This window comes from Lactuca sativa, chromosome 2 (assembly GCF_002870075.4).
Source record: "Lactuca sativa cultivar Salinas chromosome 2, Lsat_Salinas_v11, whole genome shotgun sequence".
NCBI lineage: Eukaryota > Viridiplantae > Streptophyta > Magnoliopsida > Asterales > Asteraceae > Lactuca > Lactuca sativa.
The window spans coordinates 188,693,417-188,765,505 of NC_056624.2; the positions used below are offsets into that span (position 1 = coordinate 188,693,417).

At 36.9% G+C, this 72,089-nt stretch overlaps 3 protein-coding genes and 1 pseudogene across 3 annotated transcripts; 2 read left to right on the forward strand and 2 right to left on the reverse strand.

The window, feature by feature from the left end:
* Positions 1 to 7,234: 7,234 nt before the first annotated feature.
* LOC111889567 (NADH--cytochrome b5 reductase 1-like) lies at positions 7,235 to 9,193 on the reverse strand (annotated as a pseudogene).
* Positions 9,194 to 11,549: 2,356 nt separating this feature from the next.
* LOC111888574 (acetyl-coenzyme A synthetase, chloroplastic/glyoxysomal) lies at positions 11,550 to 15,728 on the forward strand. The gene is made up of 17 exons (XM_023884737.3): positions 11,550 to 12,027; positions 12,096 to 12,239; positions 12,318 to 12,473; positions 12,561 to 12,852; positions 12,943 to 13,025; positions 13,113 to 13,214; positions 13,344 to 13,432; positions 13,531 to 13,621; positions 13,697 to 13,810; positions 13,924 to 14,000; positions 14,094 to 14,172; positions 14,247 to 14,315; positions 14,431 to 14,606; positions 14,692 to 14,748; positions 14,891 to 14,981; positions 15,076 to 15,174; positions 15,270 to 15,728. The coding sequence occupies exons 1-17, from the start codon at positions 11,650 to 11,652 to the stop codon at positions 15,453 to 15,455; spliced, it is 2,283 nt and encodes a 760-aa protein (XP_023740505.1). The 5' UTR covers positions 11,550 to 11,649; the 3' UTR covers positions 15,456 to 15,728.
* A 1,064-nt stretch (positions 15,729 to 16,792) lies between these two features.
* On the reverse strand, positions 16,793 to 18,348 carry LOC111888564 (uncharacterized). Its single transcript, XM_023884728.3, has 3 exons — positions 18,020 to 18,348; positions 17,231 to 17,500; positions 16,793 to 17,060 (listed from the first exon to the last, which is right to left on the reverse strand). The coding sequence occupies exons 1-3, from the start codon at positions 18,219 to 18,221 to the stop codon at positions 17,005 to 17,007; spliced, it is 528 nt and encodes a 175-aa protein (XP_023740496.1). The 5' UTR covers positions 18,222 to 18,348; the 3' UTR covers positions 16,793 to 17,004.
* Positions 18,349 to 38,150: 19,802 nt separating this feature from the next.
* Positions 38,151 to 39,231, forward strand: LOC111889439 (subtilisin-like protease). The gene is made up of 4 exons (XM_023885588.3): positions 38,151 to 38,213; positions 38,324 to 38,527; positions 38,847 to 38,954; positions 39,067 to 39,231. The coding sequence occupies exons 1-4, from the start codon at positions 38,151 to 38,153 to the stop codon at positions 39,229 to 39,231; spliced, it is 540 nt and encodes a 179-aa protein (XP_023741356.3).
* Positions 39,232 to 72,089: the final 32,858 nt, after the last annotated feature.

Consider the following 72,089-nt stretch of genomic DNA (forward strand, 5'->3'; position numbering starts at 1 on the left):
TGTTATATTTTAATTAATAATTTAGGTATTTTATACAAATTGTTCAAAAATTATACCTTTAAAATGATAATGGTTTGCATCCAACAATATATTAAAACTAATAAATTAAGTATGATATGTTAAAAGTTAAAAAACATAATTTTATAAGAAGAATTAAAGATATTATTTTAATATTGAAATTTAGTTTATATATGATTACCCTTTAGATTTGATATTTATTTAACCTAATTACCAAATTATAATTATTATTATAAAGAAATTGAAAAGTCATGGGAGTTTCAAATGAATGTGGTGAAAGGAAAAAAGAATGGGGGTTTCAAATGCATGAGATTCAAGAAAAAATGCTAGCTTTATAATTATATATGATTTCATTATAAATTGAATCTATCAGTAAACTGTAATACCCGTGGGGTATATTTTTTATTTTTCTTTCACATTTTAAATCTAATACTCATTTATTTATTTAAACAATTAAAAAATGATAGGTCTCTCTCTCTCTCATATACAAGAACACATGTATTTGTAACCCACAAGAACACATATGCAAACAATTTTCTTGATTTCTTCTGAAAATCCCTTTTTTGGACCTCCGATTTTGGATCTACGTGTTCTTGGACCTTCGATTTTGCTTTGTACCTCAACTCCAGATTTCACCTCCTTCCATAGAGCCTTGACGAATAAAAATTTGTTCAAAACTCGATTTCATAAGTTCAAGCCTTTTAGTTCAAAAATTGATTCAAAGCATACACACGATGAACACGTTCAAATATATGCCAAACCTTTGATTTAGCAGTAGGTTCTTTAAGGGTTTTGGAAGTTTTTGTTATTATGTCATCGGTTCTTGATCTATAGACATTTGCTCAAATAGAAAAAGGCATGTCTAGGGAGAATGATAAAGATTAGCGATGAGGAATTCTGTAACATCCATAAAAATCATGTCAAATTTAAACTTTTTAAAACATTTCAAAACCAATGATTATTACAAAACTTGTTTTCAAAATATTATAATGTCAGAGTATCCCATAATCAAATCATAAAATCATGAAATATGAGGAGTTGTAACCAAACCATGAACTCGCATAACCAAAAAAGGCCTATAAAATCTGTCAGAAGCATGCTAACTAAGTATGAAAAACAAGAGCAATAACACATCAGCTACAATATCATAGCAATTCTCATATCCATAATCTAAGTTGGGCACCGGAGAGCAATACCACGAGCCAACCCTTGATATAGCTTTCTAACCTAGCATCTGCTTTTTTGTGCAGAGCGGATTCTCTTATGCTTATTAGATAGGATCTCCAAATGAAGAGCTAAACATGCAACTGGAACCCGCCGTAACAACAATAGTATAATGAGTAGACCTGGCAATGGAGCGGGTTTTGACCCTGATCCAATCCAAACCCGTAAGAATTATATGGGTTTGGAGCGTAGTTTTTGATTTGTTTACCCGTTAACGATCCAGACCCGCTAACCCTTTTATTAAATGGGTCGGGTATGGATCATCACCGATCCGCTCCATTTATAACCCGCCCCATATAAATTTTAGAATTATACATTTATATTTTAGACTTCTTAATGTTTAATTTTAATTCCAATAAAAAGTCCAAAGGCCAAAGGCCAAAGAAAAAAACGCTTTTACATAGGAATCGATAAGTTGGTTTCTAAACTTATAGACTTCTATCAAAAATCATAATGACATTCAATTTATATTCATCAAGAAATCGTGATATCTATTTCTAATTCAATAAATCATTTTTTAACATGAAAAAGTTGGCAATTGCTATTCGCTATCACTACAACCGGCAGTTATAAATCAATTCAAAGTTGTTGCAATAGTGATTTTTAATTCCGATGAAATTCCTCGAGCATGTAATTGATGGGTTTTAGCCATAAGAACTTTCCTATGTGCGCATGCAAAACCCTAATGCTCGGATCTAGGATTTCTAATTAAACATGCTTTGAATCCAAGACTTATAATGAATAATTAGGAATAAGAACAATACTAAATCAGATCTAGAATCATACCTTTGAATCTCTTGTTTGATCTTGTTGTCTTGGAGCTCTAGAGTCACAATTGTCACTCCTCTAATGGCTTACAAACACCAAATAGCAAAGAGGATGATTTAAGATAGAGGAGAGGGGAGGGAATTAGGCCAGGGATTCTCTACTTTTGATCAAGTGCCGATTTCCCTTTGCCATAGGGTCTATTTATACTTGTAGACTCCTTAAGGGTTACAGCTTAAACCCTAGTTGGATAATCTTCTCTTAAAGCAATCCAAATCCATTCCTTAGATAGCCTTGGACGATTTTAAGCTATCCTTAGCTTCTAGAATTCGTCCAACCCCTATCCAATATGGATTTACAGTCTAAAGTTTAACTATCAAACAATTGACAGTTTATACCCTCTTATTTAATTAATCTCTTTAAGTCACCAAATTAATTCTAATTAATTTATGACTTATATTAATCAAATAACAATATTATTATTATTAATATTATTCTCATAATATATTAATAATATTTATTCTCTCTTAATAAATCATCCTATCAAGTTGCTATGGTGAAGGCAACCCAAAAGGACCATGCACAACCGAGTCAAATACTTGCCTAATATAGTTGCAGCCTTAGACACTATTCCAACAGTAATGTCCTTTTCTAAATCAACTTTTTTATTTTAAAAAACGTTAGTTTAAGTATTAAGATATATTATACATTTTTTTTATTTAAGAAATCTTATTTTAGGAATTAATTAAAATGTGTTTGATTATTTAAAACATTTGGGTTATGGGGCGGGTTTGGATATTCGTTGATTCGGTGGATAAGGGTATGGGTCTGATTATTTAAAAACATGCGGGTTACGGAGCGGGTTTGGATCGGATTTTGAAATTTGTTAAAAATGTTTGGATCAAGGCCGATTCGCTCCAAACCCACTCCATTGCCAGGTCTAATAGTGAGATAACTCATGTGAACAATATCTCAAAAGATTAACAACTTTTTGAGCGATCCCCTGGCGGAAAATGCGCCTAACGAGTATTAGCTTATAATATTATACTTATTAGTCCCTATGGAAATCTGGTAATGAACGGCTAGATCTTTCACTAATCTCAATGAATACTGAGAGTTCTATCAAATAAGGATCGACCAAGCAGGACTGTTGGGAGACAAGATTATTTTGGCATATAGCTTTTTTGAAATCCAACAACCAAGTCAACCCATTATATGCACCTCTTCTGTAAGTAGATCAGTCAATATTATAACTATAATTACTGATAAATCTTATTTATAGGTTAATAATAATGACTATGACTATAAATATAAGTTACACTTAAAAGCTTAGTAAGCATAACTTAACTTATAGAGAGTTCCAGCGAAAACCAGAATTTCTGTTGGTAGAAATTCGATACCGAGCACTTCTGTTAGCCAAGCCTAGATACCCAGAGTGTCGCTAACAAAAATATTCTTGAAATCTCGAACGAAGACCTCAAAAACCGATCTTAGGAGTTGAGAGAGAAATTAGAAAATGGTGTGAGGGTGAATCGGGTCTTAAGGGGGTATTTATAGTTGAAGTTTTAGGAGGCGCGCTGCGCACATACCAGGCATGCGTCGTGCCCTGGATTTGCCGTCCTCCCTCCTTGCGACACGGGTTCCCTTTCATTTCAGCTAGTGCAGCGTGGCTGATACTAGAAGCGTGCGAGGCGCCGGTCGAAAACTTCAAAAATTCGCATATTCTTTATATGAACTCCGTTTTTTACATTCTTAATATTCATGCGTAGCTATCGAAGAGATCTACAACTTTTTTTTAGACTTCGTCGGCTAATTATCACATTATTTTTTATTTTTTATTTTAGAAGGTTTAGACTGCTAATCTTCATTTAAAATTCATGTCTTTTTCATACGAAATCCATTCCCGACCGTCTTTATAGCGACAAGCTCCTATTTACTAAATCTTTAACTCTTGTTTATATTATTTCGGCTAACAATCAACCGATTTGAATTTCAATTTCTATGCTCGCGCTGCTGCATTAAAACTTCGAAAAATCATAACTTCCTCATATGAAGTCAGATTTGGACGTTTTCTATATGTATACTCTCGGTTTTATGACTACTACGACTATATTTTATAATGCTCAGGCTAATAAACAATTTATTTAAAATTCATTTTTTACGATACGCCGATCTATGTCGGTTTAATCGCGAAACTTTGAAAAGACATAATTTCTTTATACGAATTAGGATTTAACCATTCTATATCTCTATGGAAATCACATCGAGGTTCCTATATGTTTATGGCGATTACTTGGGCTAAAAAAGTGGTATATTTCTACTTTGAATTTTATAATGACGGTTTATATTGAATCCTGTTGAAAGGTGAAAAATGAGGTATTACAGATATATCTCGATATCAAAATGTAAAATTCGTTTTTTTTTTTGTTAAAAAACTGTCCAGATACGATTTTTGTTATTTAGTTTCAGTTTTTTAGGATTGAAAACCCTTTAGATTCAATTTGTATGATTTAGTTTCAAAAATTTTGAATTAAAAACCATTCAATTTCAAATTTTTGGGTTGATGCATGTGTATTATAATAACTTGATCATGGATATAGTAAAACTACAAGAAACGGGACCTATAGGGACGACAAATGTCGTCTCAATAGGTTCAAAAGTCGTCCCTATAGGTGTCGGGGACGACATGTTGTCCCTATAGCTTTCGTCACCATAGGCTAGCTCATCGCAATAGATCTTTTTTGTTGTCGCTAAAAATATCGTCGCAATAGGTAGCCTCTAGAGAAAACATGTCGTCATATTCTGTTTCGTCGCTATAAGTTGTTGGTCTCCATAGATAAAGTTATTGTGACATCCCCAAAATCACGGCCAGAAAAGACCGGTTTGTTTATGCTTTGTTTAAAAATCAGAGTACTTCATTTCATAAAAATGTTGCGGAATTTGTTCCCAGAAAAACATGGTAAATACGTTATTAAAACATTTTCGATGAAACGTATTTATTTCATTTTAAAACGTTTGGGATGTCATCGTTAATATAGAAACATAAGCATAAACAGAACTTACAATTATTTTCACTAGTGATCTACATCTCTTAAAATCTCTCAGTGTGGTGTCACTTCATATCAACACCTGTGATATAAATAAACTGAGTGGGTCAGGTTGGGAAACCTGGTGAGTACATAGGGTTTTCAACCCACAATAATATAATTATTATTTTTAAACATCAAACAATCAACCCAATTACCCATTCCCGTTATCCTCACATTACGTCCCTAAAACATCTAACACAAGGGACCTAGTCAAAGGACTATCATTGGGATGGAGTATACCTGGTGAGCACACAGTTCACACAGTTCGAATAAACACACAGTTCGAATAAACACACAGTTCGGTTAAACACACAGTTCGAATAAACACCTACAGGTTGCGAGTCTGCTAGTGTTCCACTGGACTGTCTAGAATAGTCCGTGGTTGTCATCTATACTCCGCTAGATGACTAGATCATCAAGAACAGCTATAACGAGGCCTCTCATTATTTTATTTTGTCACACAGCAACTATTATATCTACCCGTGTTTTACCCAGCACATTATGTAGATATAAAATACATATACAATTTGAATCACTGAAAACATGTATAAAACGTTCTTCCAATATAGATAGCAAGTATACAGATAATATACACACACAGCACGTAAAATACTTCATATCTATGTGTAAGCTGAAAGTAACTATGCACTCACTTGAGTAGGTGGTGACTCAGCACTCGGACAACGCTTCGATACTCTCAAAACGATATTCCTTCGATAAAACCTAGTACCGATACCACTAGGGTTTAGTTTAACGATAACCGCGACAAATTAATTAGTCTATCTATTATTAAGCGTTAATAACGCTCAATATAACTCATAATAATAGCCCAAATAATTATTTTAAGGACCTAATAACATTCCTATAATTATTTGAAAGCTATATAAAAAATTGCGTAAGCGTAGCACACTTACAACGAATTTTATCGAAAACCGGGACTTAATTGGAGCAGCGTTTCGAAACCGAAAAACTCCTTTTTCTCGGGACTCCGGGAGCCTCGGGGCTTCCCTAGGGTGCTAGGGGGTTTTTCTAGGGTTTAGGGATGTTTAGAGGTGCTAGAGAGAGAAAGCAGTGAGAGAAAGAAGAGGTTTTGGGGTGAAGAGAAATGGCAGCCTCGCACCTCAATTTATAGGGTCTGGCTTCAGACATTACGCGGGGCGTACCGAGGGTACGTTGGGCGTACTCCTCGGATAAGATTGCCAGCCTCGGACCAGCTGTCTTGCACTCCATCGGACGGATAAGAACCGAAGTACGCAGGGCGTACTTGGCCTCGGACGCGGGGCGTTCTCCGGACGCTAGGCGTATCCTCGCTACGCTAGGCGTAACCCTCGCACCAGGTGTCACCATCCGAAGCGATTTCATCCGACGGCTGGGAGTTCGGCCACGTCATCCTTTCATGCATCAGCTTCGCAAGTTTACTTTCCAACTTTAAAAATTCGTAACTTTCGCGTACGACCTCCGTTTTCGACGTTCTTTATATCCACGAGAAGGTGGGAACGTACTCTACAACTTTCGTTTAGACTTCGTCGGCTAATTTTGGCTCGATTTTAAATTTTATATTATTAACGGGCCGGGACACGATTGGTCCGTTAAATCCTCATAACTTCTTCATCCGACATCCGTTTTCGCCCATCTTTTTCTCGTTACGCTACTCTCAATGAGATCTTCGATTCTCGTTTAGGTTGTGTCGGCTAAAAACCACTCGATCTAATATTCGAATTTCGGACTGTACACTGCTAGTCCGAAACTTCGAAAAATCATAACTTCTTCATACGAAGTCAGATTTGGGCGTTCTTTTTATCGATGTTCTTAGTTTAACATATTCTACGACTTCCGTTTAGATCGCTAAGGCTAAATCTCGCTCTATCGTAAATTCACTATTTACGCTTCCCGGTGTCGTGCCGGTTTTGCCGTAAAACTTCGACGGGCCATAACTTCTTCGTTATAACTCGGATTTCGGCGTTCCTTATATGTACAGAGACCTTGTGACATACTCTACAACTTGGTTAAGATTATTTATTCTAAATAATCTTTTGTCGAAAAGTTGTTTTCGACCCCTATTGCCTCTAAATTGACTAGCCCGGATTTGCGGGCGTTACAGTTATAGAGACGACATGTCGTCTCTATAGGTTCATCTATAAAGACAACATGTAGCTTCGATAGATGCAACTATAAAGACAATTTACGTAAGCCATGACTAGCTCATCTTCATGTTTATAATTAATATGGACAACTCTTGGACGCTTTGCTATAATTACTCACCTTAAGAAGGATTAAATCATATGTGACATTAGCATATATGAGATGCACCTGGGTGTTGTCCTTTGGGTTTCTAGTATAGCTTTAGCAACCTACGTTGAAAAAGAAAAAAAAAATCTCAAAAACGTAAATTATGATATTATAAAGAAATGCAAAGACCTCAGACATTAAAAAATAAACACCTTAAACATTGGAGTGATTCCAGAGCCCTCATCAAACATTCCAAAAGCTCTCACCTGACCAGGTTGATACTTGAAATGCCCCTGGAATGGAATTTACAGAAATTATAGATGGAAGTATGAATAAAAATTTACTCTTTCTAACAATTGCACACATTCTAGAAAAAGAAGTTATAATTATTGGAGGTTATCTACCTTGGGTTCCCTTGTAGCCATATAGTCACCTTCACGAAACTCTCTAAAGTAGTGGGACATCCGACCTAGTGATACATCTACACATATCACAATCACAACCATTTATACAACAAGATTAAGCATTAACAGATCATAAAGTGCAACAAATTTGAATATTGATGTGTACCTTAATAACTAACTCAAAATATCCAACATCGGTGTCCAGGGTGGTTGGGGTGTATGGTTTGATAACCTCTTCCCCTTGACTATCTTTACCCCTAGAGTATAAAACAAGGTAAATAATTGTAGTAAATAGAACCTAACACACCCACCACTTAAAGATAACATATGGTATTTATGAGCGAGTAAAGGATGGATTGAGTGAAGAAAAAACAAAGCCAATTAAATAAATATACCTGCAACTTATGTGCGGTCCACCACAAGCTTGAATTCCTTATAATTTTCAGGGTCTATGTTCCATACTGACAACACAATAGTTTCTTATTTAGATGGGAACCATGGGAAACTAAGAATTGGAAAATAATAGCTGCACTAGTTCGATTGTATGAAATAGAAATAAAAACTTTTGCTTTTCTTTGAGGTATAAAAGTAGGCTACAGTTGCAACAACAACAATGGCAACAACAATTCCGACTTGGATCTCCTTTGCTTCCAAGAACTCCATTGCTTGAGAAGGAGGTGAAGAGTTGGGTGTTTTTCTTATCTGAAAGGTGTCACACTAAAAAACAGAATTTTAATGGTTTGATAATAACCCTAATTTATAGCAGTTTCAGGAGAATCGTAAGAAAAAGGAGTATTCAAGCTAATAAACAGATAACAGAAAGACTAGTACTTATCTATTTGAAAGAGAATCATTCAATGTCAACAACCATGTCAAACCTATCAAGCATAGATATGCACTTTTTTCAGTAGTGTATAAGTTTATATTCCAAAATTTCTTCTAATATCTACCAATTTCAATTACATTAACATTTTCTTAGCCACATTTTAATATAAACTTATATGATAGATATGTGAACTCAAACAAACTAAGATAGCACACTGATGTATCCAAAATACCATTGCAAGGCTTAGAAGTTATTACTTCATGAACTCCACAACTATTGTCAAAGTTAATCACTATATGAGTAATTCCAGTGATAAAAACACTTGAATGATCAAACCAACAACAAAAACATGAAGAAATCAGACAAATATACATTATAAAATTAGGAGACATACTTGTTGAAGACGATGAGAGTTGTTGGAGAGAAGTTGCAATCTCAGTGGAACAACCGCCGGAAGCAGTAGACCGAACCAGAGGTCGCTGAAAGAAAGGGAGTAGGGATCGTCAGTGAAGTTGTTTTTTCTCTGAGGTAGCTGGCAAGAAAAAAACATGAACACACCTGAAATTGAAAGAGAGGGTAAGGTGAAGCGAAGTTGCGATCACATTTTCCGGCCACGAGAAGCCATGAAAGCAAATAATAAAAATGCAGAAGGAACCAATTGGAATCAGAAGCCCTGGTTTGGAAGAGATGTAGATGTGATTTGAGGAAAGTTTGAGGGCGGTGAAGGGGGGAGACAAGTGTGGAAGTGAGAGTGATGGTAGTGGTAGTGGTTTAGATGTAGAAGTAGTAGAAGAAGAAGAACAAGAAGAAGAGGGGAGGTGGTTACCTGGTCGTCGATGTGGTGCCGGGGAGAAACGAATCACCCTTCAGAGAAAGTGAGAGAGAAGAACGGAACAAAGGGGAAAAGAGCTTCTAATACCTATGGGGGACAACTTGTCGCCCCCCTATATCCTCAGACAAAACATCACTCCCTATTTTCCAATTAAATAAACTAAAGAATATTTATGTATTTAATTTTGTTTATTTATGGGATAATATGTCGTCTTTATAAGTTTTTCGAAAATGCGCCAAATATTTTTCGTTCCTGCCTTACCTATAGAGGTGATGTGTCGTTGTTATAGCTTAAAAAGTCAAACATTATTTGTGAACCATACAAAGACAACATGTCGTCGCTATAGATCATCTATAGGGACGAATTTTGTCGTTCCTATACGTTTCGTCCTTTTAAATGTTTATTCTTGTAGTGTAACACATGTAAGGTTAATTTGTTCATTCATGTCTATTTTGTGTCTTAGTCTAGACGATATCATAGGTTAGGTCATCCCTCTAATTAATTTTTTTGTGTTTTAAAATATAAATAAATATTTCTCATATTACTCATTCTAAACCAAAACTCTGTGAAATTTGTAAGAGGGTTAAACAAGATAAAGAGGGATGTCAAATGTTGGGTTCATTTGGTTTTGTGGGGCACTTAATTATATTATGTTCAAGAGAAAATCGGGTCAAAAGAAAAATAACTGCTTCAATTTGTATAAAAGCTGATGGTGAGGGATCGAGCCCAAAGCGGTCGTTCCTTAATTTTTTTTTTAACTAAAACCAATTTTAACTTGAAGTAAAGCCGGTCTGAACTAGGTATCAACAAGATTTATGGTGTAGAAATGTGAAAGATGAATAATCTACTTATAATGGAAAATCACTCGCCATTTTAATCTTGAAGTCGATGTGAGACTCTTTCATGCCACCAAATATGATAGATCTGCTATTGTTTATAGTTTATATTTTTTTCCCAACACGATAAAGTAGGTTATGATGCTTTTTTTTTTGTCAAATACTATAAGTAGGTCTTTCATATTTTTTACAATAAGCCTTAAGAGTGTTGGGTGTGGGCAACACCCAAGAAGGCGTTATTGCATGTTATAACGGGGCAAACACCGTCCCACCTCCCCGTTTTTATGCGTTATTAGCCTGCACGTTACTTTCGTTACCACCACAACATCTTCTAACGTTGTTGTCTTCTTTTTTCTTCAAAAACCAGTCTAATATTTTCATACATACTTTGTTATATATTTTAAAATTTTAGGTGGGTAAAAGACCCATCTTCTCATAGTGTAAACTCTTCCTTGATGATGTGGTACTATGTATTACATAATGTTTTTACGAGTCTTTAGTATACCAAAAGTTAATACCGTTGTGGAAAACTATTTTTATTTTTCTAGAAAATATTTTTAGAAAATAGAATTTAATTTCATTTTTAGTTTTCGTTGAAAATTTTAGAAGACACGATTAGTTAAAACAAATTGAGTTTTCATTTTTTATTTAAGAAAATTAGAAAACTTTATAAAAAAGTAAAAAATATTTTTTCTAATTTACATACAATTTGCAAAACATAAGATTTATTTTTTGGAAAATCTTTAAAAAACTAAATCAATCAAATGTGTTATTAAAATTTTCTTGAAAAAAATAAAATATTTTCAATAACCAAACCCACTCTAAGATACGTGTTTCATGTTTAAATAAGATTCTTTTTTATGGCAAACATAACATTTTGCATTTTGCCTAACTTCTTTTGTATAGTTGAGGGTTTGAAGATGAATATTGCCATAATTAAAGATGATGGTCATTATGTAAAGATGACATCCACACGTTCAATTCATAGTATTGATGATCTTCTCGATTTGTATCTTTGGAACGTACTGATGTTTTGTTCATTCGACTGTGAAAAGTGGGGGATTTTGCATAGACAAAACAAATGCCGAATCCATAGACGTGTTGTTTGCAAGAATCGATGGGGGTCCAATCCCATGCAAAAAGAACCCTTTCTTTTATATATACCTGGTAAAGTAAAGACTCTTCATCTTCAATTTTACTTCTTTTTTTACAGTAAGTTTAATAAAATAACATAAACGTACGATGAATCAAGATAGCACACAGGAAAAGACAAAAATAACAGGAGACCAAGGTTAGATTTCTTGGGTTTCGTATTTATGGTAGGAGAAAAACAATGTTCATTGTTTCAGTTAGCTCCCATATTCAATTACAGGTTTTAGAATTTCTAAGAGAGAGAAGGGAGGGAGGGAAAAAGGAAAGGAGATAGATGGCTGTTAATGCATGTTTCAATTACGATTGCATTAATGGTGATATCGTTGACAGGAGGAGCTACTGCCAGTTCACCCAAGTTCTTCATCGAGGCGATCGACCATTTGTGGATAGAACCAATTCCAACGTATTTGTTTCTTCATCGTTCAAAACAATAAGAGCAAGAGTGAACTCCGGTAATCCCTTCCGATCACGGCTGCCGGACTTGGCGAACAATCTTACCACAGCCCTTCACCTCCGTCATCTACCCTCTCTTTCCTCCCGGTTATCGAAACTGAAAGCTGTAATCCTCGGCGAGCATCTTGCCTCCGATGATGATCTTATCTTACCCAGTCATGATTTCTCCCAAAAGGCCCACGTTTCATCTTTCGATAAGGTAATTCCCCTCATTTCATCGTTAATAAAAAAAAATCTCACGATTGATGTTCATTGATACCGTTTCAGTACCTGGAGATGTACAATAGATCAATCGAAGACCCAGCTAGCTTTTGGTCCGACATAGCTTCCGAATTCTACTGGAAGAAGAAATGGGATCAGCAGGTTTACTCTGAGAATCTCGACATCAGAAAAGGGAAAATCGACATAGAGGTAATCAGATCTCCATTACTTCTGCAATTCCAATTCTATCGAATTCTTAACAAGTTCGTTTTCCTATTGCTATCTCAGTGGTTCAAGGGTGGAATCACCAATATCTGCTATAATTGCTTGGATAAAAACATCGAATCTGGAAACGGTGACAAAATTGCAATTCACTGGGAAGGAAACGAACCTGGTGTTGATGATTCCTTGACTTACAACCAGTTGCTAGATAGAGTTTGTCAGGTGATTCGATTCATTCCTTTTCTTACATTCATGCATTACACACTACTATTCGATCTCAATTTGTAGTTTGTGATTGTATTTTGACAGCTTGCTAATTACTTGAAAGACAATGGAGTCAAAAAGGGTGATTCTGTAATTGTTTATTTACCTATGCTTATGGAACTACCAATCACCATGCTCGCATGTGCTCGAATTGGTGCTGTTCATTCGGTTGTTTTTGCTGGGTTTTCTGCAGATTCTCTTGTTCAAAGAGTTATGGATTGCAAACCGAAAATTGTGATAACTTGTAATGCAATTAAAAGAGGGAAAAAAATCATCAATCTCAAAGATATTGTTGATTCTGCACTCTCAGAGTCATCTCAAAATGGAGTCTCTGTTGGTATGAGCTATTTATTTTTATGTTAAAAACAAAAATATGATTATTAAGTTATATATACATGAGTATGACCTTTTTCTTGATCACAAACAGATTTGTGTTTGACATATGCAAATGAATCAGCCATGAAGAAGGAAGCTACTAAATGGCAAAAGGAAAGAGATGCTTGGTGGCAGGTAGAAAAAAAAAAAAAAAAACTAGATTTTTTTTTCTAATTATACAATTTCCAGGATCAATTAATTTTTTTAAAAAAAATATTGCAGGATGTTGTTCCAGAATGTTCTACCAAATGTGATGTGGAGTGGGTTGATGCGGAGGATCCGCTCTTCCTTCTGTACACCAGCGGAAGCACAGGAAAGCCAAAGGTCGATAATACCCCTGCCTCCTATTGATTTGATCTTTTCTTAATCTGTGGATGATTTTTTTTTTTTTTTTTTTTTTTTTTTTTTTTTTTTTTTTTAATTTAAAAAAAATGATGTTGGTGCATTTGATAGGGTGTTGTGCATACTACAGGAGGATACATGATCTACACTGCAACAACATTCAAATATGCATTTGACTACAAGCCATCTGATGTATACTGGTAAATCTTTTTGACTTAATCCAATAAGCTAAGCTGTATATGAATATATGATATGAGTGAGTGAATCTTTTTGACTTATTAATACATTTGTATTCTAGGTGTACAGCTGACTGTGGCTGGATTACTGGACACAGCTATGTTGCTTATGGACCTCTGCTTAATGGAGCAACAGTTGTGCTTTATGAAGGGGTAAACTAATTTCATTTTTTTATTTTTTATTTTTTATGATTCCATATATAATACATGGTATTTGACTGTTTTCAGGTTCCCAATTATCCAGATTTTGGGCGATGTTGGGATATTGTTGACAAATACAAGGTGACAATATTTTATACTGCTCCTACACTGGTGCGATCTTTAATGCGTGAGGGTGATGAGGCAAGTTGTTATTATTATTATTATTATTATATAAAACCTCATCATAAACATTGTTATTTAGCTTATACGGATTAAGATATAATTATTTTTTGTTGTTTCAAATTAAAATGCAGCATGTGACTCGTTATTCACGTAAGTCTTTACGAGTTCTTGGAAGTGTAGGCGAGCCGATTAATCCAAGTGCATGGAGGTTGTTTTTGGGACTAATTTTTGATTGTTTTTATTTTTTTGGGGTTAATTGAAAATTTTTATTTATGGATTTTTGTATTTGTTGATATGGCAGGTGGTTTTTCAATGTAGTTGGAGACTCAAGGTGTCCAATATCAGATACTTGGTGGCAAACAGAAACAGGAGGTTTCATGGTATGTATTATTTACACTTATTTGCATTAATGATAATTTGGTAATTGAATTTGATCATTTTTTTCTTTTTCCAGATTACGCCCTTGCCCGGTGCATGGCCTCAAAGACCAGGTTCTGCTACTTTTCCATTTTTCGGGGTTCAGGTATCTTTTTTTTTTTTTTTTTTTTGTATAATTTATAAAACAAAATCCATATGGTTTTCCTTCAAATCATTGAATCTTCTAAAATCATCACGCTTAATAAAATAAAAAAATGCAGGCTGTGATAGTGGATGAAAAGGGGAAGGAGATTGAAGGTGAATGCAGTGGGTATCTATGTGTTAAAAAGTCATGGCCAGGGGCATTTAGGACACTTTATGGGGATCATGAAAGATATGAAACAACTTATTTCAGTGCATTCCCTGGCTATTATTTTAGTGGTGATGGCTGCAGCAGGTAATAATAATACTTAATAATTATTTGGTGGAATGTTATTTGACATTATTCTATTTTGCTTCATTCAAACTAAATTTTGTTTCAGAGACAAAGATGGATATCATTGGCTCACTGGAAGAGTTGATGATGTAATTAATGTCAGGTACTTTGATTTAAACTGAATTAATACAGTCTGGATAAATAATATATGAAAAACCTCATTTCCTGACTTTCTTTATTAAGTCAAAAAGGAACACTCATATTCAAATATAAAAAAAAGTAAGTCGATTTGTCTAAATGAACAGTGGACACCGAATTGGCACAGCAGAAGTTGAATCAGCACTAGTATCACATCCTCAATGTGCTGAAGCAGCTGTAGTTGGTGTTGAACATGAGGTATGTAGCTTCTCTTATTTGCATGTGATATGATATTATTATTGTTAAAAATGTAAGAAATGATTATCTATTCTGTGATACCTAATATAAATAGGTGAAAGGTCAGAGTATATACGCATTTGTTACTCCAGTTGAGGGTGTCCCATACAGTGAAGATCTCAGAAAAAGCCTTGTACTTTCTGTTCGAACCCATGTAAGTTTTATTTACTAAAAAACAGATAAAAAAGGCTTCTAACTTCTAATTGGTGTATAAAAAATTGGTCTAAGTTTGTATTTTGTTGCAATTAGATTGGAGCATTTGCAGCACCTGACAAGATCCATTGGGCACCTGGTCTTCCAAAAACAAGAAGTGGGAAAATTATGAGAAGAATTTTGAGGAAAATTGCTTCTAGACAGCTGGATGAGCTTGGTGATACAACCACATTAGCAGATCCACATGTTGTTGATCAACTGATTGAGCTTGCTGATTCCTAAGTGTGTGTGTGGTTTTTTAGGAATCTCAAAGGCCATAAGTCAAACATATACCAAGTTACATGACATGGCTAATAACAATGCATATTGAAACTAGAAATATATTATGTTGTTAGGTGTCCCTTTGATGGGAAATAGCGACACAAGTTCTTACATAATTGTTACCTAGAACTTGTAGAAAAAGGTTAAAGAAAATGTTGTAACGAGTGATGCACACATACATCAAAAAGTGAGTTTGGTTTTATTACACATGGAATAAGTGAGTGGTTCTAATTATATTAAGGTTGTGTTTGACAGACTAGCTAAAAAGTTAGTTGGTAGCTGATAAAGTAATAATGTTTGGTAAAAATTAGTTGATAAGTAAGATGACATAAAATGGCATTAGCAGTATATTTTAAAAACTTGTGAAGAAGCCCCCATGAACTTATAAATAAACCATATCAAATAGTTTTATAAAAAGTTAGCTTATAAGCTACTTTAGTGGCCTCACCAAACATTGCATTATGCTAATTTATACATGCCAAACACTGCATAAACATTTAGGGGCTGTTTGTTTTTTTTTGTGAAGATCTGCGCAACCACTTGTCTACGCCACATAGACATATGTCATCGCAAAGTGTTTGTTTTTTGGAAGTGCGTAGATCAAAAAACGTCTGCTCGAGGTCTTTCTGGCGTAGATATGGACTACTGTCTTCAAATGTCTTCGGACCCCATTTTAACCTAAACAAAAAAAAAAAAAAAAAACATGGGTCACCGTGTAGTTTTTTTTTTTTTTTTTTCTTTTTTTGCTGAAATTACATTTTTAATGTTTATGATATGAAATTAAGTTTAAAAAATCAATTTATTTCAACAGTTGCAGACGTTAAAAACAAACAGTCATTTTATCGCATACTGTAGACATTTGGTCCGCCTCTTCTAACACAGAGACTTGCAGATATGGTCTGCAGACTGCAAACATTTTGGCTTAAAAAAACAAACAACACCTTAGTCAAGCTGATAATGTATTCATATCAACAATGGTGAAAGCTTTATGTGATTATGGAATCTTGTAGCAGGATTGGTGATTATATTAATGGTTGAATCTTTGCTCTCCATCTTCTTGCAATTTTTTGACAGAAGATGATAAAAATGGCACTGTTTCTTTATTCTTAATTAACTTGATGAGGAAATCTGGTAAGCAATATATGCAATGGTGTTTCAATTTTATTAGTTTATTTGACAAGTATAAATCATATGAGTGTTTCTTTGTTACTAGAGAATTTGGAAAATGAAAATTTCTCATCGAGTCCATATACATTATTTATCAAGACAACACTTAATGAGGAAGAAAAAAAACAGGGTGATAGTAATAATAGGCATGTTGAAGGCTGAATGAATTGGATTTCTGTATGCATCTTTTTTTCTCCATATACATCACTGAAACACACATGAAGACATTCTTTCATAAATACAACTTACAGAACCTCCCTTTCAGTAATCAAAAAGTCGATTACATGTATGGAATAATATAACATGTTTTTCTACAATTATGAAGGAAATAAACTTATATGAATCAGGATAATGACGCCTTCTCCAATAGTTCCTGCAATTCTCCACTCTTGTATGCTTCTGTAATAAAAGAAGAGTTATTAACTACACATACTATATCCATGAAGACTGAAGAGATACTGATTAAAATGCATCATGATGTATGGATGGATATAAAGTTATATATATATATATATATATATATATATATATATATATATATATATAAAAGCATGAGGGAATGAACTTACCAACAGTTATGTCACAACCCCCAAAGAACTCCCCATCAATGTAGAGTTGTGGAAATGTTGGCCATTGAGAATACTCCTTTAACCCTTGACGTAACATTTCATTGTCCAGAATATTAATTGTTTCAAAAGGTACATTGGCTGATCTCAAAATCTGAACAACTGTGTTTGAGAATCCACATTGTGGAAAGTCCTTAGTTCCTTTCATGAAAAGAATCACCTTGTGTGATGTAACAACTTTATCCAATGTAGTCTTTAACTCTGGATTTAATGCTGCAAAAGCAAACAAAGCCATTTGACAAATGAAATAAGATCATGTCATTAACTGATTATTGAATGTGATTATTCACATTTAAGTAACAACAATAACAATCATTTATCAATCTTTCTTAATCTATCCTGCAACTATTACGTTAGTATCTCATCTTGAGGGTAGGTGTATATGTTTAAACATCATAGATGTTAGAATTCAAGATAATTAACACATTGATAGAAGAATTACTATAAATAAAGGTTACACAAAATATGGGCCAAGAATTCAAAACCCTAAAAACTATTTACATAAATAATTAACTTCATTGTGTAAATCAACAAGCAAAGCGATTCTTGTTAATTTCTGAAAATATAAAAGAAACCCTAATTGTAAAAGAAAATTGTGGATGGTACGAAGACGCAAGTATTCCGTATATTGGTTAAAATGTTGTCATGGTTGATAGAATGAAATTATCAGTCAACGTTCACTACGATCGATAAACGAATCAAAACGATAGATAAGTGGAATAAAACATATACCAGCAAAGCATCGCGTAGAATCAATCCTTCTTGAGCAAGTTTTGATTTTGATGCCGACTTTAAGGCTGCTGGAGGTGTGTGAACGACGACCAGGGCAGCGCACTGCAGGTGGAGAAACTGCGGTTGACCCAGATACAAATTCGAAAGATGGAATCCTGGATGAGGATGTCAATCGCGAGTGAAAACCCATAGAACATGACATCTTTACGACGGAAGCTTTGGAATAATTTCGATCACTGGTATTCGAGTATCGACCAACACACGATGGTTTCGATGAAAGGGAGGGGAAGGAGCGTCAGGATACTGTAGATGACAAGTTTGGAATGGTCAAATAAAATGGGTACCCGGCCCACAAAATGACCATTATATTTGGGAAATTCTATTTCGTACATTGTTTTGTGTGTCTCTAAAAATGATATAGCATGAACAATTTGAAGTGGTGTTATAACAAAAAGCAATAAAAAAAGGGGGTGATATTTAACACCTGTAAAGAGGAGAGAGATAGATAGAGAGAATTTGTGTAGCCAATAGAAGATCACGTTTCATCTAGTCATGACCACAACTAGATACAACAAGAAGGGGGGTGGTGACGTGGTGTTCATCTTGTTATGAATAGGTTATGAGGTGTCACATTAGCAATAATAGTATTTTTCGTTGCCCATACCATATGCTATTACGTGAATGAAATAGTGATATTTTGGGAAATTCTTTATGTAACCAGCCTATAAAGCATTCATGTATGGAATAATATAACATTGTCTATGGAGCGTTTTTACCCTCTATAAAATATGATTTCCCGACGATCAAAATCTCCAGAAACCAATACAAAAACACTCCATAATCCCTTTTACTGTCAATCTATTATGGTACGTCTGGGGCGTTTTCGAGAGTCATGTTGGAACTCTCAAGTGGGATTGCATCGGTTGGTTTGATGCCCCCGTAGTTGATACTCACTAACAGTCTGTGGATGCGGGCTCTCATACATATAAACCATTCATCTTCTTCTGAAAAGTAGTCGCTCTTCTAGTGATTATCGTATATAGTCATTTTGAATGTCTTCAAATCCAAAGCACCAAAAAACCAGTGAGCAATTAGTATATTGATTGGGATGTAAATCTACACAAAAGGTTAGGAATAATTAATCATTAAATAACACTATATTAAAATTTACGATTACTTAGGTAATGTAATCCAAACACAATTATTGTAACATCCCTAAAATTCATACCAAATTTAAACTTTTTCAATCATAATTGAAAGCCACATAGCATTGTTTACAAAATATTTTCAAATCATTTTCCATCAGAGTGTCCCAAAAATCATAACATAAGGATGAGGAGCGATACGGTCACGCCTTCGCCTTTCCACGGTCTCCTGAAGTACCTGAAACAATACACTGAAACTGTAAGCCCGAAAGCTTAGTGAGTTACCCCCAAAATACCAACCACAATACCATACACATATCATATCATAACATAAACAGAACAGACATGCATATCAATTCTACAGTGCGACTGGTCCGCCCGCACCGGGCCTTCAGTCTGTCTGGTCCACTATCTGAGCCTCGGCACGTCTGGTTCGCCCTCTTGGGGCCTTCAACCTATCCGTACCGCTCGTCGGGCCTTCGGTCTAACCAGTCCGCCTTGGGTATGTTGGCCTACAACACGAAGCAGGACCCGCCTCAACCCAACCCCAGTCCAACAACCATGTGCACATAAACATATAATCATATAGCAATTCACAACTAATCAACCGATCTAGCAGATCACATAACATAGCAACATCCTAACCAAGATATCTACCTAACCGGTCACTAGCATAACATCATCCTATATACCAGGATACCGACCTTAATCAGGTCTCTAATATATATCATCCTAACTACCCGGATGCATACATAGCCAAGCAATAACATAACAAACAACTACCCGGATTCCCATCCGATAAAGGGCCGGCCTTGGTGCCTTAGACCCTGTCAATATAGTCAGGATAACTCATCTGCAACTGTCGACTTGAAGAAATAAGGCCACACTGCTCCGACCACCAGCACTGTAACGCCCGCAGATCCGGACTAATCAATTTAGAGGCAATAGGGGTCGAAAATGACTTTTAGACAAAAGATTATTTAGAATAAATAATCTTTACCAAGTCGTAGAATATGTCACAAGGTTTCCGTACATATTAATAACGCCGAAATCCGAGTTATAACGAAAAAGTTATGGCCCGTCGAAGTTTTACGGCAAAACTGGTACGACACAGGGAGACGTAAATATTGAATTTAAGATAGAGGAATTTTTATCCTTAGTGATCTAAACCAAAGTTATAGTATACATTAAACCGAGAACATCCATAAAAAGAACGCCCAAATCTGACTTCGTATGAGGAAGTTATGATTTTTCTAAGATTCGGCTTAGTAGTGCACGACCCGAAACTCGAATTTTAGTTCGAGCGGTTTTTGGCTTACGCGACCTAAATGAGAGTTGAAGATCTCATTAATAGGAACTCAACTGTAAAAAGATAAACGAAAACGGAGTCCGTATGAAGGAGTTACGAATTCTTTGCGGTCATTTAACAGTCTAAACGCCTCCTGGTATTAAATTTAAGATCGGTCGAGAATTAGCCGACAGAGTCTAAATGAAAGTTGTAGATCTTGATTTTACCTACACGTTGAACAAAAGAACGTCGAAAACGGAGCTCGTATGCGAGATTTATGATTTTTCTAAGTTTGAAGGCTGATACGTGATAGGGGGTGACGTGGCACCACCAGAATTTGACACGTGGCACCACCAGAAGGTCACCACATGCCCCAACTCGGCGAGTAGGTCCTCCTACTCGGCCAGTCTATCAGGATTTCACACTATAAATAGATGTGTTGGGTTCCATTCATTCTCACACCTTTCCTCTTCCACTTTCTCTCTCTAAACTCTCTCTCTAGCTCCTATTAAGCCCCCTAAAGTCTAGGTAAACCCCCTAGCACCCGAAGGAAGCCTCGAGGCTCCCGGAGTCCCGAGAAAAGAGCCTTTCGGCTCGGGAACGCTGTTCCAACGAAGCCCGGTTTTCGAGAAAACCCGGTGTAAGTGAGTTGTACCTATCCTATCTTTAGTATAGCTTATGTTTCAATATAGTATTGTTATTAGGACCTTATAATGAGTATTTGGGCTATTATTATGGGTTATATAAGTATTGTTTAACGTTTATATAATAGTAATAATAGCTAGACTATTAAATTAGTCTCGTCAAGCGTTAGACTAAACCCTAGGTTTTGCCGAAGGAAAAGTGTGTTTAGAGTAACGAAGTGCTGTCCAAGCGCCGAGTCACCACCTACTCAGGTGAGTGCATAGTTACTTTCATCTTAAATAGATATGAAGTATTTTGCATAAATTACGTGCTATGTGTGCATATTATCTGAATACTTGTTGTCTATGCTGGATGAATGATTTTATACATGTTTTAAATGATTTAAACTGTATATTTATTTTATACCTACAAATATGTTGGGATAAAACATGGGTAGATGAAATAGTTGGTGTGTGATGAAATAAAATAATGAGAGATAGGTGATGATAGGAAGGTGATGATAATTAGGTGAGGATAGATAGGTGATGATGAATCGGTGATGTAGGATACTACAACCTTGTCCGACAATTTGGAGATGTAGTCATCTACCATAGTATAGATGGCGACCACAGACTATTATAGACAACCCCGTAGAAACACCAGCAGGCTCATAACCTGTAGGTGATGAATTACGAGTTCAGGCGATGTTGTAACCACGTATTCATGTGATGATACTCTAACCCCCTTACTATGAATTACGAGTTCAGGCGATGTTGTAACTACGTATTCATGCGATGATACCCTAACCCTTGGTGGGCACATATTGAGGGAGTAATCCCTGAATCAATATTGTCTAGGCGATGTAGGCGATGATCCTTAGGGAAAGTCCTTAGGAACAAACATAAAAGGAGATGCGATGTAAGGAGATGAAAGGTAAAATATGATGTAGGAGACGACCCTTAGGATAAATCCTTAGGGAGGGTACTTAGGAATAAAGAAGATAATGGGGATGGGTAATTGGGTTAATTGTTTGATGATTGAACATAATAATTATATTATTGTGGGTTGAAAACCCTATGTACTCACCAGGTTTCCCAACCTGACCCACTCAGTTTATTTATATCACAGATGTTGTTATGAAGTCACATTACACTAAGAGATTAAAGAGATGTAGATCACTAGTGTAAATAAATGTAAGTTCTGTTTATGCTTATATTTTTGTATTGACGATGACATCCCAAACGTTTTAAAATGAATAAAATACGTTTCTTCGAAAATGTTTTGATAACGTATTTAACATGTTTTTCTGGGAACAAATTCCGCAACATTTTTATGAAAATAAGTACTCTGATTTTTACAAAGCATAAACAAAATCGGTCTTTTCTGGCCGTGAAAATGGGGATGTCACAGTTGGTATCAGAGCATTAGTTTAAGCGAACTAGGAATATGGATTTATTTCTAGACTTAAACATAGAATGCTAAGCGATGATTGTGAGGTGTGAGCACTAGCTTATTTTAGGAATTATGCCTAAAATGCTTTTATGTGCTAAATGCTTTATGCCTTATATGTTGTTATTTATTCGGATCTATGGTCTGTTGCCGACCGGATCTGGAAACCTTATGTGTTTAGGATTCTAAACGTACGACTACAATATTAGAACTAGCATGTAAATGTTTCAGAGTGATAAGGATGATTTAAACGTCAATCCTAAATAAAGATCTAGATTTACCTTATTCGGTGTATAGATAAAGATGGCAAGGACCCGTAGCGGAAACGTGAATGCAAATGAGAATAGGAATCAACCCCCGGTGATTCAGCAAATACCTGTCGTAGTAGAAGATGTACCTGAGCCAATCACCATGGCTGGAGTTCAAGCCATGATTCGGGCTATGCTAGCTGAACAAAGGGAAGAAATGAGACAGATGTTCCACAAAAATAGGGACGAACCTACCATACATGCTGAGCCGACCGAGCCGATTCCTGAGCAATATGAGGAATGGAACTACAGCCGCCAAGTGAGTCAAGTAGGGACTCAATGTGAACGAAGGGATGGCCCGGAGAGGAGAAATGACAAGGATGGGCGAATGTACAAGAATTTCTTAAGTGCAAGACCACCAAGTCTCTCAGGGAGCCCGAAGCCTATGGAAATTATGGACTGGATCTCCGAGATGGAGATGGTGTTTGAGAGTTGCGACTGTAGCAACAAGGAGAAAACCGTCTTTGCGGTCAGACAACTAAAGACCAGAGTCTTGAGCTGGTGGAAGCTATTGGCAGATACGATGCCCAAGGGAGAAGCAAGCAAGATGTCTTGGGAAGATTTCCTAAAGCAACTGAAAATGCAGTACTGCTCTGAGCAGGATCTCCTAGAGATCAACAACGAGTTTCAGAACCTAAAGAAAGGAAAACTAAGTGTCACCGAGTACGCTGCAAGTTTTACGGAGAAGATGAAGTGTGTTCCTTACCTAGTTTCAACGGAACTTTCCAAGGTCAATAGGTTTGCTAATGGATTACCAACAGACTTTGGTCCAATGGTCAAACAAGCAACCACTTTGAAAGCCACCATCTGGGCAGCCAAGAATGTTGAGACCCAAATAAGGGAAAAGGGTCTGGAGAAAGCTGAAGTTGGTGAAAAGAGGAAGTTTGAAGGATCCTCAAGACCTGATAATAAGGGAAAGTTCTCGAAGTCTAACCTGGACGACCGAGGGAATGGAGCCAAGTGGTGTGAGAAGTGCAAGAAGAAGCACTTCGGAAGATGCGATGGAGAAGTGGTGTGCTATAAGTGTGGTAGGACCAGTCACTATTCCAGAGATTGTACATTCGACAACAAGAAGTACTACGAATGTGGAAGTAATGGGCATATTTCAAAGGACTGTCCAAAGAAAAACGAAGCAACAAGACCAAATGCACCGCCAAAACCAAGGGCATTCCACATGATCCTCGACGAAGCAGAAAACCATGCGAGGAATCAAGGATGAGGACTTCATATCTGAAGATCAAGTTATGTAGTAGCCATAGTATCGTATGATGTAGCCTATTAGAGGCATAGTCTAGGGCAAACTTGAACACCTATGTAATGATTTCGAGAAAGAATAAAGCCCTCGTTTTGTTATCTGATGTGTTAAATTGTTATGTGATTTTCCTGTATGGTGACTTGGAGACTGCGAGACAATACTTGGGACGAGTATGAGTAGGTGTGAATGTAGTAGAGACCTATACTACCGGAAGCACAGGACTCACACTTGGATCAGGGAAAGTCACAAGGTTACCAAGAAGCCAATAACTGATTTCGTTGTATTCAAGAATGTCGTTACCATCATTTCGGTAAATGACTAAGAAGACGATTGTTATTCTGACCCTAGTGGTCATGTCACATTGAGTCCGACTACGATGAGTAGGTTACGTGGTTCAGAGAACCAAGTTTGATGTAGCGTCCGACTTAAACCAAACGATTGAAATCAAAGCGATCAATAGAAGTATCACGCTCATTGTTAAAGAAGTTGGTAGCTAGAAATGCTACATGTTAAAATGTGATTATATCACATTAGACCATGAAGGAAGGCATATTCCATTCCGGAATTTGACTTTAAGAGACCTAAGTCTAAGCGTTGCAACATACGATGATAGGTCATTAGAATATGACACATCGATCCATAATAGTAATAAAAGAACTTATCTCAAGTTCGTATCCAGTGAGGATCGAGATTGTGATTTGAAGGTCATAATTTGGAGTCTAGCCTGAGGTAGAGAGCAGGTGCACGATCGAGTACTGCTTACAGTCAATGAGTCTAAGAGATAGACTTGAAGAAATATAAAAGTTATAATTGTTATCTAGGATGAAGAGATGACGTATGGAGTCATTATACGATCCCTGTTTCGTTGATGATTCCGGGACGTAATCATCCTAAGAGGGAGATAATTGTAACGCCCGTAGATCTGGAATAGTCAATTTAAAGGCAATAGGGGTCGAAAACGACTTTTCGACAAAAGATTTAGAATAAATAATCTTAACCAAGTTGTAGAATATTTCAGAAGGTTTCCGTACATATAAAGAACGCCGAAATCCGAGTTATAACGAAGAAGTTTTGACCCGTCGAAGTTTTACGGCAAAACCGGCACGACACCGGGAGACGTAAATAGTGAATTTAAGATAGATGGCCATTTAGCCTTAGTAATCTAAACCAAAGTTGTAGTATATGTTAAACCGAGAACATCCATAAAAAGAACGCCCAAATCTGACTTTGTATGAGGAAGTTATGATTTTTCTAAGATTCGGCTTAGCAGTGCACGACCCGAAACTCGAATTTTAGTTTGAGCGGTTTTTGGCTTACGCGACCTAAATGAGAGTTGAAGATCTCATTAATAGGAACTCAACGGTAAAAAGATAGACGAAAACGAAGTCCATATGAAGGAGTTACAAATTCTTCGCGGTCATTTAACAGTCTAAACGCCTCCTACTGTTAAATTTAAGACCGGTCAAGAATTAGCCGACGGGGTCTAAATGAAAGTTGTAGATCTTGATTTTACCTACGCGTTGAAAAAAAGAACGTTGAAAACGGAGCTCTTATGCGAGAGTTATGATTTTTATAAGTTTAAAGGCTGATACGCGATAGGGGTGACGTGGCACCACCAGAATTGGACATGTGGCACCACCAGAAGGCCACCACATGCCCCAACTCGGCGAGTAGGTCCTCCTACTTGGCGGGTCCATCAGGATTTCACACTATAAATAGATGTGTCGGGTTCCATTCATTCTCACACCTTTCATCTTCCACTTTCTCTCTCAAAACTCTCTCTCTCTCTCTCTCTCTCTCTCTCTCTAGCTCCTATTAAGCCCCCTAAAGTCTAGGTAAACCCCCTAGCACCCGAAGGAAACCCCAAGGCTCCGGAAGTCCCGAGAAAAGAGCCTTTCGGCTCGGGAACGCTGCTCCAACGAAGCCCGGTTTTCGAGAAAACCCGTTGTAAGTGAGTTGTACCTATCCTATCTTTAATATAGCTTATGTTTCAATATAGTATTGTTATTAGGACCTTACAATGAGTATTTGAGCTATTATTATGGGTTATATAAGTATTGTTTAACGCTTATATAATAGTAATAATAGCTAGACTATTAAATTAGTCTCGTCAAGCGTTAGACTAAACCCTAGGTTTTGCCGAAGGAAAAGTGTGTTTAGAGTAACAAAGTGCTGTCCAAGCGTCGAGTCACCACCTACTCAGGTGAGTGCATAGTTACTTTCATCTTAAATAGATATGAAGTATTTTGCATAAATTACGTGCTATGTGTGCATATTATCTGAATACTTGTTGTGTATGCTGGATGAATGATTTTATACATGTTTTAAATGATTTAAACTGTATATTTATTTTATACCTACAAATATGTTGGGATAAAACATGGGTAGATGAAATAGTTGGTGTGTGATGAAATAAAATAATGATAGATAGGTGATGATAGGAAGGCGATGATAATTAGGTGAGGATAGATAGGTGATGATGAATCGGTGATGTAGGATACTACAACCTTGTCCAACAATTTGGAGATGTAGTCGTCTACCAGAGTATAGATGGCGACCACGGACTATTATAGACAACCCCATGGAAACACCAGCAGGCTCATAACCTGTAGGTGATGAATTACGAGTTCAGGCGATGTTGTAACCACGTATTCATGCGATGATACTCTAACCCCCTTACTATGAATTTCGAGTTCAGGCGATGTTGTAACTATGTATTCATGCGATGATACCCTAACCCTTGGTGGGCACGTATTGAGCGAGTAATCCCTGAATCAATACTGTCTAGGCGATGTAGGCGATGATCCTTAGGAACAAACATAAAAGGAGATGCGATGTAAGGAGATGAGAGGTAAAATATGATGTAGGAGACGACCCTTAGGATAAATCCTTAGGGAGGGTACTTAGGAATAAAGAAGATAATGGGGATGGGTAATTGGGTTAATTGTTTGATGATTGAACATAATAATTATATTATTGTGGGTTGAAAACCCTATGTACTCACCAGGTTTCCCAACCTGACCCACTCAGTTTATTTATATCACAGGTGTTGTTATGAAGTCACATTAAACTGAGAGATTAAAGAGATGTAGATCACTAGTGTAAATAAATGTAAGTTCTGTTTATGCTTATGTTTTTGTATTGACGATGACATCCCAAACGTTTTAAAATGAATAAAATACGTTTCTTCGAAAATGTTTTAATAACGTATTTAATATGTTTTTCTGGGAACAAATTCCGCAACATTTTTATGAAAAGAAGTACTCTGATTTTTACAAAGCATAAACAAAATCGGTCTTTTCTGACCGTGAAAATGGGGATGTCACAAGCACGAACTCCACCACTGATCATTACCAAATAACCAAAACCAATTAACACCAATAATTACCAAAATACCCTTGGAAGTCAACTGGTCAACCCTTGGTCAAGTTTAAAGTCCTCAGTCAAAGTCAACCTTCCTGGTTGACCCTACTCACCGAGTCAACCCGTTGACTCGTCGAGTTCCTATGCTCAGAAACTCCCATGTCACGCTCAACTCGCCGAGTCAAACAAGCTCTGAGTCCCTTCCTGCTCAACTCACCGAGTCGTCACTCGACTCACCGATTCACAGCTCAACCAAAAAGGTTAGGACGTCTCGACCAGACTCGCCGAGTCCGAGAACAGACTTGCTGAGTCCAAGGAAATCTTCGATAGACTCGTCGAGTTGTTCTTCCAACTCGTCGAGTCTATGCACATATTCATACAACTCGCCGAGTCCACCCATGTGACTCGCCAAGTCGCTTCAGTTCTTAATCCATACCGTGGCTTTCTACTCTATGCAACAACTCCATATTGTAGATCCAAGCTTCTAGGGCATGATTATCACGTAAAGTTGCAAACTTTACGTGTATGCAAGGCTCTAGGGGCTCTAAATGACCAAACTAAGCTTCCAATGTAGCTTTACACCTTAGGAGAGTCTCATCCTTGCAAGAACTGGAAAATTTATGGGCTTAGGACTCAAAAGAGATTCAGATCTGAAGTTTCAGCTTCAGATCTAGCTTCCATATTAAAATTCCTTAACCAAGGAAAGCCCTAGCCTCCACATATGAATGATTCTAGAAGAAAAGGTTAAGATAACAACTTATTACCTCCCAAAACGTGCCCAAACTGGAGTGGGTTCTTGATTCACACGAAATCCTTGGTGCTAGCCTCTTGATCTACAAGTCCTCTTCACAAAGTTCACTCCTCAAAGCTCCAAACACTTCTCCAAGCTCACACTCTCGGATATTAGGGCTTCTGGTACTCTCTGGGGGATTAGGGGTCTGGGTGAAGGACATAAAGTCCTTTAAATAGGGGGCAACCCCGAAGATTAGGGTTTTTCTCATTCCAGCACCAACTCGCCGAGTCCAGCCGCCGACTCGCCGAGTTGGTCACTTTAACATACGACCAGAACCGCGAATCGACTCATCGAGTCTACCCATCGACTCGCCGAGTCGATCTTCCTTATTTACACTAAGAACCCTGAACTTGCACTTCTGAACTCGGGGTGTTACAATTATACCGTATCAAAGCCTGTCCAAGTTGGGTAAACGAATCCATCGTCCATATCACTCCAATCAAATACATCAATTTTGAAAACTGTCGGCACAACATTCCACCAAGCATCATCCGCTCTACGCTTTATCAACAATGAGATCCACATCATTATGTGCCAACAATAAAAAAATTGCATTAAAGTAAGTGTTGTTATTAGAAACATAGTACGTAATGAGCACATAATTATATAACTTACATCACATTCCAACCAGTCTGCATGACTATCTGCATATAAACGCTTCCAAAATTCAATCTTCGCAATACCAGTAAAAAACGGTGAACAAACAACAACTAACCTTCATATTCTTTATATAGATTGTGTACTGTAGGTTCTAAAAGATTGTCCAACGGTGATGGATTTTGTCGTGCAACACCTTTCCTCTTCAATTGTATCCATATGGACTTACACCATATGGACATAACTTTTTGGCACATAGGACACCTAAGAGGTGTTGCCACCGACATTTTGTATTCATCCATTGGAATCTCTTTTACACTGTACGATTGAATACATGGAGACGGATGATCAAGGTCGTGATTCAATGGTTGTTCGGCTATACCTGACCCATAATCATGCTCCCACATGTCATTATACTCCGTGGTACCAACATCTTGCATGATAAGTGCTTGCACGATTCCATAGTTTTTAATTGTAACGTCCCAGAAACACGGTCCCGAAAATTTCTTTTTAATTAATTAATAAAAACAATAATAACAGATCATATCGTTCATAAACAAGAGTTGTTATATCAAATCAGAGTATCATCACAAAACATGTTCTTTTATCAGAGTATAAGCCTCCCAGGCTAAAGCTTCTTGGTGTGTGCGATGCAGTCATCCCGAGCTCCTCCCTACGCTACCGGAAGTACCTGAAACCAAAACTGAAAACTGTAAGAACGAATAGTTCCCCAATCTACCGCATACCATACATAATCACATACTGCAAACACTGGGCCTAGCTTACTGTATCGGGCCCCGCCTGGCATCAGGCCTCGCCTGGCATTAGGCCCCGCTCGGTATACAAATCTGTTTCTACCAGGCCCCGTTTGTCTTCGGGCCCCGCCCGCTACACACATACAACAATAACAAATAAACATTCTAACGTAATCACTACACAATAAATGCTAGCCTCAAGGCCCCGCCTGTTGGTCCCCGCCCCTATTCAGCTACTAATGAGATATGGAACCCCATCCATACTCAGCTAGTGATGAGATACGGGCCCCCGTCCACACTCATCCCACCTACCAGGCATATAGAAGTACCACAAAGACAACAGGTATAACTACACATACACTACTGCATCGGGTACCACCCGACATTGAACCGTAGCTCGGAAGCATACATATAAACCTTCCTCGGGCCTCGCCCGACATTGGATCTAAATCCGGTATTCACTAACATACATAAACGGGCCGACATTGGTGCCTTAGACCTGTTCCTACCAGAGAAAAATCACCTCGCAAAGCTGACCGTAGAATCCTGCAAATAACCCCTCGCTGATAGCTGGCAGATCCCCTAACTTCTGATCCCTCAACTCCCCGAGATATCAATACCAACATATCACTTAGTCCAATTCAAGAACCCTTCATAAGACAGAATGACCATTCTACCCCTAAGCCAACTTGGTCCATAACTAAGGTCCAATACTAAGGCCCAAAACTAGGTAAGCTTCCCAAGCCCACTAGTGGCCCACTAATGGCCCAATTTGCTAAATCGGGCCCAATCCCTCTAATGGGCCTTACCCTAAGCCCAAACATTTCCTTGGCCCATATTATCAAACTTTTGATGGCCCACTAGGGCCCAAGAAGCCAAAACATAGCCCAAACCGAGGCCCAAAGATGCAAGACCCAAACTGACAGATTATGCGGGGCGTACATTCCCATACGCTAAGCGGTGCAAACGAGCCGAGCCGAGCCCGAGCCAGGCCAGGCTCGGCTCGGGCTCATTTAAGTTATATGAGGCTCAAGCTCGAGCTCGGTTCGATTCGAGCTTTCTTTTACTGAGCTCGGCTCGAGCTCGTAAAGAGTTATACAAGCTCGGCTTGGGCTCGGGCTCGACTCGTTTTTATCAGGCTTGCCTAAATAAGCTTAAGCTCGACTCGAGCTCGTTAAAAAGCTCGTTTACTAATACCCAAAATTCATAATTCCCCTAATATATTTTTATTTTAGTATATATAAATAATAATAAATAATATTATATAAAGGCTCGTTTACGCTCGCGAGCCTAATCGAGCTTTGTGACATAGGCTTGAGCTCGAGCTCGTTTAATAAACAAGCTTAATATTAAGATCGAGCTCGGCTTGGGCTCGTTTAAAATCGGTTTCGAGTCGAGCTTTTAACGATCCGATCTCGAGTAGCTCGCGAGTAGCTTCGCTCGTTTGCACCCCTAGGTGTGTACGTTGGGCGTACCTGCATGTACGCTCAATGTACTCCCCCTGTTAAGTCACTTTTCCATTAAGTGCTTAATACTCTACTCCAGAAGCTACTAACACAGATCCAAGTCCTTCTCCGTGTCTTAATCCATAAAGTCGCTGACTTGGTGACTAAACTTGGCCCAACAAGTCCAAACTCCCAAAAATGATGTATTACTTCCATGAAGAGGGCTAGATCTCATGCATGAAACCATTAAGACATTCAAGATAGAGACTTTACTACTTATGGGACCCTTTTAGCTCTGAGGGTGGCAATCCTAAGCTTACAAATGAGATTTCATCATAAAGGTCCATTCTTTGGACTAAAAGAGTCCATAAACTCCTCCTAAAAGAGATTTAAGAGAACAATCATCAAGCTCAGAACTTTATACCTTGAAAGAGTCTGGAAAGAGGCAAAAGTCCCAGATCTACAACTTCTCCTTTGATCTACCACCTTGCTTTGCTCCTTCCTTGCTTGGAAAATGGTTTTATAACACCAAAATGCTCACTAATGGCCACCAAAGCTTCAAGAACACTCAAGGGAGGATTAGGATTTCGTGGTGGCTGTCCAAGGGTGAAATGGAGGCTGACCCTTGAGGCTTATCATTCTTTTTATAGTGGCATGCCCTAAAATTTAGGGTTTCTGGACTCTGGACGTACACTGGGCGTACCTCCTGTACGTTGGGCTTACGCATAAGGCACCCGCGACCATTTCCTTTTATACGTTGGGCGTAACCCAGCCTTATGTTGGGCGTACTCGTGCGCTTACCACCTTGCATGCATGGTCCTTCTTTATCATCTACTTCCATTAAGGTCCAATAACGTTAATAACTTTAAAGTGCCATAACTCCATTCCAAGTCCGTTTCCGACGAACTTTATATCCACGAAAAGGTGGCGAGAAGCCTTACGCTTCTAGTGATACACCCCGGCCCAAAACCTCTCGAATAAAACTAAAAACCCATAAAAGACCAAAATGCCCCTAGCGTTGGCCTCTAATATCCATAAACGGATACTTTCAGAACAGGGTGTTACAACTCTCCCCCACTTAAACTAGACTTCGTCCTCGAAGTCTCTCCTTACTAGCACCCATCTCCCCATCAACTGATATGTGGAACGCAACTGATGATTCTACACACGAAACAACATTCCCAATATACTGATAGCTAACTCGGTCTTCCATTCTGAAGAAGACGAACTTCAAACTTCCACAACCCGAAGCTACTTCGCACACAGGAACCATCATGATAGACACTTCTGCGCGCACACAATGCTGCCTCTTGCCTTCTTTCCAAAAGAACGGGGACCTCCCACATCCAAACCTTTCTGTCCACCATTTGAAATACCGGAATCCCTTCGGTTATTGAACCCAAGCTCAAACTCTCGGTCGCTCCCAGCGACCTCTGAAGAAACTTCAGCCAGCTAAAACTGCTCTATCTACCTTGCCACTCTGGTTCCCTAAGTCCTGGGATCCTCGATCCTCTAAGGATCTAACTTGGCCCTACGATCTCAACCAGGTCCCACGTGCGTTGCTGCAATCATACGGGCCTCGCCCAGGGGTCTCACCCAACTACATCTCGGAGTGGTCTCTCCTGCAAGTCTCACCTATCTTGGGCTATGCAGGCCCCACTCCATCCTAAAACTCAACGAACTACCCTCTCTATCGATCTTCATCATGCTAACTATGAGATACGGGCCTCGCACACACTCCGCTAACTAGGAGATACAGGCCCTCGCCCACACTCCTCTAACTAGCTGCTAACGAAATGTTACGGCTACCCCGCAGTCTCACTACTCTTCTGTGACATCCCTATTTTCACGGCCAGAAAAGACCGATTTTGTTTATGCTTTATAAAAATTAGAGTACCTCTTTTAATAAAAATGTTGCGGAATTTGTTCCCAGTAAAACATGATAAATACGTTATCAAAGCATTTCCGAAGAAAAATATTTTTATTCATTTTAAAACATTTCGGATGTCATCGTCAATACAGAAACATAAGCATAAACAGAACTTACATTCATTATCACTAGTGATTTATATCTCCTTAATCTCTTTGTGTAATGTGACTTCATATCAACACCTGTGATATAAATAAACTGAGTGGGTCAGGTTGGGAAACCTGGTGAGTACATAGGGTTTCCAACCCACAATAAATAAGTTTATTAACTTTATCAAACCAAACAAACCTGATTACCCGTTCCCGTTATCCTCACTTTACGTCCCTAAAACATCTAACACAAGGGACCTAGTGTAAGGACTTCCATCGGGGTGACAACACATGCTTCGGGGGTTCCTCACCAATTCATGTCAAATAAGGCAACCATGTGGGGGATGGAGTACTGCTGGTGAGCACACAGTTCAAATAAACACCTACAGGTTGCGAGCCTGCTAGCGTTCCACTGGGCTGTCTAGAATAGTCCGTGCTTGTCATCTATACTCCGCTAGATGATTGGATCATCAATAACATCTATATCGAGGCCTCTCATTATTTTATTTGGTCACACAGCCACTATTACATCTACCCATGTTTTACCCAACAAATTTTGTAGATATAAAATACATATACAGTTTAAATCATTTAAAACGTGTATAAAAATATTTCACCCAACATAGACAGCAAGTATTCAGACAATATGCACACATAGCACATAATTTATATTAAATACTTCATATCTATGTGTAAGATGAAAGGGACCATGCACTCACCTGATAAGGCGGTGACTCGGTATTCGGACAACGCTTCATTTACTTTAAAATAATTTCCTTCGACGAAACCTAGTATTATTACCACTAGATTTTAGTCTAATATTTACCGTGACTAATTATTAGTCTTATTATTATTATTATATAAGCGTTTAAACAATACTTTCCAACCACTATGTACAAACAGGGACCAGACATAAAACACCGGAGGGCAGGACCATTTTGGCATATAACACTTCTAAAATCCAACAACCCTATGCGGCCCTTTAAACCAAATTCCCCGTACCACGAGTAGTTAAAAAGATAATATAACGACACTTATATAAGTCATAACAACAACTCAAATATTTATTATAAGTTCATAATAACAATACTAATTTTAAATATAAGTTATATTAAAATAGGGTAAGCATAACTTACTTACAAGGGGGTTTTAGCTAGGAGTCGGGTTCTGCAGGGGCAGAACTTCGTCGCTGAATCTTTCTAAGAAAGATTTGTGCAGCGTTTCAGCGCTCACCTTACTATACTAAAACTACAGAAAGAGAAGTCGAATCACGAGGGACTGAAATGCTCGGGGATAAGAAGATAAAGACTCTTGATTCAAGAGAATGGTGTAAGAAATATGAGAGCTCAAGCCTCTTTACAAAAACTACCCTCCATAATTACTTAATGACCTTATAGTTATATAAACGACTAAACACTCCTTCATAATACTATTTTAAATAGATTTAACGATATTTGTACTAAACTAATGTCGAAAGTACTCAACACTAGTCTTATAATAACCGCATCGTCGATACCTTTCTAATGATATAATATATACATTTGTGTGTGTGTATATATATATATATATATATATATATATATATATATATATATATATATGTGTGTGTGTGTGTGTGTGTGTGTGTACGTATATATGATTTATACTTTATTTTAATACGTAAATATGCTATTATAATTTGTAACTCGTTCATACGAACTCCATTTTTGACGTTCTTTATATCCATGCATTGGTATTTATGAGTACTAAAAACTTTCATTTAGATTCCGTCGGCTAATTCTCGACCGATCTTAAATTTAACAGTAGGAGGAGATTATACTGCTAAATGTCCGCGTAAAATTCATAACTTCTACATATGGACTCCGTTTTCGTCTATCTTTTTACCATTGAGTTCCTATTAATGAGATCTTCAACTCTCATTTAGGTTGCGTAGGCCAAAAACCGCTCGATCTAAAATTCGAGTTTCGGGTTGTGCACTGTTAAGCCAAATCTTAGAAAATTCATAACTTCCTCATACGAAGTCAAATTTAGGCGTTCTTTTTTTGTATGTTCTCAGTTTAAAGTATACTACAACTTTTGTTTAGATTTCTAAGGCTAAAAAGTCATCCATCATAAATTCACTATTTACGTCTCCCGGTGTCGTGCCAGTTTTGCCGTAAAACTTTGACGGGCCATAACTTCTTCGTTATAACTCGGATTTCGGCGTTCTTTATATGTACGGAACCCTTGAGACGTATTATAAAACTTGGTTAAGACTATTTATTCTAAATAATATTTTGTCGAAAAGTCATTTTCGACCCCTATTAACTCTAACTTGACTAGCCTGAATCTACGGGCATTACATCTTCCTGACTAAACTTGCACCCTGCCGAGAAAATCTCCCACCTGGTTCCCACCCATGTATCATCTATCGTGAAAATCTGAACTCAATGTTGGGAAGTTTGCCAAACTCCCAACTCGCGTGCTCCTCTTATCCAACAACCACTGGGGCTGTTTTCCTTTCTAACAAAGTTGCGAACTCATCCCAATTTGCTCTTACTCCTGCTCCTGACCTCTGGGATAGTTCTCCCCCACTTCGATTCGACTAGATCCCTACAGATCCCAGATTGGGAAGGATTCCCAATCCTTCTCTCCATCTAAAGGGTCGATCTGCTGACATCCAACACTTACCACCGCTAACGCTCCAACCAACCAACACCAAATCTGAACCACTCTTGAAGACTAACAGGACACTTCCCGAACCCCACTCACACATGCTACAATGACTGCATCCCAAGAACTGGCTCCAAAAAAGAGGGGGTACTGCTATGAACTACCGCCCGAAAATCCAGGGTATGCAAATGGCATATGATCCGAACACGAACATAAATAAAATTCTAACATACATTCACTAACATAGATGCGGTACCATAACAATATGATCATGAATAAAAGTTGGCAGGAATGCAAAAGATACATACCTTCAACGTCTGGTGCTGCTCGCGTCTCCACTGTAGACAACTGAAAAACCTTGCTCCCCACTGCAGGTGCCACTGCCCGGCGTTGACGGCCGTCGGTGTTCCTCAAAGTCACAGGAGCAGGTGCCATCACCTTTCCTGCTGGAAGTAAACTCGGACACTAGGCCTTCTTGTGGCCCCTTTGATTGCAATGGAAACATATCAGGTCTGATACTTGAGTGACGGTAGCAGTACAATCCCTGTTGAAATGACCAGTCCGGCCACACTTGAAGCAGCCAGAATCACCCTCACTACCACCCCTACACGCACCCTCATGCGTCTTACCATACTTTCCACAACGACTGCGGACCTGATAATCCATGGTGCTCACATTCGTCCCCTTGGGTCTCTTGCCTGAACCTGCGGCTACATGCATCTCTTCCGGCTTCCTCTTCCTGAGGTGCTCCAGATCGATCTCCCTCTCGCTGGTCTAAGCAATCATATCCTCCAACGTCTTCCAGCTGGACCTGCTCACAAACTCCCTGATGTCACTCCTCACCATCTCGTGATATCGTGCCTTCTTCATTTCCTCGTCCGCAACATACTGCGGAACAAGAAGAGCCCTTTGCCTGAACTTGGCGGTGATTTTTGCCACTGTCTCAGTAGTCTGCTGGAGGTCCTGAAACTCCCGTGCTAAACGTTGCACCTCAATCATTGGTGCAAACTCGGCCCTGAACCTGGTTGAGAAATCACTATGCGACATCATCCCCAATGGCATGACCAACCTCCTCCCACCAATCCCATGCTCTGTCCTTCAGAAGACAGGAGGCAATTCGGACCTTGTCCCCCTCGGGGCACCGGCTCGTACGGAAAGCGTTGGCAACATCAGCCAACCATCTGCTGCTAGCAATGGGGTCCCTAAACCCATGATAATCCAGAGCTTCACAAGCTCTGAACTCTAGGAATCTCAGCGAACGCACTCCCATTATGGTCATCATCTCAGTGCAGAAGGCCCCAGGCCTCTCATCCAAGATCTCTAGTATGCCCTCCTTGACCGTACCAAAGATCACAGGACTCTGGGCTAGAATGCTACGTGTAACCTCGACTGATACAAACTCCGTCATCCTCTCCTCGAGCTGCTAGGCTCCTGAACCCGAGCCTGATCCCTCTCTGGACCTAATGCAACCTTTTATGCAGCCTTTTCTAAAAAGTGTTGCATATTGCTGAAATATTTCTTTAAAGAAGTTTTTCCAAGCTTTTGCAATCAAGGGGTGTTTTTCAAGTAAGAGCTTCTACAACAACATTAAAATAAATTTTTTGGTCCCTTCACTACAAGAAAAATACCCTTTAATGACGCGCAAACAATGACACTCTCTGATATACGTTACGCATTTTCGTGTGTCCTTAAAAATAATGTCAGCTTTCCAAAATTTGAAGGATATAGGATACGCATTTATTGTGCGCGCTAAAATTAATGTCCAATAAAAAAACACGGAGGGCACCTATGATAAAAAGTGTGTCCTTTACAAATGTCGCTTTATAATTTTTACTAAACGCGTGTTTCTAGGAGTCCTTGATAGGTAAGGGGGGAAAATGAAATCCCCCAAAATTTTGAACATCCGCCTTCCTCTTCCTCTGTACTCTCTACACCCGCCAGATCGATTTCATTCTCTCCCTTCCTTCTCTCTACAAACCCCTTCCTCTACGATCGACTTTCACTCCTTCTCTATGCAAACCCTAATCAGACATAACGCATTTGCAATGGTAATATCTTCTTTCACAAAATAGACGATTGACCGAAGAACTAGGGCTTTTGATGAATCATGCATTACCAACAACGATAGCTACCCATCATAATTTGTGTTTTCTCTCGGACTCCACCATTCCAACATCGCACCACAACAATGATTCCAGCCACGAATCAATAGTTTTGAGTTTTTTGGCTTCAATTTTGAAGGTACGTAGACATGATTTTAAAGTTCTGAACTTTTTTCTTTCCTATGCTACCACTTCCCCCCTTTCCTTTTTATTTCACTCTCCTTGTAATTACCAATAAATTGAGATAGAGAGTCGGTCTATCGATTAATCAACCATGGTGGATGATTTGGTGTAACTATCACCTGTTATAGTTTTTTGAATTTTTTTGTTCGAACAATGCATGCCAACTGTTCGTTGAATTGCTCAAACGAAACTTCCATCACAAAAGATGAACCGATGGTCTACTTTTTTGTCCAGATTGCCCAGAGAGTGAAATATTAGCCGTCGGGATGGCACCTTATGCTCATCTGGCGGTTTATAAAGTAGTTTTTGGTCTAGATTGGCCATAGAGTGACATCTTAACCGGGCTTGATGCTGCAATAGCTGATGGAGCTGATGTGATATCAATTTCTATTGGAGAAGAAAACATGCCTTTTTTTCAAGACAGCATTGCAATAGCCTCATTTGCAGCTATCCAAAAAGGAATATTTGTGAGTTGTGTGACAGGGAATTCAGGTCCGTTCAATGGCACTGCAACAAATATAGCTCCATGGGTTCTAACAATTGGTGCTAGCACAACTGACAGAAAAATCAAAGCCACAAAAAAACTAGGAAATAATAAGGAATTTGATGGTGAATCTTTATTTCAGCCAAAATGCTCCCCTTCTTCTACACTTTTACCACTCATATATGCTGATTCTAATGAGTAGTTAGTATGATTTGAATTGAACCTCCTTCTTCCAATCGACTGGGCGTGTGATCAAAAAGTTTCGAGGTCACGACAGTGAGGTGTGTAATTTCCCTAACAAACCAATTTATCAATCACATAACACATATTTATAATTTCACAATCATAACACCATTTTTGTGCAGGTGAATGCAGTAAAGTTCAATGAATATTCATCTATTGTTGTATCAGCAGGGTATGATCGTTCCTTACGTGCCTGGGACTGTAAATCTCACAGCACTGAGCCAATTCGGGTTTAGCTTTCTTTCCCTTTCCCTTTCCATTTTCTACATCTACGTTTGTACTAAGTTTTTTTATATATATTTATATTATCAAAAGTTGATGATAGTTTTAATTGATTCACAGATCATTGACACCTTTCTAGACAGCGTTATGTCTATCTGTTTAACAAAAACTGAGATTATTGCTGGAAGTGTTGACGGAACTGTACGGACATTTGACATCCGGATTGATGGAACTGTTAGGTCATGGCATGTGAGGCCAACTCTTGTCTTGAAGGATGACAAGTAGATTGAGTGGTCTAGTTTGAAAGGACTCCATTCTTCTGAGGTTAGCTACTATCTCTTTTCCCCATTTATTTGGTTTCTTAATTTTTTTATATAAAATATGTATATATATTCCTAAAGGCTAAATCCAATCCTCTCCAATCTACTAGAAAACCACTAATTCCAACGATTGTTAGAACTTTAGCTCAAAAGGACAAATAAAAACCCTCTCTTAGTGATAAACAGTGTTGTCAATAGCGATCATAGCGATCGCTATAGCGAATAGCGAGGCGATGCGATGGTATGTCGCTATGTAGGCTGTAGCGAGGAAATAGCGACATAGCGATGTTTTTTTTTCAAATTGCAAAATTGATAGTTGAAACATGTTTTTAGCAATCGGAATAGGTCCAATTTGTGATTGGGTTTGCCAATTTGGCATTTGGGATTGCCAATTTGGAGAATCAATCGCCGACTTGGAAATTGGCGGGAAACGCTATCCGGTACTTGACGATCCCATCCCATGTCCAAATTGAATATTGGAATGTGTTTTTACCGAATGAAATTGCTTTAATTTGCAATTGGGATCGTTAATTTGGATTTTGGAACGCCGATTTAGAGATTGACGGGAAATTGATTGCCCACTGAAAAATTGACCGCCGATTTGGATTTTGGTACTTTAATGGATTCAAGTGACATTCCTATTATCTTATATTCCTATTCCATGTATTCTACAATTCCTTCTAGTATTCTATTATGTGTCGTTCTGTACTTTTTTTTCTTTGAAAGTTGTTTTTGGCAAGACAAATAGTCGTCTAGAAGATACCGAAACAGAAGCACCAGAGAACTGTATTGGTCTTGGTGAGGAGAATGATGACCAAAGACAATCAGGTGCATTAGGAAGCCAAAGAAGTTAAGAGAAGGATGCTACCAGGCCTCTTTTGGAAGAAGTGACTGTTAGGCTACTAGAATTTTGTTTCTAAGTGTGCTATTGGTGGAATTATGTTGCTGGAATTTGGTTTTGAACTGAGTACACCTAACCAGAATATTGGTGCTTAGCTTATTTATTATGTATAATTGCTAAATAGGTGTAGGTAAAACTAGTATTAATTTTTTTAATAGGCAATCGCTAAAATGAAATAGCCGTTGCTATTTCATCGCTATCGCTACGTAGCATATAGGTAGGTTGTCGCTATTACATCGCTATCGCTATCGATAACACTGGTGATAAAAATGTCAAGGATTCTTCTGTTAGTACTGATGAAAACATGCCAGGTCAGCAACAAAAGGATATGGGGTTTGGTTCTTCTTTTCCCCATTTATTTGGTTTCAATTTATGTTCACAAGTTTAATAAATTCTCTAGATTTAAAAAGAAGTATTGCTATTTAGTGTGCCCTTTAACTGACCTATTACTATTGTAGATTGAGGAAGTAAGTCATTCAGTGATTCAAAATATGGAAAACATGTCTAAATTGCATTACTACTTTTTTTCAAGTTTCTTTTCTTCATATCATGTCATCTCTTCTATTTGTTTCAGTCTTTTACCACTTTATATTCCTGTCATATTCAGTCTTTTAACATCCAATTATCATCTTTGAGTATTGGGTTTTCTTTCTTTTTTGCTGCTGTGTTACCCTGCGTTAGGCTTTATAAAATGAATTTCTTTGCTGAAAATTGTGTATAATTTTTGTTAGAGCTTCTTTGGGCAGTTGGAGAAGGACATCTTATCTTTAGGTACTACATAAAATGGTGTTTTTATCTCTGATGATTCCCCTAACTTTTTGTTGTTTGATGATTTTATGGACCCAAATAGAGAAGAAAAAAGGTACATTTTTTTTTATTTTTCCACATTTACCCTCCATGATCAATGAAACTAACATCATCCAATATCTATACATATACTTCATTATCTGGAAATAGTAAGACCACATCAATTACTGGAGCAAATGGTGTGTACTGCTTTCAGAGTTGCAGCTGACACTCTTAACCAGACTAGCTTATGAGAATAAAAATCGACCAATTATACTTCACCGTTGCTTCTGCATTGAAGCCTTTGCAAGGTATGTGTAATGTCTCATTTACAATTTTTTGACACAAGGGTAAAGTAGTCATTTTTTTAATCTGACTTATTGCATTGGCAACAAACAAGCTACCGGGTGATATGGAAATAATCCAAGATGTAAAACGGCTTTGTGTTGTATTCGAACACGTGGAGAAGCTGCTAACACTTGGCAGTGGCAGTGGGAAAAATAAATTGGAAGCAAGCATACCAGATCAGCATCAGGATCTGAGGAAGGCATCATGATATTAACTTCAGTTGCTTTAGTAGTTGTTATAGAAGTTTTGCCTTTTCTATTCAAAATTATAACTTAAAAACACCACCTGTTCCCTCTTTTCTTGCTTGTATTACTGTTGCTGGCTTCCAAATGAGGCCTTAATTGTCATAAACATTCTACTGTTAGATTTGGCCCTAATTTCTTTAATAGTCAACGATAGTGGGGTAACATATTGAACTATTTGCTTAAGAAAGACATTATATCTTGTCCAATTTATATTTGAATTCAAGTTATGCATAATGTCAATATTGTTGGATTAATAAATACATTATACCTAAAGAATAAAGATTGTATGATGAAAGAAAGATTGTAAATTACCAACTATTGGTTTATCATTTGCTGAGTTAACCTACATTTTTTTTCTGTAGTTTTATCTTGTTTCTGATATAGCCGTGAAAGAACTCATTGCAGTTGCCACCAACAGAGAAGGTAAGCTATAATATGCCAAAGTTGAATTACTTTTTAAGAAATAGCAACCTACTTTTAGTTATTTGTTTATTATATCAACATACAACATCAGATTCAAAAAGTGTTGTAGAGCTAACAAATGGTTCTTCAGGTATGCAATAGTCTAGGCATAATTATAATATAAAACTATAAAAAATTTAATTTTTTGATATATATTTTTTATTTTGTTTTGCAGAGGATACTAAAGAGCAAATCTTGCAAAGGAGATTTTTTGTTTTGTTTTGCAGAGGATACCCCTCACATTTTCCCAAATTACCCCTTCCTCTACAATGTTTTTTTGTTTCTGTGTATTTTGTGCATCAGGTAAAGTTGGTGGAAGAAAGGAATATGAAGCCACTTGATTCAAATCTTGCAGCATTAGTCTTAAAGAATTATGAAAGGCAAGATGCAACTTTACTTAGTTGGAATTTGATGTAGAGAGTAGATTAGATGCAAATTTAGATATTGTAAAAAATAGAATTGCATGACATTAAATTTTATGCAATGGATTGTATTTTTTGTATATGATATTTTATTTCTATTATGAGACATTAAATGCAAATTTAATTTAAAAATTAATAAATATATAAATATTTTTTTTAGAACATTTAAAATTATGATACGCAAAAATGTGTGTCATCTTCATTTATGACATGGCCTTTCTTCACAGGGGCTTCCTTGATACGCATTGCGTGTCATAAACACGCGCGTCGTAAGGTTACGACACGCAAATGCGTGTCGTCTACCTTTATGACAGGGCCTTCCTTGATACGCAATGCGTGTCATAACCGCGCGTCGTAAATGCGCGTCATAAATGCGCGTCGTCTCTCTTTATGACAGGGCCTTCCTTGACACGCATTTGCGCGTCGTCTGAGCGTTTTACGACGCGCAATGAGCGTCGTAAAAGGCCTTTTTTCTAGTAGTGCTTAAAATTTCCCTTTAGGAATGTACTTGACATTTTTTGTGTTGGCTCATAAAAAAATGTCATTAGTTGGTTATGTTTATGGACATTTATTTCTTTGTATATTTGTGTTGTTTATTTTATGCGATTATTATGTGTGGTTGATAAATTAGTTTTTCACATGATAAAATAACACCTGAAGTTTGGTTTTCCAAATTTATAATGTGGACATAAGATGTAACAAGTTGTTGGTTTAAAATAAAATCCGGTTTTATAAAAAACATTAATAACGTCAAATTTTAAAATACTCAAATATAAGTTTTCAAATGGTGATTTTTATAATTTATACAAACTCCATATATGCAACCTATCTAAAATTCGTTTTTTATGACATGCATAGTCGTGTCAGTTAATCGCGAAACTTTAAAAAAAAACATAACTTCTTTATACGAAGTAGGATTTCATAGTTATTTATATGTACAAGATATTTGTCACATATACCATAACTTCGGTTAAGGTTATTTATCCTAAATAACCTTCTATCAAACGGTCATTTCACCGCTCGCTCAACGAATAATTATTTGTAACATCCCGTTTTAAATAGAGTAATTTAATAATAAAACCGAAACCCAAAAAGTAATATTTATTATTATTGTATATTATTATGGTCTGACATCAAATAATAATTAGTGGGGTGCTGGTTTCGGGGTGCCAAATGAGGTACTTTTGATTTCCGAGGGTTAAAGTGTAAGTGGGGGACTTATATTGAAAGGATTTTATGGAGTCAGGGACTGAAGTGTAAGTTTCGGACCTGATTTGAAAAGAATTGCAGAGGGCAGGGTTGAAAAGGTAAATAATGGGCTATGATTGAAAGAAAATAGAGGAGGAGGGACCATTCTTGTTGTTATGGGAAAAAGGCTAAGGAACCGGGTATATAACCCATCTATCCCTCCGGAACCCTAACCCTACACCAATGTTGTAGCTACCACCTTATACCTCCTCTTCATCCTCCAGCCGCCACCCTCACAGTGAACCACCTCCAACTGCCGCCTAGTCGAGTCGGAGCATCACCACTACAACATTGCTTCCGGAGGTTATTGGTGAATGGAGGATCGCCGACGAAGCTGGAACCCCGAAGTCGAGCTCGCACGCTGCTGTACCGCCGTTGTTTCTATCCCTGGCGATGAACCACGAGCAGCCATCGTTCCATCGCTGCTGTGACCGCCGAAACTCAGCCGCCATTGCCGCCACACCTCCACCGTTTCCCTTCTTCTTTATGTCACCAACCCTAGCCGCCGAACAACATGAGAGATCGGAGGAACTGCCATGAATGACGATGGGGATCGTGGGAGGGCGGTCGTTATGATGATGCTGCCGCCGTTTCGCTGTGTGACATCCCTTAATTTCTCGGCCAGAAAAGACCGATTTAATTTATGCTTTTTAAAATAAAATCAGAGAAATCTTTTTAAAAGATGTTGCGGAATTGGTCCCCAAACAACATATGATAAAAGTTTATCAAAACCCTTCATTAAGAAGGTATATATTTTCCATATATATCAAAACCTCGAGATGTCATGTGCCGATACAGATCAAAGGCATAAACAAGACATTATAAGCCTTTCAACAGTTATGTACAACTACTGACCTATAATCCAAAAATCTCTCGTCGTCCTCCGACTATGCTCGGGGTCCACTACCTGTAACATAAAAACTAAGTGGGTCAGGCTTGGGAGCCTGGTGAGCATATGGGGTTTTCAACCCACAGTAATAATAAATTTTATTAAGTTCACCAATCAACAATAACCCTGATTACCCGTTCCCGTTATCCTCACTTTACGTCCCTAAACACTTTTCACAAAGGACCTAGCCTAAAGAATATCATCGGGATGGACACTACTGCTAAGAGGTTTCCTCAGCCATACATGTCCTAAAGGCAACCATGAGGGGGATGGAGTACAACGAATGAACACTCTTAGTTCATTAACACCTACAGGTTGTGGACCTGCTAATGTTTCCCACTGGACTGTCTAGAAAGTCTGTGCTCGTCATCCAAACTCCGCTAGATGACTGGATCTCAAAACACATCGAGGCCTCTCATCACTTTTATTTTATCACACATCACTATCTACCCATGTTTTACCCAACATATTTGTAGATAAAAATACATATACAGTTTAAAACTTGTATAAAACATTAGTTCAACAGTCACCTCAGTTAAACAATTAATATAATTACACATAGCACGTATTTCATATAAAATAATTCATATCTAGGTGTAAGATGAAGGTGGCAATTTCTAAATTCTACCCGGGAGGGTTCGCACCTTTCTATTTATAGGGAGAAGCTTCTGATCAGACGGCTGAGAAGCCTCCAGGTGGCGAAGATCTGAAGACTCGTAGGGGAGGCTCGCACATGGCTAGCACCTGTGAGGGGCTCGCTAACAGCTTGTGATTGGACCGAAGTCCGGATTCGATGAGGGGGTTCGTGGCACCTGCGAGGGTTTGGACGCACGAGGGAAGAGGCACGCGTCGCATTTCTACTGGACCGAACCTCGGACTCGAGAAGATCGTGACACACCTCGCCAGGTGGCTTCGGTGACTCAGCAATTTCTGGACATGCGTCGGATGAGAAGCGAGGACACGTGGCCGAAGTCCACGTGTGCGAAATTCCTCGGTTTTGGGGATTTTTCTCGTTTTTCGCATCAAAACTTCTAAAATCCATAACTTTCGCATACGAGCTCCGTTTTTGACGTTCTTTATATGCACGCATAGCTAAAATTACACTCTACAACTTCCGATTAGACTTCGTCTGCTAATTTTGACTTTAATTTTTATATTATTATTTTTTAACAGACCGGGACAGGAAATCCGTTAAAAATTTATAACTTCTTCATCCGACGTCCGTTTTCGTCAGACTTTTTACCGTTGTGCTACTAATGACGAGAAATTCGATTCTCGTTTAGGTTGTGTCGGCTAAAAATAGCTCGATCTAAAATTTGAGTTTTTTTAGCTGTCTACTGCTAAGCTGAAACTTCGAAAAATCATAACTTCTTCATACGATGTCAAATTTGGGCGTTCTTTTTATCGAACTTCTCGGTTTAACGAATACTATGACTTTTGTTTAGATCACTAAAGCTAAAAAGTATTTTATCAAAAACTCACTTTTTATGACATTCGGCACCGTGCCGGTTTTGTCGCGAAACTTCGACAGATCATAACTTCTTCGTTATAACTCGGATTTCGGCATTCTTTATATCCCCGAAATCCTTGTTTCGACCACTAAAACTTTATGTAAAGATATAGGGCTTATCTAACACTTTAATTTTGACGCTTATGTTTATTTTTAATTAATTAAGCCCTAATAATTAAGCATAAAACGCATAATTCACATAATATTCACATAATTCCTTTTCATTTCTTCAAAATGAGTTACAAAGGTTAACTTAGACTATCACCTCAATATAAATGCCTAGGCTAGAAACACGAGTGTTACACGCTGTGCTACTACCGCCGTTGTTGCCGAATGGCTAGTTGTCATCGACTGTCGCCACTCCAAGTCGTCGCCGCTACTGTTACTGTTTTCTTGTGCCGCCACCATGAACCACTAGGTGGGTGGTGGTGTAATGGTTCCGGGGTCTGCGTGTGTGTTTATAACTGTGCGAGTTGGATCGTATTGTAAATTGTAACCGTATCGGAATAAAGAAAAGTCTAAACCACCACCGGCCGCCGTGTCGGGTGGCGGTGTGCTTTGATTGCGTTTGGACCTCGTTTGGGGGACGTTTGGATAATGTGGGACCAATGAAACCCTAGTGGGCCCAAAGAAACCCTAGTGGGCCCAATGGAACCCTAATGGGCCAATAAGGCCCAATGTGACCTAAAAGCGCAACCAATTGGCTAATGAACCAGTATTGGGTTGGAAAACCCTAACTTGTGGAAATTGGTCAGGGCACACACACGGGAATTATTTAATAAACTTGAAATATTAAATAATAATCATTGACAAACTAACTTAAGGCAATAATGGACTTAATGGATTAAGTAAGAAACACTTAACCCTAATCATCATTTCATGTGAAAACCCTAATTTTGGGATTATGGGCTTGGACTTATCGGGACCCACATTTGGGTCATTGGAATGGAATTATGTATTAAGCCCAATCACACCATATGACTTATTTAGTAAAGTAAGGGACTTAATGGATTAAGTCCTTAATGGGTTAAGTGAGAAACACTTAACCCTAATTATCACTTTATGTGAAACCCTAATTTCACTCAGGCTTTGTGTTGGGCCTTTCTATTTGGCTTTGGTAATTGGATTATTAATGGACCATCCAAGAATGATCATATGGACTAGAATAGGTTGATGGGCTTTAGGTTAAGGCCCATATGAGGGGTTAGGCCCAATTTGGAAAATTGGGCCATAAATGGACCATAGTTTTGGCCTGTATGATTATGTGATATTAGGCCATAAGAATACCAAGAGTTTCGACCAAAATAATTAGATGGGCCTTAAGGAAAGACCATGTAGAGGTTTGGGCCCAATTTGGAAAATTGGGCCATATGTTGGGCTTTGGCCCATTACTTGGCTTTTGGGCTTTTGAAGTGTGAGTTGGACCTTGGGTTTGGAACCAATTATTAATTGGGTATTGTTTGATGTTGACAGTTCGGGAAGCTGTCAACCAGCAACTGGAGTTTTATCTGCGGGACTTCAGCAGTGTCAGGTGAGTTATCCTCACTATATCAACAGGGTCTAAGGTACCAAGGCCGACCCTTTATGGATTGTTTTCAGATTATTATATGGTATGCCTACTGATTTACATCCTTGTAGTTAGGATGCTATGTTAGTGACCTATTAGGTCAGTGTCCTAGTTATAGGATCATTGTTATGTTTGTGATCTGTTATATCAGTTTGACTGTTATAAGCATGTTATTGTTTGTATGTTATCCATGTGCACATGATTGTTTGTTTGGGGGTTGGGTTGAGGCGGTCCTGCTTCATGCTGTAGGCCAACATACCTGGGGCGGTCCAGATAGGCTGTAGGCCCTGAGGAGGTGGTCCAGTCAGGCCGAAGGCCCGGTGAGCGGTTCGGATAGGCTGTAGGCCCTGCGAGTCGGTCCAGTCATGCCAAAGGCTCGGGGGCGGTCCAGATAGGCTGTAGGCCCCGAGGAGGCAGTCCAGTCATGTTGAAGGCTCATTATACATGTTGTTTGTTATTATTTTGTTGAATGGTATATGTTGGTATTTTGGGGGTAAGTCACTAAGCCATCGAGCTTACATTTATCGATTATTGTTTCAGGTACTTCTGATGATTGCTGGGAGGCGAAGGCGTGATCGTACAACTCTTCATATTTCATGGTTTTTATGATTTTATTATGGGGATACTCTGATGTTTAAACTATTTTGAAAACAAACTGTAATAACTTAATGGTTTTAAATATTCTAAAAAGTTTTAAATTGGCTTGAATTTTATGGGTGTTTCATTATTATTTATTATATCTTAATTACCTAGCCCGGAGTTGCAGGCGTTACATCTCATTGCTGTCAAGTCAAGACTTGGAAATTAACTAACAAAATGAAATAACTAAAAAAAGTTTCTATGAGTCAAGACGCTAGCTAGGTAGCCTTTTCTTTGAAAAGATCTAAATTTAACATATTCTCTTTTTTTCGGTAGCCGATGTAACTAGGAGAAAATGGGGCTCGATGCCCAAGCAAACCCAAACCGAACCTTTGTTTCTCTTTTGTTACAGCTTGATGGAGCATGACACTACGCCTTCAAAGTCAAATAGAAGGGTGGTGCACGGTGGTGGTGTGGTGCTTGTACACCCCACAACCTAAATGGTAAAAAGCAAACATGGGGCAAAGTACATGGGCGTCCCATTATTTTTTAGGTCTTGTGCGAAAAATAAAAATGGTCCTTTAAATATATTTTTTCCTATGGGAGGATCTAATATAGAGCTCGGGGTAGCCCGATATACCCCTTAAAAAAATTTCGGTAGTGTAATTCTTTTTAGCAAAATTTCGTTTTATATAGTGTATATATATGTTCCCTTCACTTACAAACTGAAACAAACATGTGGTCTGTTGGATAAGGCGCTAGTATATTGAAGTAGAGGTCTAAGGATAAAATCTCCCTCCTTACATGTTCTTTGTTTACCTTTTATTTTTATTTTCCCATCTATTCTATCCCACATCGCCAAACACAAGTAAATTTAGCCAATTTCGTCTATTATATTAACATGTTATCTTCATGCTTCATTTGATATCTACTTTGATTCCCACATCGATTCAAGTATCAAAAGATACTTGAACTTCATGTTTATATAAAATGACTTTAGGTTATCTAAGGATTCAATTAAGATTTAGGTTTAAAACCGTAATCGAAGTACCTCGAAAAAAAATGGGCCATCCGAAATTTTTTTGAAATACCCCTTTTCTTTGACCATGGCTCCGCCACTGTTTTTTTCTATATATAAGCAAAAACTCGTTAATACTATAATATGTCGATAAATGTTATTAAAACAATTTAGACAAAAGCATGATATATATATATATATATATATATATATATATATATATATATATATATATATATATATATACATAGTTACATGCATGGCAAGACTTTATATTTTTTGAAGAAAAATTGGTCACCGACTCTTTATAATCAATACTCTACAATATATCATTCTTAATAGCTATCATTTCCAATGTTTTGATTATGAGAAGTAACTTGAGGGTTTTTTTTAGATAAACCTATTAAGAGCCTCACTTTGAGACTCTCTCTCTCTAACTTTTTTTACTGCACTATAGATGCTTATAATGCATAGTTTCTAAAAATTATATATGATATAACATTAACAACAATATAAAAGTCATAAACATTTTTCTAATAAACTATGTAAATTCCATAAAATAGAAGGAAACTAGTAATTAGGGGAATTAGTCAAATCACTCGAAACATAAATCAAATTTCACAATGCACTAAAGTGAGGTCATAAATTAAGTTATTTGGAATACATGTGTTATGTTTGTTAATCAGCGACAACAGTTAGAATATAAAAACAAGCCATCAAATTACGAAATTAGGGAAAGTGAAATACTTGTTTAATTATAGCCAACAATCAAAATGAGAGTGAGAGTGCAATAAAAAACAAGAGACGGAGTTCAATGGAATAAAAAAAACCCAAGAAACAAAAAACTGATGGGTTTTATCCATAAGAACATCTTATGTGCTCATGCAACCCTAATGCTTGGATCTAGGTTTCTCTATTGTACATGCAATTCATCGAAGACTTTAAACCCTAGTTCTAGCATACAATTAATCATATTAACATGTGAAAGGGTTTTTAGATCTTACCTTGATTGTTATGTAGTAATAACAATCTCAAATCCTCCTTGTAATGACTTTAGAAAGCTTAGAGTCACAAGTGTCACTCCTCTAATGGTTCACAAACACCAAGAGCAAGAGGATGAAGAATAAGGAGAGAGGAGGCTGCCAAAAACATGTAAAAACCCTAGTAGAACTCTTAGCCACGTTTTTGGGGCTTAAGGGTACTATATATACATGTAGGCTATTAGGGTTTTCAACTAGTAAACCCTAATCTGACTGCTTAAGCCCTAAGCAGCCCATGGACCCTTTTAGAATATCCCTTGGACGATTTCTAATGGGTTTCCCCATAGAATTCGTCAACCTATTATTCCAAGGTGATTCATAGCCCAAATGCAATTATCTTATAATTATAGTTCCAGTCCCTTAAGTTTAATTAATCTCCTTTAGCCATAAAATTAATTATCAATTAATTCTTGACTAATATTAATTAAACAATATGATTTTTCCTTTAATATATTATTCTCATAATATATAAACAAATCATAATTAATCTTCTCTCTCCATAATTCATCCTATCAAGTTGCTTTGGTGAAGGCAACCCAAAAGGACCATGCACCATCGGGTCAAGTACGTACCAAAATAGTTATGGACTTAGAAACTAATCCAACAGTCTCCCACTTGGATAAGTCTAATAACTATTCTGCGTATGACTTCAGATCCTGATCTGCAATCGTAGCTTTCAAAAGCCGTTGTCAACTCTGATCTTATCAGATACGCGTCCTTTAGATAAGGGATCATATATTCCTCCATTCTAGATATCGTATAGACTGAGACATGGATTTAAATCATTCTCTCTGTCTATGTGTTGTTTTTCGATTTCCGATTTACGACGACTGACAACAGACTACAATTGAACACATCAAATTAGTCCCGGCTTGGCCAAGCGCTTAGGTGTCATCACTAAATCATCGAGGGGCCCACAGATATCGCTTTCATCCTACTCTGGATAAAAGGAACGGATAAACTTTGATTCAATGCTTGCTTGCACTCACTTATCGGATCACACACAACAATATGTTTTATAACACCAAGTTACTGGTGCGTTTACATATTATCAATGTGTAACCGACTCGCAAGATACAACTCATACATCTCGGTTTGAAGAATATAAGATGTTATCGTCTCACCAATCACTCGTGATAAAATCCATGAAGTGATCCAAGTGAGCGCGGGTTTAATCCAATGCTCAAATCATATTCATAAGCACTCATGAACGTTGCAGCAAACATTTGCTTATGTCTAATACACTTTAGACAATCCACACACCAATTCACGACAGTCTTCATTCATACCTAATTCCAACATATGAACGACTGTGGTCCTTTCGAATAATTTGATTATTCTGAAATAATTAATTATTCAGGAAGTCAAAAGATGCAAAGTGAAACACAAGAATAATACTAATCTCATATGGCCACAAACTCTGGGTATAAATAAAAACATTTTATTTAATCACCATATTGATTACTCATTATTTGTTGTTTCAGGTAATCAACTTCTTACTTGAATTATTACTACACTTGTCCCATGCTCTCAGCATGCACACAATGTTTACCTACGGTCATTACTTTGTGAAATAGATCAAATGAACACATTTCCAATCATACTCATTTTACAACTCCCAATTCTTATCATAAGTATAAGAATATCAAACATTTTATGCAGTGATTCTTTCGTAAACTCATGGCTCAAAATTATCAAGACTTGGCTAATCTCTATCAGAAACAATTCTATAGATATGATGTCTCTCACTTAAAGTACATTCCTTTGAACATCCTTCTTGCATAAAAGTTTATAATCTAGATATAGATTCTCAATATCCAACTCCCAATATGGAAACATTTCCATATTTGCCATATGACAACTCATTCTTAATAGAATCTTATCTATTCATAATAATGTCGATATGGTCCATCCAATACCATACTTCCAACTACTCACAAGCGACCAATCCTCAACGAACTTTGGATCGTCCTTTGATAGTTGTTTAATTATCTTAGTCAAAACCTATGACATCCCTATTTTCACGGTCAGAAAAGACCGATTTTGTTTATGCTTTGTAAAAATCAGAGTACTTCTTTTCATAAAATGTTGCGGAATTTGTTCCCAGAAAAACATGATAAATACGTTATTAAAACATTTTCGAAGGAAAGTATTTTATTCATTTCAAAACGTTTGGGATGTCATCGTCAATACAGAAACATAAGCATAAACAGAACTTACTTTTATTTACACTAGTGATCTATATCTCTTTAATCTCTCAGTGTAATGTGACTTCATAAAAACACCTGTGACATAAATAAACTGAGTGGGTCAGGTTGGGAAACCTGGTGAGTACATAGGGTTTTCAACCCACAATAATATAATTATTATGTTTAAACAATCAAACAATCAACCCAATTACACATCCCCATTATCTTCTTTATTCTTAAGGATATACCCTAAGAATCAGTTATTTCTCATTCATTAATTCCTAAGGATCATCCTAAGGAAACAACATGAAGTCCATTATTACCAATGACACATTGGTCAAGCGCAGCTGCTAATCTTGTCACTTAGGCGCAGCTGCCAGAATTGGGACATTTTCTATGAGGCGCTTCTGCCGGTATTGACCTTTAAACGCTAATGTCATGGTCATAAGGCTCCCTATTAGGCGCAGCTGCCGATACTGTCCTTAGAGCGCAGCTGCTAGGACGTTTATCGTAGATCTAAAACATCTACGGGTTGTGGCGCAGCTGCCAGTGCTCATCTATAGGGTACTAGGTCCACTGCTGCCTATGTATACCTATATGGCACTAGGTCCATGCTACTAATGTTCCTCTATTTCAACTTTTATCCCTCATCATTCATCTACCCATGTTTTACCCAACATATTTTGTAGATATAAAATACTTTATACAGTTTACATCATTTAAAACATGTATAAAAATCTTTCACCCAGCATAGACAACAAGTACTCAGACAATATGCACACATAACACGTAATTTATATTAAAATACTTCATATCTATGTGTAAGATGAAATGGACCATGCACTCACCTGATTAGGCGGTGACTCGGCACTCGGACAACACTTCGTTACTCTTAAAACAATTATCCCTTGACGAAACCTAGTATCATTACCATTAGAGTTTAGTCTAACGTTTGACGAGACTAATTTAATAGTCTAGCTATTATTATTATTATATAAGCGTTAAACAATACTTATATAACCCATAATAATAGCCCAAATACTCCTTATAAGGTCCTAATAACATTACTATATTGTAACATAAGCTATACTAAAGATAGGATAGGTACGTCTCACTTACAACGGGTTTTTCGCAAAACCGAGCTTCGCTGGAGCAGCGTTCCCGAGCCGAAAGGCTCTTTTCTCGGGATTCCAGGAGCCTCGGGGCTTCCTTCGGGTGCTAGGGAGGTTCCCTAGGCTTTTAGGGGGGTTAGGGAGGCTTAGAGAGAAGTTCTAGAGAGAGAAAGAAGAGTTTGAAGGTGTGAGAATGAATGGAACCCGGCACCTCTATTTATAGTGTAAATTCCTGATGGACTCGCCGAGTCGGTTCACTGACTCGCCGATTCGGTTCCACGTGTCATCATCTGATGGCTTTCCTTGGGGAGAAAGCCTTGGCCCATATTCAGCCACGTCACCCCTTTTGCAGCAGCACCCTGCCGACTTCCAAACCCCGTAACTTTTGCATAAGAGCTCCGTTTTCGACGTTCTTTTTTTCCACGCGTAGGTAAAAACAAGATCTACAACTTTCATTTCGACTCCGTTGGCTAATTCTCGACCGATATCAAATTTAACAGTAGGAGGCGTTTAGACTGTTAAATGACCGCGAAGAATTGTAACTCCTTCATACGAACTCCGTTTTCATCCATCTTTTTACCTTTGAGTTCCTATTAATGAGTTCTTCAACTCTCATTTAGGTCGCGTAAGCCAAAAACCGCTCGAACTAAGATTCGAGTTTCGGGCTGTACACTGCTAAGCCGAAACTTCGAAAAATCATAGCTTCCTCATACGAAGTCAGATTTGGGCGTTCTTTTTATGGATTTTCTCGTTTTAACATATTCTATGACTTTCGTTTAGAAAACTAAGGCTAAAAAGTCTTCTATCATAAATTCACTATTTACGTCTCCCGATGCCGTGCCGGTTTTGCCGTAAAACTTCGACGAGCCATAACTTCTTCGTTATAACTCGGATTTCGGCGTTCTTTATATGTACGGAAACCTTGTGACATATTCTACAAATTGGTTAAGATTATTTATTCTAAATAATATTTTGTCTAGAAGTCATTTTCGACCCTTATTGTCTCTAAATTGACTAGCCCGAATCTGCGGGCGTTACAAAACCGATTATTGTCCTTTTTCCCTCTAAATGCGCTAGACATTTGGAAAATTTTAGAATGGTCACATATTATAGCATCTGCAATCGATCCTTTACCCGAAGCGTATGGGATACGATGCATAATGTCTTACATAAATGTACGATACTTTATCAATCTTTTGCCATAATATTTTATATGTCACATTCTCACAATTCAAACTATGAAGAGGGATGCCACAATCATAATCGAAATTTTGAGAATGCACTATGTACCTTGACTAAATTTATTAACATTCCACAACCTAAGCCTTTAGATTTGAAATGAAGCATAATATCCTCTCCCTTAATTATAGCAAAACAACTATTCAATCCTTACGACTTTCAAAGTATAACTCTTGTTTTCTATAATTAATATTGCTAACTTGCAATACTTTCCTTAATAATCATACAAGCACAACATTTATGCTCCCACTATCATGATGATTATTATCATATAAGCATAATACTTATGCTCCCACTAGCTTTGACATGATAATCCTTTATCTAAGCTTCTTAAACTTATACACATTTGCCTTAGATAGCTCATATGTGTGTCTAAGCAATTCAGACTAATTGCCAAATCTCACAATTCTAATTATGGAAAAGGATACCGTAACCATAATCAAATTCGAGAATACAATTTTCACAATCATTATCTTCTTAAAATCTCTCTTGGTGAAAGCATTTCTCATAGTCATCTTCATGAAAGAGGGAATCTTATGACACTTAGATTTTAATGGTGTATGTGTTCCTATCCAAGAGAATTTGTCAAAACCAAAGTTTACGACAAATCCAAATTCTTATGGACCAAACTTTCTTAATCTTGATTTCTCTCCTTATGGTAACACGAGTGTCCACCATGTCTTCCAAGTAGTTAAGCAGCTCATCCTTTCTTATCAATGTACTTTTCATTGATCAAGGTCCTTGCCTTTTATGCGTTCAAATGAGAACTCATAGAACTTACATGCATAATTAACTCAATTGGAACGGAACAGAAACAAGATAGTGTCAACACGATAGGTTGTAAACCTCAAGTCGTGTGCTAGTGATGATCGATAAGGTTTATTCTTGATTTATTCTTGAAACCATTCAAGACCATTGAGACTCCCACTGACTCCATGACATATAAGATTCTTTTGTCAATAAACATTTCTTGATAAACAAATATTCAAGAGTTAGTGTTGCCTTTATCAAGAAAAAACACTTCACAAAATTGGTCCTAGTTGGTCTTTGTCTTCTTCAAGACATCACAACTTTCCAATTTCAAATGTACAAGAATTAAAAAAAAAACTTTTTCAAATTCCACATTTGATGAATGTTATAAACCTTCTTAAGACTTGTCACTCAATGTCACAATCTTAACTCTAAGACTTGTTTTTTGGAACGAAGTATGATTGACTTTTTGATTTAACCATTTCATCAATTCTTGATTCCTCTTCTTAGACATACAATTGCACTAAGACTTACTTAGAGTATCAATTGAGATATGGTTCTTAATCATTAAGACCTATCATAAAACATAATAAAAGGTACTCTTCCTTCTTCTTAGAATAGAGAAACTTTTATCTTTCTGCCTATTTGATTCTTCTTATTCGTTCTGCTATTGATTTAAACTCTTTCAATCAACTCGGAATTACACTTAATCATATCTACTAAGCCTTTAGTAAATCATGACGAATATCTTTGTCATTCTTGTGGTGGACTTGATCAACACACAACCTTGTGTACTTGATCTCCTAGTCCTTCACTTGACACTTTGTCAACGAATTAGTCTAATTTCCAAATATGAAATTTCTCATTCTTCATGCAATACTTGTTGTATGATTCCAAGTTTCTATCCAATTGAAACTTGGGCGATGAGAAACTTTCCCTATTTAGTAAATTCTTGACCTTTCCACAAATAACATAATTAAGAATCAAATCCATTATTGCTAATAATAGAAACTTTCAAACATCAATTTTTCATACACGCCATTGCAAGGATAAATAAATAATATAAAAAATCAAAACTTATTTTATTGCGGAAAAAATTTGTCCTTACAATGCAATTCAGTTGAAAAACTATGTTTATACATATTTCTTAGCAATCTTATTCTAACTCCAAGTAGTAGCTCAAGATTCTAATCTTCAAGTAATGCGATCGAAATCCATTTCTTCACAATTAGATTCCGCTCACTTCTTCCCTTAAGCTTCCTCTCTTTTCTTCGATCCTACAAGACATCTAAATGTAATCTTATCACATCATGTAGTAAGAATCTAGAATAGGAACTTAAAAGAGTTAGTTAATGGATTTTACCTAAAGCAGAGCCATACGTTTTGACTCTCCCATCTCTTAGATCTCTTAGGTAAATAGGGCAGCTTCGTCTCCAATGCACATTCTCTTGGCAATAAAAGCAAATTGACTCTTTTGGAATAGCACATGGAACTACTTCTGACTTTGCCTTTCTCTTATGATCAAACTTTTCGATCATGGCATGCCTTTCGTTGCCATTGCCTATATCCAAAGAGGTCTGGAAGGCAGATCCACCAATCAACTTTGCTTTTCCAATGCGCCAAATCATTACTGATTCAGCAGCAATAAGCATATAGGTGAGATCAATGAGGGTTACGTCACGGTTCATCATATAGTACTCTCTTACGAACTCACTATATGAGTCAGGAAGTGACTGAAGAACCCAGTCAACAGCCAGCTCCTCACAGACAACAGATCCCAACATTCTTAACCTATCAATGTGTGACTTCATCTCTAGGACGTGTGCACATACTGACTTTCCTTCTACATGTTTACTTGCCAAAAGGGCTTGAGTGAGTTTGAACTTTTCAATCTTTTGAACTTGTGGGCTAGGGAGAATAATAGGAGGAGGTGGAGGAAGTGAAGCATGATCTCGTGTTCCTCGATCGAATCATGGAATATCATCTTCATGTGAAAAGCTTGTTCCACGGGATTTGGGAAGACCATAGTTGTCATACTTTGACATCTACAAAACGGGAGAAAAATTAAATTCAAGTTAGTTGATTGATTGAGTCCTTAATAAATCACCCAAATGAGATATTAAGGCTAGGACCCAACACAATACTCTACAACCTAGAAAAGGGATGCCGTAATCTAGTTGCAGAATATTTGAAGGTAAGTGAATGACGATTCACTAATTTCCACCATGAAAAATGAAAAAGAAATTTAAGTTTTAAATCTATTGAAAATTCCTAGATCTTTTGAGATTCATTGAACCTTTCAATGGCATGTTTAAATCTCGATATGCCCCTCTAGTTTGTGACTGAGATACCGAGGATCATAAAGCGGGTGTGAATAACCATGCAAACTTACATGGTGCCCCCACATGTTACAGTCATCTATTCAATGTGTCGGTTAACCACACACGCTCCACCGAACTATGACAAACATTGAGTCACCTTTTGCTACCTTTGCTTAGAACCATTTAGTGTGTCGGTTAACCACGCACGCTCCACTAACGTCTTCGCAAGGGCACAAAGTGTAATTTCATGGAATTACATCAATTCACTTTTGCCTAAAGTAACTAAGATTGGGAATTTGTAAAAGCATTTAGTTACTTTTGTACTTCATTATACTTATAATGGAAGGTTTCTGTCCTGTCCTACCCATTCGGCTAACGACCCTCCACTAGTCAAGAGTGCGGTGGGTAAGAGTGGATACCCATTCAATCGCCATTTTATAGGCAATTTCCTTAAACACCCCTTATAGACCAGCTTCGTGAATGAGACCTACTAACGGTAAGACTGACTTTTACTCATACATATATATTAGACTTTTAATGTTATATATAGTATAGGGTGTATTTTACACTTTTAAAATACTAGGTGGTCAAATTTAATAATTATACTTTTAATTTAATTAAATTGTAAACCAAAAATTTATGGGTTTATTAAATCTCTTTTAATTATACACTTTAATTAATTAATAAAACCATAAGGGTGTGATTTGAACTTTTCAAAACAATACTAGGGTTTTAGAATTTAACATTTCTAAATTAAACTTTTAATCAACTTTTAAATTCCAAAACTTGAGGGAAAGTTTTGAAGCATTTCAAAATATTATGGTTTAACTTATTTAAATTTCAAAACCAAAACCTTTAAGTTCAAATTTAAACTATAAAACCTAAAGGGATTAATTTAAAACTTTTCCAAACTTTGTCAAGAATATTCTAGATCTCATAATTCAAATAAGGCAATTAACAATTAATTGGTGGTTATCTAATTAGATCTAGTTCAAATTCTTGCAAGATAATGATCAAATAATTCATATAATTTAACATTTATCAAATAAGGTAACAATTATCTAATTAGATGACCAAAATCTTTCATTTTGACAAAGATAATCATAAGGAATCAATAAAATTCGAATTTTATTAATTTTAAACAATTATAGCAATTATCCTAAGTCAAAATAGAAAAAAATCCCGAAAATCCGCCTGTCTGACAGCTAAACTCGTCGAGTCCCCTTATAGACTCGTCGAGTTCACCCTACTCGACGAGTCCACATTGGAACTCGACGAGTTTGTCAGGAAGATGGCCAAAAACTCGATATTGCAACATGAATGAATGTACTAGGCATCAATACAATAGAAACCAATCAAGGCTCTGATACCACTGATGAGTTTTTATCCATAAGAACATCCTATGTGTTCATGCAACCCTAATGCTTGGATCTAGGTTTCTCTATTGTACATGCAATTCATCAAAGACTTTAAACCCTAGTTCTAGCATACAATTAATCATATTAACATGTGAAAGGGTTTTTAGATCTTACCTTGATTGTTATGTAGTAATAACAATCTCAAATCCTCCTTGTAATGACTTTAGAAAGCTTAGAGTTACAAGTGTCACTCCTCTAATGGTTCACAAACACCAAGAGCAAGAGGATGAAGAATAAGGAGAGAGGAGGCTGCCAAAAACGTGTAGAAACCCTAGTGGAACTCTTAGCCATGTTTTTTGTGCTTAAGGGTACTATATATACATGTAGGCTATTAGGGTTTTCAACTAGGAAACCCTAATCTGACTGCTTAAGCCCTAAGCAGCCCATGGACCCTTTTAGAATATCCCTTGGACGATTTCTAATGGGTTTCCCCATAGAATTCGTCTAGCCTATTATTCCAAGGTGATTCATAGCCCAAATGCAATTATCTTATAATTATAGTTCCAGTCCCTTAAGTTTAATTAATGTCCTTTAGCCACAAAATTAATTATCAATTAATTCTTGACTAATATTAATTAAACAATATGATTTTTCCTTTAATATATTAATAAATCATAATTAATCTTCTCTCTCCATAATTCATCCTATCAAGTTGCTTTGGTGAAGGCAACCCAAAAGGACCATGCACCATCGTGTCAAGTACATACCAAAATAGTTATGGATTTAGACACTAATCCAACAAAAACATCATTTAAGCTTTGTAGTTGCTGCAAATTTGGAATTTTGGAATAGATACAAAACGTGAGCTTTTGTTTGCCGCAAATCTACATTAGCCAACTATTAGCCCAACTACAAAATTTAATTTTAAGCCAAAATTTTATAATGTGAGCTCTTGCAATTTTTAATTTTAGCAATGAACTTTTGGAATTGGAACAAAACATAGGTTTTTGTCTTTGGATTACCAGATTACTAGATTATTAGAGAGTTGATTGAATCATATGTAATATTTGGCCCCTCCACGACATGGGAGATGTGTGGTCAGCCCATGTTGCAGACCGTCAAAAGACGCCCCTTGCAAAGTGTAACTTTGGTTATGTCTATAGGTGCATGTATATAGTTTCAAAAAATTGCAAGAGCTCAAACATGACGCCCAAATAGGATAATTGTATACTTTTGTTATATTGATCCATTTGAATTTGATATAAAACTTTGAATGGATATATTAATGTACACCAAATCTAATATGACCATTCAAAAAAGATAAAAACCCGAGTATACTTTGTATCAATTTTCGGGTGTTGCATAAATAATAAATTTAGTATTTTTTTTGTATGTTCTAAATATTATTTTAAGTGGTTTGTTAATAAATTGAAATTTTTTTCATTCTTAATATTCATGTGTCAACAACTGGTCTGCCTCTTTTAGCTATCAGTACTACTAGTAAATTTTAGCTCATTATCACTAGTAAAATGATAGTTACGATGTTAGATAATTGTTATTACCATTATTGATAAAATATTATTATATAATACGGTATTATTTATCCTATTTATGTATGTGATGGCAATAAGATGAGCTTTTACATGGTATCATACCCACTTCCAATTTGACACAACAGGAGGTGCTAAATTTTGGTGTAAGTTGAATACAATTAAACTAAACTTAAGTTAACCTATTAAACTAAATCTCCAAAGTCTGGTATGCAAAGTCTTGCAACCAGATCTGCAAGGCCTTACATATCAGTATGCCCTTTCTTCAAGGTCTTACAAGTTCTTCTGCTATGTCTTAAAAATTCTTATATGGTTTAATGTAATTAAGGTCCTATTTTGTGTTTTTTTGCCAAATTACTTATTTTCATCAACGGATAAACTATCATGATTTAGGATAGATTAATACCATTCAAAACATTGTTCAAATTCGTATAATCATCTCAATCCATCGCAAACACAAACTGATTATCGATTCTTCATCCTCGATTTGATGCCATACGACTTCTCCGGTCATTGAATTCTTATAAGTGTCGTTTGATTCTCATCCTCACCAGATTAGACTTCAAAATATACATCTCTTCACTTAGTTAAACAATTTCTTAATTTATATGTTTTAATTTCGTTTTGATGCCATACGCACTTCTCCAACAACTTAACATGCATATGTTGCTTTGTGATTCATATGTTTTAACTTTGTAGATATCGAGAGTTGAAGACCATAGAGTTGTGTTCTTCATGAGTCATGCGGGCTTGTTTAAATTTTACAAAAAACCTGAATTTATTACCAATGTGAAATAGTTTGGACGCAGCTACCAAACCATTTTTTGCGAAGACTATAATTGAAGATTGTTATTTTTTTGTTTAAAATTATGGATTTCGGAAATCATTTGGGTTTAGAATTTTGTTATTTTGAAGCAATTTTGATTATTTGTTCTTAGAACTTGTGTTAATATGAAAATTTTAAGTAATTTATCTAATAAAAATGTTAATTTTGAAGTTATGTGTGTCAAATAGAGTTATTATTAACATTTTTTGCAAAATGGTAATATGGTCATTTTACATCTTATTATATTCGGCTCTATTGTTACCAAACAGTTTCAGACAGTTTGTTGTGTTATGTTCCAGTCTTATCAAACGTTATACAAACTATTTGTCTTGTCCAACCCAGTTCTATTCAGTCAGGTCTAATCTAGTTATGTTCCACCCAGTTCATCTATCAAACGGTATCTAAGCTATCAATACAAGTATTTAGGACGAATTTCTAATAAAATTTAATATTTGGATTAAATTTTAAACATTCGTAAAAAAATAATTTGTAAATTAAAAAGTAAAAACTAAGGTTATGATGAATTTGTAATAAAATGGGTTAATGTCACTCTTATCCAAATAAGTATTTGGAATTGGTTTAATATGTACTCAAGTTATTATTTTTTCTTTTTGGTTTTCTAAGGTTTTAATGTCATATTTATGGTATTTAAATTGTCACTTTGAGTCATTTAATAAGATCTAAAATTCCACGCCATTTTAAAAAAGCCACATATATTAATCTAGTCCACAATTGCCAATGAATGTATATTTCTTTTTAAATTACTTATAATTACAAAATAAATAAATTAATAAATAATAGGAACAAGAAGACCCTTAACTCCATCAACATTCACAACGTCTGGTTCTCTTTCAAATCACAACTTCACCTTTGATGGTCTCTCCCTTTACCCCTCCATCCCACCGGCAACCCCTGCAACTCCGACTACATATGCTTTGTCTCTGTTTCTTTCCCAATGTAATTCGTGTATTGGAGGGGAAACCTTGACAATGACCGAAGTACTTGTAGGGAAATTGCAGAAGACAATCGTTTCAGATGGGTAATCGAAGAAGACGCCAATTTCAGATGAGTGACTGGTGGGGTGATGCAGTACCTGAAATTTGGTTATACGAAACCTCTGAAGTTCAGAGGAGACAGGGACCCGATTTTCGCTTTGAGATGGATATATGGAGTGGAGAGATGCTTTTATATTTGTTTGTGTCTTGAGGACCAGAAGGTGAAATTTGCGTTGAATCTTCTTCGCTGGGGTGCGAAGGATTGGTTGGAGTTTATGACCTAGGGCTTTTCACCTGCAAAGTGATCCGCAGTGACTTGGGAGCAATTTTTGATATGCTTCGCGCGGAGTAAACATCGTTATTAAAACATTTATCAAAGTTCACCCCAAAATCATTCATTCCGGAAAACATGGGTGTGTGCACTGCGATCAATCCGAGCCCTTCCTATCCAAACCAATGATACCTAAAACAATAAACAAAATTGTAAGCACGAAGCTTAGTGAGTCCCCCAGAGCATACCCCACACACAATCCACATAACACGTATCACATTATCTATACAAGTTATCTCTACCACATATCATTAGCTATAAAAGCTATCTCTACCATATAACATTAGCTATAAAAGCTTCATAAACCATATCAATCATATAACCATATAAATCACATAACCATGCATATAAACATATACGAATGTCATGGGCTCCCCTCAGGGTCTTACTCCAGGATGCCATGGGCTCCCCCCATGCTCTTACACCTATGTGTCATGGGCTCCTCTCATGGTCTTCAATAGGAAAGCTATGGGCTCTCCACATGGTCACTACTACAAAAACAGTCTTTTACGACGCTCATTGCGCGTCGTAAAAGGCTCAGACGGAAGGCCCTGTCATAAAGAGAGATGATGCGCTTTTGCGCGTCGTCTATAAACGACACGCATTTACGACACTTATTTACGACGCGCAATTACGACACGCAATGCGTATCAATGAAGGCCCTGTCATAAAGGAAGACGACACGCATTCGCGTGTCGTAACCTTACGACGCGCGTGTTAATGACACGCAATGCATATCAAGAAAGCCCCTGTCAAGAAAGGTCATGTCATAAATGAAGATGACACACATTTTTGTGTATCATAATTTTAAATGTTTAAAAAAAATATTATTTATAGATTTACTTATTTTCAAATTAAATTTGTATTTAATGTTTCATAATAGAAAATAAAATATCATATACAAAAAATAGAATCCATTGCATAAATTTAATGTCATACAAATAATCGTTCCATGGAAAAATAAAACAAATCAATAGAAGTTGTAACAAAAATTTACAAACGAATTAGATACAAAAAATACAATCCATTGTCCCTTTGCTTATTCAAGATCAACCTGCAAATAGCTAACTAATCTGTACAAATTCACCATTGTTTCTAATCTTTTTCTTAAATACTTTACAAACATAATTCATCCATAGTACCTGAACTATAGTTGCAGCCTTGTTTCTTCTTCTTCTGAACTCATCTCTTGTAACCATTGCTCTAAGCCTAGTCTGAATAGATACAACAGCTCCTTGTCAATTATGTGAAAAATACAATCGGAGAGTGGCCTACCTTCATAATAGCAACAGCTAACGAAGCAGAAATGAAAGAGAAGGCAATACTCACAACAATAGCTGTTGTGAACGCATCTAGGTCCTACAAGATCATACAAATCACTATTTAAATACACACTACATATAAAGGTGTCAATATTCTGATTGCATGTACTTAATATATAAAGACTCCAACAATAAATAGATATGTTATGTTACCTTGAGACACCTTTTAAGGGGATCCAAAAGATAATTACTATATATTTATTCTTATAACTCAAAGCATTTAGATAAAATTGTATTATATAATACTTAGAATCTTTTTGTCGTGTAACTTCATAAAACAACAATTATACACCCACCCACCATACTATTCATCAATCGTCTATTTCTTTTTTACTTAAATCCTAAATTTTTATAAATTGTTACCTCAAATATGATTTCATCTTTCTCCAAAGGTGAACGAAGTTCTGTGTATATCTTTATATATCTTCTTAGAACCTATAAGTGTTGAACCTGATCAAAAAAATGTAAACATTGAAGATGGAGAATTGAATTACAATTTACAAACCAATTTAGCAAACTTTCACCGGTGACTAAAGCTACTTTCCCGTTGATCTGTCAAAAAATGCTTCATCTCAAAGAGAATGAAGGGGTCTTTCATAGTCTCAAAGAAAATTTTGGCCCTGTCTGTTCCATTCTTTTGTCATTCCATTCCATTCCATTTGAGTTTAAAAAGAAAAAATTAAATTCTTGATTAAAAAAAGAGTATAGAAGTACCTTGTAAACAGGTCCAAAATCACCCTCCCTGAGCTTATTAGCTTATTTGCAGGACTAAAGTCATTTGAAAGCTCACAACTACAACCGGAACCAAAATCCATACAATCAAAACCAATATTATTCTTGTTGTTAAAAGGTGGATTGTTGCTCACGGTAGGGACGAAATCTGTAAAAAAAAACAAGTAAAGGGGGTTGTCTTGTCATTTTGTCAATCAAGAGCAAAAAGTTAAGAAAAAACAATTTCATGAAAGAATTTTACTTAGTGTAGCACTGATTTCTGAGATAAGAGGTCCAAAATCTCCTTGAGTAGGTACACAAGTCCCTTTTCCAGTCCATAATAGATGAATCTCAAGGTAGTTATTTAAACCTCAACTGTCACTTCCCTTGAAACATGACTAAATGAACCCCCACTGCTTCCCTTTCAATATTAAAATCTTGAAAAACCCAGTTTCCCTGAATAGTGCCCAATAACTTCAACTAATTCAGGTTCACTCCACTTTAAAGAAAGAAGTTGTTGAAGTAGACCTAAAGTTCATAGTAAATGGTGTGTTAAAATATCTCAGAGTGTACAGACAGTAAAAAAAGTATAAAAAAAGAACCTTCTAGAATTCTGCAAGAAGAAAGTTAACCATTATCGCCATCTAATGATTATAAAAAACCAAAAATGAGCATATTTTCCCCTTTCTGTCCATACTTTTGGGTAGCTGCAGGGTAGTCTCCAGATGTGAATTTTGGTGAGTCTTGCATGGTTGAACCATAGCCACTTTGCCCTTCTAACATAGAAGGTCCAGCTCCTTTGCTACTTGTAGCTGGAACCTGAAAAGATGACATTAAAATTTATTGAAGCGTAATCTAATTCAACATTCTTAACTAATAATTTGATTCTGAACATTTTAATTTAGGTTGAATGTTTTGGATTCGTGTTTTTCATGTCCATCTAATATAATGAAGAGGTGTGGATTCAATATAGGAGCAGCCCTTTTGGTCATACACGAACTACTGCATCTAAATCAATTAAGTACGTGAGAAGAGCACAAGAACCAAAATAAGTCAACAACACATTCAGAAATGAAAAAGATGTTCTGACTTGATATATACCTGCTCTCACAACCACTTCGATTCCAGATATATACCTGCTCTCACAATTATCAGAGAATAAACTTAAGGATAATGAGCTGATGAAAGTTAGGGATAGTTAGGTAAATTCACAGGTATTTATATATACCTGTGAATTTTCGTTGCCACTGGCAATAAAGGTGCTATTGACCCCACCAAAGCAAGAACGAATGACATATTTATGTTGCCTATGGCCCTTATATCTCAAAGGTTTTTCCCATAAGCCTTCAACATCCCACATATGAATCTCTTGGCTATTAAGATTAACAATCAAATACTTGTTGTCACCAGAAACCAAAAGAGATGTAATCGGGTGTTCTTCAGAGATAACTCTTTCAGCATTTGTAGCCACGTTTAGTATCTAAATATCTTTATCTGAAAAAATAGTAATCAGATATTCACCATTTGGAGTAACAACAATATCTAACACCTTTGGCATCCGTGTTCCTCTCCATGCTTTAATCTCATTGCCTTCACAATCCCACATGCAGATGCCTTTTTTAGGGTCTGAACTCCCATAGACGAGTCTCTTTGAGTCTGGAAACCAAGCACACGAGCTAACAAGGAACCTGTTATCACCAAATGTGTGCTTACATGTACCTGTTTCCACATCCCAAAGCCTAATACTTAGAGTAATTTTATCAAGTTATCCGTCAATCTTGATCAGCTATATTCATATCAAAAGCAGGCTGTACAATCAAATGATACAGTTCTTAAACTTCTTAGTCATCCAATACTTAGAGTAATTTTATCAAAAGCAGGCTGCACAATCAAAAGCTACACTCACGGACCAACATGTAACTTACTGTAATATTTATAAATATTTCTTTCATTCACGATAAAATGATAAAATTTACCTGAGGAAATACATAATCATGATGTGCATCGTGTATAGATGGCACAAGAATCACACATGCAGCAGAGCCCATATATTCCACATAATCTTGAAGCTGAGGAACAATTGATATATAAAAAATCAAGGGAAAAAGTGGAAATAAAAGTGTTATAGGTAAAAATAAAGGAGCAGTTTAGACGATTATACCCTCCTAAGGATTTCAAGACAGAATAAATCATCATAAGTCATGTTTAAAGCTCCTTTCTTGATCTCGGGGTGCTCTGAATCAATGAAAGTCCCTAATTGTTAATGAGTTAAATAGAATGATTGTTAGTTTAGAGTGGTTTTGATTTTTAAATAGTTACAGGGTTAAAATTGCAAATTCTCACCAGTATAAGCAACTGAGGCTGCTTTTTTTGCGCATATGCAAGAAGATCAGAGAGTGGCTCAAAGAAAAAGTTGTCAGTCGTGGTGTAAGGGCCTGAAGCAATAATATGCTCAAAGATGACATGGATAGAATCAGAGAGAATCTAGATAGTAAAAAAACCCATGAAGAAAGTAAGGAATAAATAAAATAAAAAACATACTTGAACCATTGTAAACTGAAATGTTTCTTCTTCTTCAGGTTGTGCCCCACATATCCAAACCCTCTGCTTGTAACAATTATAAATCCCAAAATAAAAAATTATAAAAGAATTTATTGATAAAATATGGTTAGTACAAAATCTACTTGGCACTTGGCAGACACCTTTATTTGCAACAAGTAGAGCATGCACGATCAATATCTATGGTCCACCTTCATGAGGAGTGTTACCCATTGTTTATATGGAAATAGAGAGATCCTAAATTCCTACCTCAAAGAATTCAAGCCACAAATGCTTTCATTGGGTCTAGAAGGCTTAGCTTGCAAATAAGCATGCATCCTCCCATAAGGATCCTGTGAATTTGTCCGCACCATCTTATTTACAGGTATTTTTTGCGCCCCTTTAAAATATATGAAAACAAGTTAGAACATGAAGAGATATATCAAGTGAAAAGTAAAAAGAAGAGAATCACTACACTTGTATAGTTGCATACCAGAAGTTGATGTGTTTACACAGGAAGCTTTGTTTGCAGATATTGAACTAACAGGAGAGCAATCCACTGCCTGTTCAAACACATAAAAGAAATTATATATTAGATGAACCAAACCAAAAAGAAAAGCAAGCTCTGACATTTCTATAATCAAAAGACTACCTGTTGCTCTTGATACGTGCTTGACTCGTTTAAGTTTCCTAGCTTCATTTCTATCACTGATTGTATCTTCTCAATAATAACCTCCTGGTTCAAAAGGCTCACATGTATAAATTTATAAGCTCAAGTTTAGAGTAACTAAGGATGTATTCATCACATCCGGAAAACCCTAAGTATACAGACCTCATTCATTTTGTCTTTCATGCATTGGTCTGTTACATATTTTTAAAGTGGTAAAATTATAAAAGCACTTTGGATAAGTCAAGAAGAAATAATATAGAAATCATGCAAGAAACATCATTACCTCTCTCTTTGTGGGATGCACGTTAACATCAACATGCTCGGGAGGCAAGATAAGCGATATATATATATATATATATATATATATATATATATATATATATATATATATATATATATATATATATATATATGAAAGGTTTTGATGCTTTGGGTAAAGTTGCAGCATAGATGATTTCAATTTCCCTCTTCAGAGCAGTACATTCGACTAATCTTTCTGTGAAAAAGTGAGGAAAAGTTAGGTTATAATAAGAACCAAAATATTAGGAAGAATGTCAATAAATTTGCACAAGTCAAAATTCAGAAGTTCAAGGGTGTCAATTATCACTCAACCACACTAAAGAAAGAAGTGTTAGGGCATATTCACTTTTTCTTTGTTTTTTTTTTTTGTTACTTGTGTGTGGTTTCTCAAATTTAGAGGGGAAGGGTTTTGATGGTTTCTCAAAGTTGTGTGATACATAACACATACCATTGATGAAGAGAACCATGGTAGTCTTCTTTGCAGAGTAACTAGAGTCGGATATAAAGCCATCCATTTCAAAAACTGAAGTAGATGGATTAGCATCTGAAGCTAGCCTCTATCTTCACCAGACTGCGAGCAACTGAGACTCCATACACATATATGATCGCATCCAGCCTTGTAGACATAGCAACTGAGTGAACATCGGTTGCACCAGCTCCATGCTAAGAATCGGATAATGGATATGTACAAGACATTAAAACCAATATTAAAAAAGTATGCAGTATGCCTCCCAAAATTATGGAACAAAACAATTATTAGTTTCAGATGCATGCAAAACAATTAGTTAAACTACTCACCTTTCTGCAGGAGAAGCTCACGTTTTTATGATGAATGGTAAACCGACGAAGTAGGTCAACAATTTTTGGATAATCATCAGCAGAGTTCTGGAGAGTTTTCCTTCGTGCAATCATGTTATAAAATAAATTCTCAATCTGGTAAAAACACACACATCATCTAATCAAAAGGGGAGTAATGTCACATAATAACAGAGATTTAGTAAGATCAAAATTCACATGTCAATGAAGCTCATTACCATGGAATTCTCATTTTTTCGATTACTAATCACAGATGAATGCCAAGTCGCAGAAAATGGAATGAAGCCATTAGGAATGTCAGTTGGGTTGCTCTGCATTAGCAGATATAATTTATTAGAAAAAGGAATCGATCAGCAAATGATTAGAAAAAAAGATTGAAATAGATAACTGATTACCTGCATTGGTGTTAGGGCTTGTGTTCCCCTTGCTCTTATGCATTTTATACTTGATATTCCTCCCAAATCAATACATTCGTGAAGATACTTTGAAGCAACATATCCACAGTGAACAGGTTGTGGAATAATTTAAAAAAAAAAGACTTGGTGAGCAAAAAATATTATAAGTTCTTAGAGATTTCAAGAATATCATATTTGAGATTACCTTCTCACAGAATTTGCATTCCCCCTAACCGGGTTCGTTCAGGTGGAATCTTTCAAGAATATCAGAATTGTGGATTCGCCATTGGAGCAATCGAAGTGCACATACACATGTTTTATGAAAAAACCCTAAGTCGTTGGTGTCTGAAAAAAGACTAGTCGATACCTTGTACCAAAAAACCCTAAATCGTTATGAGAGAGGAATGATGCCTGAATCGCTTCGTTGAGAATCACCGAGAACAACCCTAAATCTTCGAGGAGTTGCAGTCTCCATAACATCCGCCGCACACAATAACAGATTCATGAAAGACGGATTTTGTATGTTGATCAGGGCGGCATCAGATGGCAAGACGGTGGTTCTCATGGAGAATTTTTATTTTGAGAACATGTTGAAGGCAGTGGAGATGGTATCTTCGTCGTGCCAGCCTGAAGAGTCGGGGTGGGTGAGGGGCGGAGACGACGGAGACATATATTAGAGAACAGATCGAAATGAATGTAGAAGAAGATAGCGGTGTTTAAAATTTTTGGGGATTTCATTTTCCCTCTAGGAGTAGAAGAGAGACGCGTGTTTCTAAAAAAAATATAAAACGACATTCATAGAAGACACTCATTTTAGATAAAGTGCCCTCCGTGTTTTTAATTTTTTTACATTAGACATTAATTTAAGGGCACACAATAATGCGTGACCTAAATCCTTAAATTTTTTTAAGAGATAACACGTTTTTAATGTCACTCTCGTTTGCGTAACATATATCACTGAGTGTCGTGGTTTGCGCGTCGTAAAAGGTTCTTTTTCTTGTAGTGGTTCTTACATCCAAGTGCCATGGGCTCCCCCCATAGTCTTTAATAGGAAAGCCATGGGCTCTCCACATGGTCTTACATTTGGTGGCATGGGCTCCCCCTATGGTCTTCCATGCAAGTATCACAAAGACAGCTAGCATAACACATACCACATAGTCAATAGCATACCACATAATCACTAGCATACCACATATACATGCATACCAGACATATCAGTAGTGAATCTACAATAAACACTATAGCTAACTAAATGGGCCGGCTTTGGTGCCTTAGACCCATTGGTATGGTGAGAAGACTCACATGACACTGCTGAAGTCCCGCGAATAAAACTCTAGCTGCCGGATGATAGATTACCAAACTGTCAACGCCAAACAACACCCAATTAATAATAGGGTTCCAAGCCCAAGGTCCAACTCACACTCCAAAGGCCCAATAGACAAGTAATGGGCCAAAGCCCAACATATGGCCCAATTTTCCAAATTGGGACCAAACCTCTACATGGACTTACTTTAAGTCCCAACCAATTATTCTAGTCCAAACAATTGGCATTCTGATGCCCCAATAGCTAATAATCCACAAGGCCCAATTATAGCCCACTTATGGCCCAATTTTCCAAATTGGGCCCATGCTTTTCCAATGAGCCTTATCCTAAAGCCCATTGATTTCCTTAGTCCATAAATATGTTCCCAATTGGTCCACAAAAGCCCACATCAGCTTAGTCCAATAAATGGCCTAATAAAAACCCAAAACCCAATTAGGGTTTTTTCACATGAAATGACGATTAGGGTTAAGTGTTCCTTCTTAACCCATTAAGGACTTATTCCATTAAGTTAAAACATACAATGAAATCGGGTTTGAGTCATATCTTCACTCTAATAGTGTCACACCCCCGAACCAGACGGCGGAAACATTCGTGGGCTCGTGTGACAAACAATTGAATAATCATCACAATGAATATACATGAAAAATAACATCATCATACCATGCATAATATAATACAGTTGCCATTGTTTACATCAAGTACAATCTTTTAAATTACATGACCGAAACACTCAATGTATGATACTTAACAGTACACAAAACAAATCCCATTTTCTTGTTGATTCTTCTGCTTAACGAGTCCCTGAGAATACAAGTTATTTTGAAAACGTCAACATATATAATGTTGGTGATTTCATAAGTATGGTTGAATAAAAGTCTTTATATCTTTCGTAAAAACCCAAAAAATCCAATATTTTCTGAAAATTGTCTGAAAATGATGTGAAAATCAAGTATGATTGCATGTGTGAATTTCATAGTTATAACATATATGAGTGTAGTTTAAATTCATTGTATCGTGAATAAGTGATAAATGATTTGAATATTTTTCCCGAAAATCCGATA

Bases quoted from the DNA above. Each gene is read 5' to 3' on its own strand.
- LOC111888574 (XM_023884737.3), top strand. From the start codon at position 11,650: ATGGCTGTTAATGCATGTTTCAATTACGATTGCATTAATGGTGATATC. The intron at 13,026-13,112 runs GTAGAAAAAAAA...AAAATATTGCAG, and splicing joins AAAGAGATGCTTGGTGGCAG to GATGTTGTTCCAGAATGTTC. The intron at 15,175-15,269 runs GTAAGTTTTATT...TGTTGCAATTAG, and splicing joins TACTTTCTGTTCGAACCCAT to ATTGGAGCATTTGCAGCACC.
- LOC111888564 (XM_023884728.3), bottom strand. From the start codon at position 18,221: ATGTCATGTTCTATGGGTTTTCACTCGCGATTGACATCCTCATCCAGG. The intron at 17,501-18,019 runs GTATATGTTTTA...TTGCTTTTGCAG, and splicing joins TTCTACGCGATGCTTTGCTG to CATTAAATCCAGAGTTAAAG. The intron at 17,061-17,230 runs GTAAGTTCATTC...CTTTTATTACAG, and splicing joins GGGTTGTGACATAACTGTTG to AAGCATACAAGAGTGGAGAA.
- LOC111889439 (XM_023885588.3), top strand. From the start codon at position 38,151: ATGCATGCCAACTGTTCGTTGAATTGCTCAAACGAAACTTCCATCACA. The intron at 38,528-38,846 runs GTTCTAACAATT...ATTTTTGTGCAG, and splicing joins CAACAAATATAGCTCCATGG to GTGAATGCAGTAAAGTTCAA. The intron at 38,955-39,066 runs GTTTAGCTTTCT...ATTGATTCACAG, and splicing joins ACAGCACTGAGCCAATTCGG to ATCATTGACACCTTTCTAGA.